The 70738-nt window shown below is 50.5% G+C and overlaps 1 protein-coding gene across 1 annotated transcript; it reads right to left on the bottom strand.

Moving 5' to 3' along the window:
• Positions 1 to 31887: 31887 nt before the first annotated feature.
• Positions 31888 to 42376, bottom strand: PKDCC (protein kinase domain containing, cytoplasmic). The gene is made up of 7 exons (XM_036435131.2): positions 41526 to 42376; positions 36909 to 37031; positions 35971 to 36242; positions 35059 to 35138; positions 34708 to 34815; positions 33030 to 33203; positions 31888 to 32811 (listed from the first exon to the last, which is right to left on the bottom strand). Exons 1-7 carry the CDS (start codon positions 42177 to 42179, stop codon positions 32717 to 32719), a joined length of 1506 nt encoding a protein of 501 aa, XP_036291024.1. The 5' UTR covers positions 42180 to 42376; the 3' UTR covers positions 31888 to 32716.
• Positions 42377 to 70738: the final 28362 nt, after the last annotated feature.

Here is a 70738-nt window from a genome sequence, read left to right as displayed (position 1 = left end):
TTTCGGTTCTTATAAGTCTATTTCTAGGAGCACATGATCTCACTCATCTAGGGGAAATGATGAACAGCATAGATAGACTGATGAACAAGAACAGACCCAGAGACAAGGAAGCATAGATCAAACTGTTGGACCTCAGACTGTAGGGGAGGGTGGGGATAAGGGGGAGAGATTAACCTAAGGACTTGTGTGCAAGCAATAGCCTCTTATCTCTATTTCTAGATCTTGCCTTTCCACTTTTCATTGCCCCAGGCTGCACTTATCTGAAACACTCTCTGATGATATTCCCTAGCTCAAGAACTCCAGCAGTTCTGGCTGCCTTGCAAGATAAAGTCTTGAAAAAGTTAAAATCCTTTCTTTTCCACTTTCCCTTTAGGGAAAGGAATTGCAGTTATAGCCAGTGAGGAGTATGTGGAAGTGGTCTCTGGGAAACTTCGTCCCTGGCTGTGAGAAGAGACACCTGTGGCTAATGGCCTTGTTCTCCTTCCTCACGCCCTCGGAGATGGATACAAAGGAGCTTCAGCAGCCATGTTGCAACCCTGAGGGGAAGACCAGGCTGTTGGCTCCTGACCTCATCGAGCCGAGCCGTTGAGCAAATGCTACTGCTTCTAGATTCCTTGTTTACATGAGAAAATAAACCTTTGTTTAAGTCTCAAGTCATGTTTTCTTTTTGTCATATTCCAAACTTATGATGTTTAAATATCCTCCTTCCTCCAATACCCACAGGATAAAGTCTAATGTCCTTAGCCTGGTATTTTAAAAATTGAGCCTGAAAAAAACAAAACAAACAAACAAACAAAAACAGACATAGAATGAGCAAGGGAAAGAGCTTTCTAGACATTAGTAGCAGCATGTACAAAGGGCCTGTGGGAGAGCACTCATGATCTGGTCTCTTTCTACTCACCCGTCCTCCATTCCCAGTATTCTCAGTATTCTTTTTATGACCAAGCCTTCATCATCTCTTGCCTGGACAATTTCAATAACTTCCCACATTTTCCCCTTGCTCCCACTATTGACCTTTTTAAATGTATTTTTCTCACAGCAGCCAGAGATTCTTAAGCAAATAAATAAAAATAAAAACAAATGTCCTTTTTTTTTTAAATGGTTAAATCCCTCGAATGGCTTTTTATTATACTTCAATTCAAAACCAAACTTCTCAATAAAACCCAAACTTCTGCAGGATCAAGATCAGTGGTCCTCAACCCGTCTCACATTGGAATCTCCTGGAATATTTTTAAAGTGATCAAGTGGCTGAACTTCACTCTTTAAAAAAACTCTTTTTAGAAATTGATTTTTAGAGAGAGAGGAAGGGAGAGGGAGAGAGAGAAACACTGACACACAAGGGAAACATTGACCAGCTGCCTCCTGCATGTACCCCAACCAGAAACCAAACCCGTAACCTGGGCATGTGCTCTGACTGGGAAATTGATGAACAACATAGACTGATATTCATCCATGCACAGGATGACACCCAACCAGCTGAGCCACACTGGCCAAGGCTGAGCTCCATCTTAAGCATTCTGGTTTCACTGGTCTGGAATGAGACCTGGGGCCCTGGTTTTGTAATTAGTTCCTGGAGTAGATGTGGAAGGATAGCCAGGGTTGGGAACCTCTGATTTAGACCCTGCCTGTTTTTCCATCCTTGAGGAGCACCACCATGACGGTGGCTCACTGTGCTTTAATTGTATTGTCTTCTTTCAGTTCTTCAAGTGAGCGAGCTCTTTTCTGCCTGAGGATCTTTGTAGATGCTATTTCTTTTGTCTGGAAAGATCTTTCCCTGGCTCCTTCTATTTTTTCTTTTCTTTATTATCCTCAGGCGCCATTTAAATATCTCCTGCTCAGAGAGGCCTCCCCTAACCACTTCATCTAAAATTGTCTTCCTTGTCATTTTCTTGGAATTTCCTTCTAAATACTCATTGCCATTTAAAAATGGTATATTTGTTTGTGTTTTTAAATCTTTGTCTCTCTCAGTAGACTATGGACTGCAGAGGACCAGATCACATCTTTTCTGGTGTGTGGCCCACCTCTTACATTGAGAGCTGAGTACAAAATAGACGTGTCAAGAACTGTGAAGGAGTCTGATACTTTACCCTACTTATAAGTTAACCAGTTATCTTGATGCTGTTCCATAGATTCTGGCAGAAGACACAAGAGTTCTAGGTCACAGACAAAGGACTTTATCACTCATACAATAGTAAGGGCCAGAGTCTCGGCATTTGCACTGATTCCTCAGGTCCCAGTTCTCATGGGGTGATGTGAAGAGGTCCAGGTGACACAAGCACGTGTAGTGGGCTGCATTACAGAAGAGGAACCCTGCCATTAGGGAACCAGAATCATTTATAATGAAGAGTAAGCCTACTTGACCTTCACCCTGCAGGGAGACCTTATCTTTATTTTTTATTTTTATTTTTAATATATTTTATTTATTTTTTTACAGAGAGGAAGAGAAAGGGATAGAGAGTCAGAAACATCGATGAGAGAGAAACATCCATCAGCTGCCTCTATGCACAACCCCTACTGGGGATGTGCCCACAACTAAGGTACATGCCCTTGACCGGAATCAAACCTGGTATCCTTCAGTCCACAAGCCAACGCTCTATCCACTGAACCAAACCGGTTTCGGCGAGACCTTATCTTTATAACCTGCACTTTGCTCCAGAGTAAGACACTATCTCTATCGTCCAAGGCTGTTCACTACTCCAACATTCTTGAAAAGACAGTCAGAAACAAAGACAGTTAGTGCCTTAGCTTGCAAAGATCTGCAGAAATGGGAGAGTCACATGGAGAACTCTTCAATGACTCAAGCTTTCTGCCTGGAGGCACCGTATAGACCAAGTACATGGAAGGGGCAACCCAAACAGAGCCTAGAGATTTCATTTATTTGAAATGTTAGTGATTAGAGGTCAGGAAGGGTCAGGTAGCTGGAATTTGTGTGACACAGTAATGGAGAGGAGGAAGGTATGTGGAGAAAGAGCTTCAGCAATTTGCATTAATTCCTTTCAGTTTTTATTAAACTAGAGGCCCCATGCACGAAATTCATGCATGGGTAGAGTCCCTACGCCTGGCCAGTGATCAGAGCAGATTGGGGCCTTCTGGCTGCTGGCCAGGGCCTTCCTTCCCCAGGGGCCTTCCTTTGTTTTGCACCACCCCCTGGCCATCAGCGCACATCATAGTAAGTCTCCCGGTCAAACTCCTGAGGGTATACTTTGCATATTAGCCATATATATATATATATATAGATAGATAGATAGATAGATAGATAGATAGATAGATAGATACTAAGCTGTCCCAGTGTGGGGTAAGATTCCACTAAGCCAGGCAAAGTGCAACTACTGGAAGAACAACTGCCAGGATGCTGCAAGCTGAACAATTTCCAGAACTCACACCAGGTTTTGAGATGTTGTTGTTCCAACTAGCTAGACCGGAGAGTGGAGGGATAGTGCTGAGTATCTAGAATAGGGGTGTCGAACTCAATCAGAGAAGGGGCCAAAATATAAAATCCAGCCTAAATCGCGGGCCGAATGGTTTACTGAACAGTCATAAACTGTCATTGTGATGGAAACGCAGCGGAGTGCAGTGATGACAGCGCGGTGCAGGCCACATTGCAAGGCCTGGCGGGACGGATTTGGCCCGCGGGCCTTGTGTTTGACACCTGTGATCTAGAACATCAAATGGATTTAGTAGTAAGGTAACACTGGCCCTAGGGCTAATGTACTCTGGACAGGGTTTATCAACCTTGGCATGATCAATACTTTGGGGGAAGGACACTTCTTTGTTTTGGGGGCTTTCCTGTGCATTGCTGGTTAGTGAGCAGCATTCCTGGCCTCTAACCACCAGATGCAAGTATCACCCTTTTGGTTGTGGCAACCAAATATATTTTCGGGGGGGGGGGGGGGGTGACTATCCTGGGGGTAAAGGCAAGGGGAATATTTTACCCAACCTACCCTACACTAACAAAGCACAGAAACAAGCCTTGAAAGCATTTAGCTTATCTGGAAGTAACTCAGCTCTCTGATCCTCCCCCTCACCACAACACTCTTCAGTGAGTGACACAAAATTCAGACACTCAACCATGTGACAGTCACAATGTCCAGCAGAATCCAATGAAAAATTACTAGGCATACTAAGAAGCATGAAAACATGACCCATGAGCAGGGGAAAATCAATTATGAGAATAATATCCATACATAGCAAAGATGATTGAGTGAGCATACAAATACTTTTAAAAAAGCTGTTATAAAGATGTTTAGGGATTTAACAGAAAAATGAATATAATGAGAGGAGAAATATAAAAGTGAACTGAAAAATTGTATTTTTTGAGAACTGAAAAATACAATATCCAGAGTGAAAACGTCACTGAATGTGCTCAATAGCACATTGATTAGACACTGCAGAAGAAAATATCTATGAATGTGCAAGCTACCCATACTGCAGCTCCTAGAAACTCAGTGACCTGTGGGGTAATATCAGCAAGTCTAATAAGCATGTGATTAGAGTTCCAGAAAGAGAAAAAAGAGTGAATGTGGCAGAAATATATTGGAAAATAATGTCTGAAAAATTTTAAATTTGATAGGAACTATAAACTTAAATTTCCAAGAATCTCAATAAACCCCAAGCTGGATAAACACAAAGAAAACCACACCAAGATACATTATATCAAATTGATACCATCTAATAATGAAGAGGAAAACTGCAAAAGCAGCCAGAAGAAAAAGACAGATCACATACAAAAAACAAAGAACGAACACTGACTTTTCCTCCAAAACAATGAAACCCAGAAGATAGGAGAATGATATTTTTAAAGTTCTGTAAGAAAAAAAGATGTCAGCCTAGAATTCTATATCCAGCCAAAAAACAACAACACACCAACAAAACAAAACAAAACAAACCTTCAAAATGAAAGTGATATAAAGGAATTAAAAAAACAAAACAAAACAAAAGCTGAGAGAACTCAATACTGGCAAAATGCACTACATGAAATGTTAAAGAAAATCCTTCAACTTGAAGGGAAATTTTACCAGATGAAAACTTAAACCAACACAAAGGGATGAATTACCAAAGCTGACAAAATAAAAAATAAAAAGACTAAATAGATTTATATCTGGTAAGAAATTGCATTTATCATTTAAAGCCTTCCCACAGAGAAACCCTAAACACCACGCTTCTCTGGTGAACAATCAAAAAAAAAAAAAAAAAAAAAATCAATGTGTCACAAGCTTTTTCAGAAAATAGAGGAGGAAATACCAACTCGTTTTATAAGATTGAAGGAAGTGGTTGGCAAATATTTTAAATTGTTTTAGGCTGCTGCTGCAGCTGTTCTTCCTTCTCTTTCTTTTCTTTTAAAAAAAATTATTGATTTTTCACAGAGAGCTCTTTCGTAAGCTTGGTCTAAATTCTGGACTTTTAAAAAGTTTGGGTTGTGAGCTCTGGCTGCTTTGGTTCAGTGGATAGAGTGTGGGCCTGCGGACTAAAGGGTCCCAAGTGTGATTATGGTCAAGGGCACATGCCCAGGTTGTGGGCTCACTCCCCAGTAGGGGGCGTGCAGGAGGCAGCTGATCAATGATTCTCTCTCATTATGTTTCTATCTCTCCCTTTCCCTTCCTCTCTGAAATCAATAAAAAAAAGTGCATATATCTATATGTATGTATATATATATGTATGTATGTATGTATATGTATGTATGCGTGTGTGTGTGTGTGTGTGTGTGTGTGTGTGTGTGTATAAAGTCTGGGTCAGTTAAATGTGAGCCCATTGATGTTTGGTATTAAGGATGGATAGAGGAGAGGAAGAGGGTAATGTCCAGTGCGCTCATGTCAGTGAGAGGACACCGAAACAAGTCCTGTGCCTGCAAACAACCTCACAAGCACCCACTGTCTAGAGTGGGTCAACCCAGTTTCACACAAAAAAGGCAGCATCTGGGCTCATGTGATGGGGAGTGAGTCCTAATTAAAACTACCTCCCTCCATCCTACTTCTGTACGAGATTTAGTTCCAGTCCCAAGTGAAATCTCGGACACGAAATTTTCATAGGGAAGCCATTGAAACAAAGCTTTATTTGCAATCCCCCGCCCCCGCCCCCTTCCTGGGCTAGTTGCCTCTGAGCATGAAAAGTTAAGTTCAAAGTTAGGAGGAAGGGGGCTGAGCCCAGCCTGCGGCTTTCAGGGCTGAGTGGCCATGATGCACAGAACTGAGAACTGATTGACAAGGGGCAGCCCAGCACAGGGCCCACGCAATCTCCACTTTCTAGCCTCCTCTTGCTCCGCTCCTGAGGCAGTGGGGGAAGCTGGACCCGGTGGGGTTGCTTTCTGTGTGGCTGGGGGCTGGGCCTCAAGCCGAGGGGTGGCTGCTGGCTGCTGGGGTGAAAGCTAGAACTGGGCTGTGAAAGCTAGATGCAAGCTTCCTCTCAGTGTATTATTCCCTTTGGCCACCAGATGGCAACACCTCCCTTCAAACAGAACCAAAGTCACCGTCGTCTCTCTCCCTCCTCCCCCCCCCCCCCCCCCCCAAGTTATTTATTCTGAGAACATTCAGCTGCCCTGCAGGATGTGGGGAAGGGCTCGACCACCCTGACTGTCATGCAGGTATGTGTTCAGTTAACCGTTATGGAGAACTTACCCTGTGCCCAGCCCTGGGCTCTGGGTTGGGGCTGGGTAAGGGCAGGGTATAACAGTGAGCAAGACTCTGGATCCTCCTGCAAGGCTACACCTTCCACGGCTCTAACAGACTCGTGAGGGAGGCAAGAACCAGGCAAATGATTATAAAACAATGAACTCATTTCAGTGGTGGTAGGTGTTATAAATGATAAACGTCAAGTTGCTGTTGAGACCATATTAAGAAGAATTTGATCTCCTCTGGGCTGTCAGGGACATCTGCTTTGTTAATAAACCATCCCGTGTCCTAACAACCCCCACTCCTTCACATACCCTGTTACACCTTCCATCACACACCTCATTATATTCCCATTGTAGAGCTGACGGCCTCCCCCACCCCCCCAACATCCATCACACTCCCCATCCCACGGACACCACGGGGGACCTTAATTACAGCCCCTAGTCCATCCCCTACACCCCCCTCACATAACCATTAACAAGTCCCTTTACAATCCTTTCCTCGTCTCCTACCCAATCCTCCAATCCTTGTAAATCCTATCACTCACCCCTTCGGAACATCCCCACACGGCTCTCCAAGGACCCCCCCCCCCCTCCCCGCCCCATTGCATTCATCTCTGCATTCCCAAAGCCTCCCTCAGTACTCGGCAAGTCATATGTTCTTGAAAATATTTGGCAGACCAGCGACCAGACCACTCAATACCCCGCGCCACATACTCTGTCACGGGCCTGTCATGGCTCCCATTTACAGAGCCCGGGTTACAGCCCCAGACTGGGAAGGCTCAGGCCTCTGCTACTTTTATTATTATTATTATTATTATTATTATTTTATTTTTTTTTTTTACCAAGGAGCTGAGAAGGAAGTTGCTCCTCTCTGGATGCTCCCCTTCCCCCATCAAGCCCCATCAGCCCAGACAGGCTCCCTCCTTTCCCCTACAAGCGAGGCTCTGCGTGGCCACGGGCCTTGGTTTGTGTCACCCACACCCATGGGTGGTCCCTCTTTTACCTCCTGCTCAGAGTGCACCAGGCTTTTAACTACAGGCCTGTCAGCTGGGCCCTAGGGGTCCCTTAGGGGCTTCCCCTCTCTCCTCTGAGGGGCCAGAGACCACAAAAGGGACTTCGGGGCTGGAAGGGACCTCAGGGAATCCTGGAAATCAGCACCTTCCTCTTCCTCGTCTCCCTCTCCTTTCCCTGCCTCCCCCTCTCATCTAGTCTTTCTTTTGGGAAGGCAAACCCTCGCAGCGGGCAGGAACTGAAGAAACATAAAGACCATGGAACGAGCCCTAGCTGGTTTGGCTCAGTGGATAGAGCGTTGGCCTGCTGACTGAAGGGTTCCAGTCAAGGGGATGTGCCCGGGTTGCAGGCTCGATCCCCAGTAGGGGGTGTGTAGGAGGCAGCAGATCGATCAATAATTCTCTCATCATTGATGTTTCTCTCTCTCTCTCTCCCTCTCTCTTCCTCTCTGAAATAAAAAAAATAAAAAAATAAAATAAAGAAATAAAAAAGACCACGTCATGAGTGAGGGGACCAAGGCCCAGGAGCTGGCAGGACAGAGCCAGATCTCCCACGCTCCTCGCTCCTTGCAGCGTCCATCCAGAGACCACCCCTTCAGCAGCCTCTCTGTGCACACTGAGCCAAGAAATGCTACTTCCATTAGGAAGGCACGTCCAATGCAAACCACTCCAGAGATTGCATTTCAAAGATTGATAGACACGGCGTTTGCATTATCTGCTGTTTCAGATTAGCTATGCTGTGGCTTCGTTCTTCGGGGCTGATATTGGGGGTGGGGAGAGGATGGAGAGCGGAGGGTGGGGGCGGGGTGGGGAGCCCATTTCGAGCCCCTTTCGCAGGCCCCAGGCTCCAGCCTGTGAGAGACTAGGCCCGAGGAGGACGGGGTGATCCATCCTATATTTTCAGTCCGTCAGGAGATTTCATTGTTTAAACAAACATTTCAGCGAAGCCATCCAGCTGGGCAGTGATTTATGGCTCTGGCTGCAGTTTTTCCCCAACAAAGATAAACAATCCCTACAACTGTTGGGGCTAGGGCTGGGACTCCTGGTTCTAATAACTTGGAGCCGGCTGGACCACGCCAGCCATCGCCTGGTCTGGGGTTTTGGTTAGGATCTGTTCACACTGGTCCTGCGGCTGAGCCACAGACCTTGGGGGACCGTGTTGTGTTTGGAAGCGGGAGCCATTGCCTCCAGGGCCGGAGAGAGTGGCAGGCAGGAGAGAAACAGCTCAGCGCCAGGGCTTTGGGCCCATCTCCCTCCGCCAGAAGGGCAGTGGTGGTCTGCTTTCTGTGTGGTGGCTATTTGGTGGTTTTGGTCAACAGCATCTATTTTTCCTTCTTTTGGTCACTTCCCTTCTGTGGAACGCTGCTCTCAGACGCTCGTAGAATCCACTGGATCCTTGGCTCTCAGAGTGGACATGTGCTCAGAGCCGACCAATCAGAGCAATGCATTCCCATGGTTATGGTGATTGGCCCGAAGGTGAGCATCTAACCTATTAGGGAGACAGAGAAAGGCAATAAGATCTTTGCTGGGCCTGCTAAGAAGTAGGCAGCCGCCTTTTCCCACTGAACTTGAATTTGGGATGAAGTGGGAGTACAGTTGGTCACTCGAGCTGTTGCCAGCATCTTGCCTCCACCCGGGGACAGCCTGTCTGGCAATGGAGCCAGTCAATACACAGGGAGTGAGGCTGAGGACTGGCAAGAGAAACTGGCTCCTGGTGACATCACAGTCCCTGAATCTATCCAACAAGTTCTCCTTTTGTTTAAGGGCTGGGTATTCTTCTACTTGCAGCGGGAAGAAGGTTAGCCAATACCCGCCACTGGACACAGCAGGGGAGACAGACTGGGGAAGGCAGCTCCTGCAGCCTCCCGCCCAGCTGTCTGGATGTGGTGGTTTAGCCAGAGGAAAGTAACTTTCTCACAACCCCCTTCCCTATCCCTCTGGTTACGTGTGTCTGCAATTTATTTGCACATGAGGTTTATTCCTATTTCCTTCCCTGAGATTTCTTGGTTTATTTAAGGCAGCTTGAGGTGTATGCTCAGGAAAAGAACAAACAAGGTGCTTTGAGTGTGCAAGGGAAGAGGGGCTCACACCTGATTGTTGGGGACCAGTGGAGACTTCATGGAGAGGGGTTGTGTGCTGAGGAGAATTTGGGTAGACTGAGATAGGCAGAAGGTGTTACGGGCAGAGGACATAGTGTGATGAAAGTCAGGGGGAAAGGGAAAAGATATCTGGGGAACATTGAAGAATGGAGGATAAGAGACATTAGAAGAATCACCAGCTGGCAGAGTAGGTTGGTGTCATCTGGGCAGATGCCTCCAAAGAGAAGCTAGCTCTTAGTTCCATCCAAAATGAGATGCTATTGAACACTCTTGAGCGGGGAAGTGCCCCGCCTGGAGTTACTCTTGAAGGACTTTAGATCCGTGGTTGGCAAGCTGCGGCTCTTTGGCCCTTTGAGTGTGGCTCTTCCACAAAATACCATGGCCTGGGCGAGTCTATTTTGAAGAATTGGCGCTAGAAGAAGTTTGAGTTTAAAAAAATTTGGCTCTCCAAAGAAATCTCAATCGTTGCGTTTGGCTCTGTTGGCTAATGAGTTTGCCGACCACTGCTTTCGATGAATGTGAGGAGAGACCGAGTGTGGAAAAGCCCATGAAGAGGTATTGGAGATAACCTCGCCTTATTCACAGGACAGGGAGGGAGCAAGGGGAGGAAAGGCAGAGAATGTGAACAGGAGTGGTTCTAGGTTTGATTCACTCATACTTCACGAAGTGTGATGTATCTGGAGCCTAAATGAAAGTTCAAAAGTCATAAAAGAAAAAGTTGACATATTTATTTATTTTTATTATTATTTTAAAAATATATTTTATTGATTTTTTACAGAGAGGAAGGGAGAGGGATAGAGAGAAACATCGATGAGAGAGAATCATCGATCAGCTGCCTCCTGCACACCCCCCACTGGGAATGTGCCCGCAACCAAGGTACATGCCCCTGACCGGAATTGAACCGGGGACCCTTCAGTACGCAGGCTGACTATCTACTGAGCCAAACCAGCTTCGGCTAAAAGTTGACGTATTTAACTACATAAAAGTTAAAAATGCCCACATGGCAAAAAATGCCATAAATAGAGTCAAGAGACAAGGACAAACTAGGAAAAATATTTGCTACATAAATGACAAAAGGTTAATTTCCTAAACATATAAAGAGCTTTTATAGTTCAGAAAAAAATGAAAAAAAAAATGAGTAAAAGATATGAATAGACAGTTCACAGGAAAAAATACAGTGGTCATTAAACAACTTAACTAATAATAGACAAACATGTAAATTGATCATACATATGCTATGTCCATAGCCAATCAGCGTGAGTATGCAAATTAACCCAACAAAGATGTCGGTTTATTTCCATATACAGGCGCCTAGTGCCTGGGTCTGGGAACATCCTGGCACCAAGGTCACTCTGAGATAGGCCCCACATGGGCCCTGAGCAGCTTGGGAAGGGCCTGAGCTGGGGGATCCTGGGTAGGGCCAAGCCTGTGATCACAGCTGAGGGGGCGGGGGCAGAGCCAGTGATTGGAGGGGGCTGGGGATCCCCTGCCCTGCCCAGCCCATGATTGGTGTGAACTACAGAGGAAACACCTTTTCTGACTGTTCATTGGCTAAGCTTCCTTTATGCCACTAGTAATATTCTTAGTAACTTGGGTAATAAGAATCCGAGAAGGTGATCTAGACTTTTTCCACCACATTCCTGGAGGAGAAAATGAAGTTCTGCTGCTGGAGGGCTAAGAAATGTCATATCCTGCCCTAGCCGGTTTGGCTCAGTGGATAATGCCTCAGCCTGACCACCGCAGGGTCCGGGTTCAGTTCTGATCCAGGGCATGTACCCAGGTTGCAGGCTCCTCCCTGGCCGGGCCCAGGTCAGGGCTCATGCAGGAGGCAACCAATCAAAGTGACCTTGGCCAGAGTTTGAAATGAGGCCTCTGAGTAAGACGAGGGCTCCAGGAGAGCAGAATCAAGCTGCGTAGGCTCCAGGAAAAACGAAGCAGCACCCAGGAGCAGGTGAAACCTGGTGGTGATGTACCAAATTGTGTCCTCCCTGTGGCTTGCTCCTTAGGACGATATCTCCTTTATGCTGGAGCTGCTGTAACGAGGAATTCTGTTTTTAATTTTGAAAAGAGAAGTGGGTAGGCAATTCAATTTAACTAGAGAGACATTAATTTAGTGCCTATTATATGCCAATTACAGAGCATGCGAAAATGAGTAAGACACGGGCCCCGATCCCAAGATGCTCCAGTCCAGTAATAGATGTAGACTCGTTAGTAAGTAATGACAAGGCTGAGTGATAGGGGGATGGCAGGAGGACGAAAAGGTTGCAGATGTACCACCAAGGAAAGATGAACTGCTCTAGGAGGCTGAGGAGTGCTGTCAGAAAGGTTCGGCAGGGAGGCCAAGTGTGAGTCCAGGTTCTGAGGGTGGGTGGGAGGAATTTGCAGGCCTGTTCTATCACCAAATAAGTGAAGGCATGCAAAGCCTTACGTAGATGCCTCCACCTACCAAGCGGTCAGTGTGTGTTGTAATTGAGGTAGGGTTTGGGCCTCTCCCAGCTCACGGTTGGTGAGATATATGTGGGATGGTAACAGTACTGATGGTTGAGGATCCAGCTTCCTTCTCTTGAGAATTCAGATGTTTTGGGACATGGTGGGGCTGGGTGGACGGGGAGACAGAAAAGTATGGCTCCCATCCTTGTTGGCTTCTGTGGAAAGAAGAGTTACTGCTGGGCCCACCGGGAAACACAGCCACAGGGTCCCTGGGTGCTGGTGGTGGGCACTGCCCAAGTTCTGGGTGCCAGTGGTATCCCTCACAGAAGTCCTTTCTTGGCATGTTTTTTTTTTTTTAAATATATTTTATTGATTTTTTTTACAGAGAGGAAGAGAGAGGGATAGAGAGTTAGAAACAACGATGAGAGAGAATCATTGATCAGCTGCCTCTTGTACACTCTCTACTAGGGATGTGCCTGCAACCAAGGTTCATGCCCTTGACTGGAATCAAACCTGGGACTTTTCAGTCCACAGCCTGACGCTTTATCCACTGAGCCAAACCAGTTTCGGCTCTTGGCATGTACTTTGTCCCTTCTGTGTGCACCCTTCAGGTCAGGGGCCCACCAGCCTCTCTGTTCACATTACCTTCCTTCTCTGTCTCTCCTCTCCTCACTATTTCAGAGGAATCTTCCATGTTTATCTTGGGGGAGCATAGAGGATAGTTGGAAAAAGGCCCTGCTTTCAGTCAAGATGTTTTCTTAAATATCTTACTCTTGCACAGACATCAAAGCTTGTATTTTCCTTTTGGTCCCCAACACATCCTTCCCTTGAAGCTGAAAGCATAAAACCATCACTTCCTCCCTTCTGTCCTCCCACCCCTCCACCATTGCTTGACCATGGCTTGGGCTTGGGTGGAAGGGATGGGAGGACAGAAGGGAGGAAAAAAATTGGCCATTATCTCAAAAATGTTTCCTGCTGCAATATAGTTGTTGGCCTTATGACCACCATCACCTGGTAGGGGAACATGCTACTTGCAAGTCATGTCGTACATGAGAACTACTTGGGGACCTAGCTTGGCAACCAAGTTCTCTAAAATGTTGTTCACAGCCCTGACCAGTTTGGCTTAGTGGATAGAGTGTGGGCCTGCGGACTGAAGGGTCTCAGGTTCGATTCTTGTTTGCAGGCACATCCCTGGTGGGGGGTGTGCAGGAGGCAGCTGATTGATGTATCCCTCTCATTGATGTTTCTAACTCTCTATCCTCTCTCTCTTCCTCTCTGTAAAATATCAATAAAATATATTAAAAAATAAATAAAATGTTGTTCACAAAATGAAAGTAAGGATCAAGCTATGCAGGCTAAGCATGGCCTGGGTCCCACTGTGTGCTTTCATTTTCCAGTGGAGACTCGGGCTTAGGACCCCCTGTGGTTACACATCCCAGCCTCAGTGTCTTGGGCCTCTGGTCACTTGTTGTTACCTGCACTGTCTCCCCACTTCAGGGAGGGGTGACTTTTGGAGGAGATGGTGTTATAAAGAGTGGTCAGGACCATCATAGGGAGGAAGTGTCATGGTAGCCTGCAATCTCAGAGCCTTCTCTGTCCAGCTGACATAGAGGGGGCCCTGTCCCCTGCACCTTTGGTCAGCCTCAGGCTGCATGGTGAGATCCTCCTCTTGCTGCTGCCCACGCCAGGGTTCTCTGGGAGAGGAACTCACGGGGCACAGAGGACTTCTGGGAGGCCGGGGGTGAGGAGGGAGAAATCAGGGGCTGCCAAAAGCCGCCGAGCAGAGAGAGGAGGGCTGATGAAAGTTACAAAGCCTGATAATCTTTCTTCTTCAGAACTTTTCATTTGAAGCGTGACATTTAATCAGATGTTTAAAGATCCCGGAGAAACAAACGAACAAACACAAGAGCCGAAGACGGAATCTGGAGGCAGGTGCAGCATCTGTGTGATTATTAGAGCGAAGACAGATATTGGAACTGGCTGTGAGATTGGTTTTGGAAATCCTGTTATGTTGCTATGGGTAAACAGGCCCCAGGGGGAAAAATTGCTTTTCATTTCCTGAGATAGGAAGGATAGGAGTGGGGTGGGAGGACCTGGTCATGAATCTCTGGAGACAGCAGCATCCGTATCCTCATCGGCCGGGGAGATGTCAGGCTGAAACCAGATGGCAAATATTTTATCACAAAAGGCACCCATCAGTGGGAGGGACCGTCCTTGTTCAGGAGGTCCTCATGTCTGGTGCCAACACCCCGGTGGTCAGGAATGGCAGCCAGCCTTTCTTGAGCTCCTACTGTGTGCTCAGCCAGTCCTGTCATGACATATCACCCAGGCCATTCCCATTGTCGCTCCTTGGAGCACGTCCCAGGTGTCTATTGTTGCATGACAAACCACTACAAAACTTAGTGGTTTAAGAACAACAATTTATGGTTATTTTTTTTTTTTTTTTATAGTTCTGTGGTTGCCTAGGTGGTTCTTGCTTGGGGCTTTTAATATGCTTGCAGTGAGATGCCACTGGGGCCGAAACCGGTTTGGCTCAGTGGATAGAGCGTCAGCCTTCGGACTGAAAGTTCGATTCCGGTCAAGGGCATGTACTTTGGTTGTGGGCACATCCCCAGTAGGAGGTGTGCAAGAGCAGCTGATCGATGATTCTCTCTCATCGATGTTTCTAACTCTCTATCCCTCTCTCTTCCTCTCTGTAAAAAATCAATAAAATATATTAAAAAAAAAAAAAAAGATGTCACTGGGCCACAGTCACATGAAGGCTTAATGGGGCTGATGACGAAGGTGGCTCACTCACATGATGGGCTGCCCCCTTGGAGCTTGGCTGGGCCAGTGACTTACTGGTGGTTTCTCCAGGTGGTTTGGATTTCTCATAGCATGGTGGCTTCATCTGAGGGGGCGAGTCCCAAGTCTAGGCATTCACAAGGCCCAGGCAGAACCTGCAAGGCTTCTTATGACCTAGTGGTGGAAGTATAGGAATGTCGTCTCCATTGTGTTCCATTGGTCAAGTCCAGGCTCAACGGAAGGGAATTACGTTCCACCTCGTGATGTGGGAGTGGCTAGGGGGCAAGAGAGCTGATGGTGGCATCTTTGGAGATAAGCTGCCACTCACACCACCCAGGACCCAGGAGCTCCATGGGGGTACGAACGGTGCCGTCCTGCAGGGCCCCGTGCTTGGAAGCGTCCTGTGCTTGCTTTAATGCTCTGTTGTCTTCATCTTGGAATTTTTAATCATTTTTAACAAGTATCCCATAGTTTCATTTTGCACTGGGCTTTGCAAAGTCTTTAACGGGTCCTACATAGGCCCATTGTGAAGGGTTGGTGCAGAGTGGGGAGGGTTGGGGTTCGTGCTGGGCTCTGTGCTATGAAGAGGAACCTCCTGCCTCTGGAGAATTGTAGACCAGCTGAGAACACAAGACTTATGGCAGACACTGAGGCCAATAAATGACAACGTCGGAGCAGAAGTTAGGCTGCGATTGCAAAGGAAGGCCAAGGTGGGGCAGGGCAGAGTCTCTTTTTGCATGTTGTCTCAGTCTCATAACCCATGCTGGGCAAAGTCTTCCTTCTGGAAGCCAGGAAAGCCTCCAGAGATCATATAAATGTTCTTTTCCTCACCCTACCTGCATTCTTACCCTTATTCCCAGGACCCTTGTACTTAAGGTCTTGCAGGGAGGGGGAATCCTATATCAGGACTGTTCTTGGATATGGGAGGATGGGGGGAGATGCAGAGGTACATGTGCCCAGCTCAGGCTGAAGATCTTGGGTGGGCTACTGGAAGAGTTCTGAAGCTGGGCCAAATATGCTGTGGGTTTGGGGGAGAGGGTAGACGGAGGTAAGGAAGGGGCTCTCTGATCTCCTCTAAGGAGCATACTGAGTGTTCTGATGCCCAGTCAATGCCTCCCTCCTAGTCCCCGGCCAGATACCTCACCACTCCCAGAAGCACAGGGTATGCCTTCTTCCAAGGGCCCCCTAGTGCCTGGATCCAGCCCAGCCCTAACTAGGGCACAAAACCAGAAAGGCCATGAGGGTGGGCACACTTCTTCCCAGTGTCCGGGTTCCTTTAGGAATGTCTTCCTGCTGTGATGAATGTGCAAACTAACCTTCTGACTGTGCACGGGCATCAGAGGCAGAGGATTAGGGAGGATGCTGCTCCCTGGGAGGCTAGCTGAGCCTATGAAAGAAACACGTGGGAGCCTTAATCAGGGTCCAGCTCCCTCCACCTGTGTATATCCCTACAGATGAGGCACAGAGCAGAGGCCTGGTGACATGTCACTTGCCAAATGACCACCAGGGAGACAATTACAAGCCTGGTAGACTGGGCATTTCATTAAAAAAGTCTATCCTACCTATTTTGGTTCTTCCTTACCAATAAGTAGGATCTAGGGGGGAAAATATGCCAAAGGGCAAGAATTAGAAAAAGTATAGTAGTTGCTGGAGGGAGAGAGAGAGAGACAGAGAGAGAGAGAGAGAGAGAGAGAGAGAGAGAGAGAGAGAGAGAGAGAGAGAAGTTGTTCCAAGTTGACATCCAGCTTCCCTCTCCTGCACCCTCATCGTGGGGACAGCACAGTCTCAGGCCTGTCCCAATGGCCCTGGCAGTTAGCCTGGCCCAGGGCCAGGGGGCGGTCCGGCTGGACCACATCAGGCTCTGCCCCACTGTCAGCCCCTCCTGCGGTTGGAGGATGTGTTCTGGCAATGCCACTTCTCCCTCCGTCCTGGGCCTGCAGCCTCGTCTTGGTAACATGTCTCCTTCTAGGCCTGGGGCCATGTTTTGCTCTCTGTGGCCTCTCTCCACCAGATCGAGCCTTTGCTGGATGCTGAGATCTGCTGGCAGGCCTTCCTGATGCTGCCTGCCTGCTTGTATTTAGAATACCACTCTGGAATTGCCCATCTCAGGGGCCCGCCTGCTGGCAGGGATGCCCTGTCACCATATGCTAGAAGGCCTGCCACTCCCCTCCTCACTGTGCTGCTGACTGTGGCTGAGCTGCCACCTGTTGTCTGTTTCCACACCCTTGCACACTGCATTCTGCCTGTCACCCTGGATGGCTGCCTGGTAGCTGCAACTGAGGCTGTCCTGCCAGCATCTTCCCCATCTCGATGGGTGGTCCTGTTCAGTCCCAGGCCCCCCAGCCTGCCTCACCCAATGCACAGACTGAGCCACATGTGGCTTAATACTGAGCTGGGACAGCCTGGATGGGACCCTGACACATGGACCCCCAGAAAGATGGTCATCTTCCCTCAGGACCTCTTGGAGAGAGCCAGGTCTGGAACTCAATAATAAAAGACAATAATGATAACAATCCTTCAGCTTATTGATGATTTGCCATGTGTCTTGCTCCATGGTTTACCAACATTTCTCCACGTGTGCCTCACAATTACCCTATAAGGTAAATACTGTTATATCCCCTTTTCATAGATTATGAATCCAAGGCTAAATGATGTAAATAAATCTGCATAAGGTTCCACAAGGCATAATTTATGGAGCTAGGATTCAGAATCAGGTGCTTGACTTCAGAGCTCAGTTCATAACCACGAGACCAAAGTGCCTCCTTGGTGACCCCTGACCTCTTTCCAAAGACCCCGGCAACGTTCTCTATACTCTCCAACTACGCCTCCCTGCTTGGAGGTCAACTGACCCAGAGGTGTAGGGTTGAGATTAAAGCTATAGTCTCAGTCAAACCTTTGGGTACTTCCTGCTACTCTTCAAAGAAGAATGGTAGAATGACGTCACTCCTGGTCACCTTCAGGAGTGGGCCATCAGAGTCACACATTCCTCAGTCCCCCCAAACCCCTTTTCCCTTTTTGCCTCCTCCCTTGGGCTCCTTAAAGTTTTTAGGGGCAGTCACCTGATAGTATGGGGTTAAACAATTATTAGTTGACAGATCTATCTCTTCAGAAGGGTCAGAGACCCCATGAGGACAAGCAGGAATGAACGTGCAGGAGTCTTTGAAGACAAAGATAGAGGGGCCTCACTATGGCTTTAGTTTTGCCCCAGAGTAGCTTTGGGGAGAGGAGAAGGAAGGATGAGCACTGGATTAGGAGTACTCCTATTACCACTTGAATAATTATAGTCTGAGGAGGGGTGCAGGAGATGGAGATGGTGAAGGATGGGCATCGGGGATTGGGGGCGGGCAGGATATAGGTAGGAATTGAATAAGCTCATAGTTTCATATGAAAGCATCACTTTGTGATTCTACCTCCCATTTATTCTTGGAAAAAAACAAGTTCTTGGGAAAGCTATCAAGGCAGTCTCCCTTCTCCTGCCAGTCATGGCTGAGTTTGGGATAAATGCTCAAAAAATGAGAGAAGTATATTTCTGAGGAATTCTGAGAGGATTCCAGCATGAGGATTGTAGTCAACTCAGTCACACTCCTACTTGTATGATGTCACATAGTAAGTCCTCAATAGAAACGTGTGGCTCTGCCCTGGGCCTCCTTTCTGTGTGGCTCCTCACGCCTTCTGGGCTGGGAGCCCCTGCTCACTTCTCTCTCCTTCCAGGTCCGTTTCTGTTTGGGAGTACAGGCTAGTTCTGAGCTTCTGGGTTTTGGTTCTGCTCTCTGAGCATCAGCAAGAAAAAAGAAAAAAAGAGATGTTTTTAGGCTCTCGGTTATTAGAAGACTGAAGGGAGAAGGAGAGTGGACCTGACAGGTTGGTTGATGGACAGACAAAGGAGGAGCAGAGATAATGGTGGGAACTTTTCTTCAAAGGGCATGGATTGGAGGTCACTGCCTGATGTGTCTGGGGAAGACTTTGGAACCCGGTGGGAAGCACCTGCATTTGTGCTGGCCTTTGCCATTAGCCCCCTCTCCCCTTAGGATCACAAGACCCCACAAATCCTACTGGACACCACAAACTGGGGTGGGATCAGGCCACAGGGCTGTAATTGCAAAATGAGTCAAGGTTTGTGGGGTTCCAAGGTTAGTCTTTGGGGGTCCAACCATGGCCCTAACTGCCCAGAGTGTCATGTTCATAGAGTCCCAGTCACTCAAAAGGGAGTTCTGCCTTTGGTCTTGTCAAGGAGGGAACTGTTTCAAAGGGGAGTCGGGGTGAGGAGGGTGCCACGAGGGCTCGTGGAGCCCAGGCTTGACCTCGGTTCCACATGTGCGCCCCACATGGCGGGCCATGTGTGCTGCTGCCTGGGCCCGGGAGCCTGCAGGGCCCTCCATGCTTGGAATAGTCTGGATCTGCTGACTTAGCAAAATGGGGTGTGGGTGGGGGAGTGGGGTGGGGAGGCGATCCACATCTGGAAGGGAGAGGGAAGGAGCCCCCAGTGACTGGGATGTGGAGGGGCTTGCCAGCTCTGCCTGAACCCCCCCCCCCTTTTATCCCCAACCACAAAGGCAGTATAACTCTCCTCACGTTAAAAGTAGACATCTGGCAGCATCTGCACTGCCCCAAACAAACCAGGGACTCCTAGGAGGCATTTGTACCCCCAGTAGGTCCTGGATGGGAAAGGAAGCGAAAGCTTGCTACCACGGGAGCCTCAACCCATTTGTTTATTTATTTATTTATTTTTTAAAATATATTTTATTGATTTTTTACAGAGAGGAAGAGAGAGGGATAGAGAGTTAGAAACAAAGCCATCAAGAGAGAATCATCAATCGGCCTTCTCCTGCACGCCCCCCACTGGGGATGTGTCTGCAACCAAGGTATATGCCCTTGATCGGAATCGAACCTGGGACCCTTCAGTCCGCAGACCGACGCTCTATCCACTGAGCCAAACCGGTTTCGGCCCCATTTGTTTATTGATGGGTGGTTAATTCATTGATCAATGCACAGGCTCCTAAAACAGTGGTCAGCAAACTCATTAGTCAACAGAGCCAAATATCAACAGTACAACGATTGACATTTCTTTGGAGAGCCACATTTTAAAAGCTTCAACTTCTTCTAATGCCACTTCTTCAAAATAGACCCGCCAGGCCGTGGTATTTTGTGGAAGAGCCACACTCCAGGGGCCAAAGAGCCGCATGTGGCTCGCAAGTCGCAGTTTGCCGACCTCTGTCTTAGAAGATCCTGGGGGTGCAGTTTGCCATGGTCCCCGGGCAGCGGGGCCATCACACGCAACTTGTGGAGCCAGCCCATCCATGGGATAATAAGGAAAGGAAATGATGGTCAGTCCTGGTGTGCCAGCTGCACCTTGCAGCAAGTTCAAGGTCAAATATCCAAGGGCCTGAGAACAGTGGGGAAAAGGCTCATTTTCCAGAGGAGGAGCTGCCAGTGTGGGAGCAGGTAGGATCCGCTCAGTGGTTGGATGTGGTACCAAAGGAGCTTCCAAGGATGAGAGGGAGAGACGGAAAGAGAGAAGTAGAGATGGGGCAGAAGAGGTGGCCACACCGTGAGGTCAGCCCTGCAAGGTGGTCAGTGGCGCCCGGGCAGTGGTATTGGGAGAAACAAGGATGAACACATCGACTGCTCCAGTCTGATTGACAAGGAGCTGGAAACAGAGCCTGGGCCCAGCTGGCACCATCTGACAACTAGGAGGAGGCTCAGAGACAAAACTGAACATATTTAAATAGCATCAACTCCGTTCCTCGCAGACACATTAAATGTAAGCGACAGATGAAGAAACAAATTAATATTAAAAATGTCGCCAGCTTTCACATTCTGGCAAGAGACACGCATGCAACCAGGGACAGATTTACAAGCCTTCATAATTCTGAGGACTAATATCCTTCATCACCCTATCAAACGGCCGGAAGAGGTGCCAGGCTAGCGGGGGAAGAGCGGACGGGAGAACACGGGGGAGGGTGGCCCGAGTGCTCAGAAATGAGGCAGTTGGCTGTAATGTCAGAAATGGGTTTTAGGCTAGAAGTCGCAAATTGGCTGCCAGCTGGCTGAATCCAGCTTGAGGCATTTTCTGTTTGGCTCACAAATGTCTTTATTTTATTTTCGAATTTAAATTAGTGGCAAAAATGCATAAATTAGGAGAATCACCAAAAAGACTCTGGATTCCTTTGACATACCTATGCACTCAGGCCCAAGTTCTCCAGATGGCGGCGGGCAGTGCTGCTGCCTCCCCTGCTGGCTCCTGTAGCCATTTGTAACTTCGGCTCCTGAATTAAGCCATCAAACCCTTCTTATGGATCAGGGGGTGAATGGGACTGACTTTCCAAAAATCCAATTTAAATAAAAAGGTTATATTAAAAATGGGAGAGGGATGTTGGTGCCACGTTAGGTAAAATGATTGCGCTCCTTTAATCTATCGGGGGGGGGGGGGGGGGGAATGAATAAGTTAAAATCATTTTAGCCCTGGCTGGTGTGGTTCAGCTGGTTGGACATCGTCCATGCACTGAAAGGTCATGGGTTCGTTTCCGGTTGGGGCACATGCTCAGGTTGCAGGCTTGACCCCCCAGTCAGGGTAGGTAAGGGAGGCAACTAATGGATGTTTCTCTCTCTCTCTCTCCCTTCTTTTGTCTCTAAAATTAGTATAAAAACATACCCTCAGGTGAGGATTAAAAACAAACAAATTAATGATTTCATTTTAAAAATTAAAATCAGGCAACATTACAACATACAAGAAAAGTTTAGAAAATTAAAAAAAACACACACAAAACAACCTAAATTAGTTTGGCATCCTTGACAAATTAGTCACTTGTATCCCTTGCAGTCTTTTTCTCACATACTAGTATATTTTTACATAGTTGCATACATGGGTATATACCCTGCTTTTTTTCATTTAACATTCTAATTTATATATCTTATCATATGGATATATATATAACCCTCACTTTTTGTTACCCTAAATGCTGTTTCGAGGAACATCTGTGTGCGTTGGAATCTTTCTATTTATTTTATTTTATTTTATTTTATTTTATTTATTTTATTTTATTTTTAATATATATTTTATTGATTTTTCACAGAGAGGAAGAGAGAGATATAGAGAGCTAGAAACATCAATGAGAGAGAAACATCGACCAGCTGCCTCTTGCACACCCGTACTGGGGTTGTGCCTGCAACCCAGGTACATGCCCTTGACTGGAATCGAACCTGGGACCTTTCAGCCCACAGACCGGCGCTCTACCACTGAGACAAACCGGTTTCGGCTGAATCTTTCTATTTTTTTAATCATTAGCTCAGAATGCATTTCCAGAAGTAGTGCCAGTGGTTGATAAACAGACTTGTGCATTAAAGAGTTAAACTGTAAATTCCTAACCCAAACGTGCCCTGTATAAATCTCTTCACCTCAGCAAATTGTTGGAGGGGCTATAGGAAAGAAAAGGTCATTTTTAACATATGTGATAGGATTGTGGGTAATTAAAAGTAACTTTTTTTTTTCAGCATGTGAAGTCCATTCCAGGAATAGCGCTATCTGGAGACCCAAGTCAAATAGTACTAAATGTGCTAAGCAGAGGCCTATGTTTAAAGAAGAAACTCATTTGCTCTTAATAACTGCAAAATGCTGCATAGTTCCACGATGCAGTCAGAAACCTCCACACAGCATCAAAGCCCAGTTCAGAAAGATACGGGAGGCCAACCTACAAGACAAACTGTCTTTCCCGATTAAAGCATCTTTGTGCCCTAAGCACAATAGGCATTTCTAAGAAGAATGGTGGCCTTTAAAATTTTTTATTGACAGGAGGGGGGAAAAACAGCTAAATAAGACCGCAGCATTTAAAGGTAATCTATATTCCATAAACAATCTAAAGAGCTGTGTAAACAAGGTGATATGTCATAAAATGAAATGTGAGACAGATAACCTCACTATTACGTGCTGTTAGGAGTTCAGATGAATAACAATGCCTTAAATCTCCAGGCAAGGGGAAGCAAAGCATACTGGGCATTTTATTTTTATTTTTGCCTGCATGTCCTTCCTAAATAAACGAGAAGATTGATATTAGGGAAGGGCAGGACCTAACGAGAGCTTTTTTTCTTTTTCTTTTTTTTAAAAAAATAAATCTTTATTGTTCATATTATTACAAATGTTTCTCTTTTTTCCCCTTCTCCATTGCTCTTCTCCACTAGGTTCCCACCCCACCCTCTGCCCTTTCCCCACCCCCCATTGTCCTCATCCATAGGTGCACAGTTTATGTTCAGTCTCTTTCCATATCCCCCTCTCCCCTTTTCCCCAAGAATCGTCAGTTCACTCCCCTTCCATACCTCTGATTCTATTATATTCAACAGTTAATATTGTTCATCAGATTTTTTTTTACTTTCCTTGGTTTTTAGATTCACTTGTTGATAGTTACATATTTGTTGTTCATAATTTTTATCTTTATTTACTTTCTCTTCTGAAAGAACCCCCTTCAGCAATTCATATAATTCTGGTTTGGTGGTGATGAACTCCTTTAGCTTTTTTTTTTATTAGTGAAGCTCTTTATCTGGCCTTCGATTCTGAGTGATAGCTTTGCTGGGTAGATTATTTTTGGCTGTAGGTTCTTACTATTCATCACCTTGAATATTTCTCGCCATTCCCATCTGGCCTGCATGGTTTCTGTTGAGAAATCAGCTGACAATCGTATAGGTGCTCCTTTATAGGTAACTACCTGCTTTGCTCTTGCTGCTTTTAATATTTTCTCTTTGTCTTTTGCTCTTGGAATTTTAATTATGATTTGTCTTGGTGTGGTCCTCTTTGGATTCCTTTTGTTTGGAGTTCTGTGTGCTTCCTGGACTTGTAAGTCTAATTCTTTCACCAGGTGGGAGAAGTTTTCTGACACTATTTCTTTCAGTATGTTTTCAATATCTTGTTCTCTCTCATCTTCTGGGACCCCCATAATTCTGATGTTGGTTCGCTTGAAGTTGTCCCAGAGGTTTCTTACATTATCTTCAATTTTCTGGATTCTCTTGCCTTCTTGCTTCTGCGGAGTAGTGTCTTCTGGCTCTTTATGTTCCAAATCTTTGACTTGATTCTTGCAGTCTTCCATTCTGTTTTTAGGACTCTGTATAATATTTTTTATTTCAGACAATGTATTCTTTGTTTCTTGTTGATCCCTTATTATTTCTTGTTGATCCCTTATTATTTCTAGTTGATCCCTTTTCATATCCTCATAGGTCTCGTTTATTTTATCGGCCTTTTCTAGGAGATTCTTGAACAACCTTATAAGTGTGGTTTTGAACTCTATATCCAGTCGCTTTTTGTCCTCCATTTCTTTCGTTTGTGATCTATTTTGTTGTCTTGGCATTTTTGCCGCTTCCCTGATGGGGCGGAGTTTCAGGGTGGAGCCTACAGGCTTGGCTTCCGTCAGCCATGCCCTATGCGGTTCCTGAGTGTCAGTAATCCCCAGAGTCCTTCAGTACTCGCTGCAAGCACCTCTGAGAGAAAGGTGTCTTCGATTTTCGCCTGCTACCAAACAGTGTAGGCTCTCCCCCAATGAGCCTGGAACTGGGGTTCAGTTCAGTTGGAAGTGGGGTTGGAGGTGGCGTTCAGAGCAGTCTGGAGTCCCAGTCTCCTTCCCGTCAGGGCAATCCCGCGGCACAGCCAACCGTCCCTCTGCGCTCAATGTGTGCGCCTCTGGGACCTCCTTTCGCCGCTACCCCGGGGTTCCACCTTACAGCCCAGCTCCCTATGGATGAGCCTGGGTCCCCGGGGTCTGGCCAAGAACTGGGGTTCAGAGGAGTCAGAACTGGGGCCCAGCACAGTCCAGAGCCTTTGTCTCCTTCTCGCCAGGGCAATCTGGCAGCAGAGTCAACAGTCCGTCCTCTGCGCACAATGTGCGGGCCTCTGGGACTGCCTCTCCATGCATGCCGCGTGTCTCCGTACCTTAGGCTTTTACAGCTCCTCCGTTCTTCCTTCTGTTTTTTTCCTTGCTTCTCATTGTAGAATTTCCAGTCAGTCGACTTTCCTGTAATTCTGGGTAATATCCATTTTATATTTTAGTTGTATTTTGTTGAAATTGTTGGGTGTGGCTGCGGCTAGGTGTTTACCTGTGCAGCCATCTTGGATTCTCTCTTTTCTTTTTTCTTTTTTTTTTTTTAAATATATATATTTTATTGATTTTTTTTTTTTTTTTTTTTTTTTTTTTTTACAGTGAGGAAGGGAGAGGGATAGAGAGCTAGAAACATCGATCAGCTGCCTCCTGCACACCCCCTACTGGGGATGTGCCTGCAACCAAGGTACATGCCCTTGACAGAATCGAACCCGGGACCCTTCAGTCCGCAGGCTGATGCTCTATCCACTGAGCCAAACGGGTTTTGGCAGAGCTTTTCCTGGAGATTGACCTCTGTGCTGAAGAACGGAAGGGCGCCAGGGGGCTTCTGGGAAGTTTTGTTTCCATGCCAGGCGAGTCAGCAGAACCTCTAAGGGCAGGATTACCAAGCACTTGAGCAAACTCCACCCCGGGTGGAAAGGCAGCCTGTCTCTGGAAAGGAGAAATCATGCCTCTCTAATCTACTAGAGCTCTTTGAAGGGCCAAATAAGTGTATGGATAAGGGGGGCAAACAGTAGACACACTCTATTTACACTTTCAAGAAGTCTCTGACGGGCTCCACACCAAAGCCTGTGGAGTCGCCATGGAAATGGAGGGAATGTTTGGGGACAATAGGGAGCTGGCCTACAGATAAGAAATACAGAGTGAGGATAAATAAGCCTTTCTCTGGAGGGAAAGGAGTGAGCCATGGGGTGCCTGGTGGGGAATGGATGCTCTCAGGGGACCCGTTTAACTGACCCTGAGTGATGTGAGAGGTGGCCAACAAGCCCTCTGCTTTCACAAGCCACATGGGGAAGTTGGCCTCATTGCCCTATAGTCACAGCTCATAGATCGCCTCATTGAGTTTGTCTGCTTGGTGACATCTCCAGCGACATTGTGAGCTCCCGGAAGGCAGGGCATGCCTGATAGTTCGGTATTCGTGACAGTGATTAGCACTCAAGAAATATTTTGTGGCTTGAACTGTTGAGAGAAGAGTGAGTGCACATTGGATCCCCCTGGCTTGCCAATGACCCCGAGCCCTTCTGTGCAGGAAATTAGCAAGTGAAGGTTGTAGGCTTCAGGGAGATGTAGGATGGCCCAAGATGCTCACCATGGCTAAGCGCGCAGTGGTCGGCAAACTCATTAGTCAACAGAGCCAAATATCAACAGGACAACGATCGACATTTCTTTGGAGAGCCAAAGTGTTTAAAATTAAAATTCTTTTGAAGCCACTTCTTCAACATAGACTCGCCCAGGCCGTGGTATTTTGTGGAAGAGCCACACTCAAGGGGCCAAAGAGCCGCATGTGGCTCGCGAGCTGCAGTTTGCCGACCATGGGGCTAGGGAAAATGGAGGAAAGCACTAAGTGAAAAATAATTCCAATTGCATTTTGTTTTCATTATGAACGGCTCGAAGCGTGTGATCTTACGAGACTCGTTCAGAAAATTATTGTAGAAACTGCATTTTTGAGGGTGGCAGATTCAAAGCTCTCAGTGACAGCCCAAGGAAGAGTTATGAGTCCCTATAACCCAGTGCTTCTATTATTCATTGTTGCCCCATTCCCTGCTAAGTATTCTTGTGGGTCTTTCTTCCTGCCCTCCCCCCCCCCCAATTGCTACCACCTTCATGTGATTTTAATAGCACGGACGTACTGAATACCTGTTTATGTACTGTGGCCATTTGGAAGGCCAGAAACCACTGTGATTGCTAAGATGTTTCATCTCCCAAGAGCCAAGTTTTGTCTCCTTGGGGATGACCATGCCCCGGATGAGAATGTCTGCTGTAAGAACAGCGGTTGCCAGCCTTTCGGACCTCATGGACCACCGGTTGGCAACCTCTGCTATAGAGGACGCCCTGAAAGGCGGGACCCAATGTGGCCCTCCATTCAAACAGAACAGGTGGCTGAATAGCTGAGAATGCAACTGGGCACAAAATGGGAAATTCTTCTCTTGCCTTCCCCTCACGTTCAAGTGAGAAGTGGGTGGTGTGCTGGGTCTCTCCTATTCTTCCCCTGCTCTCTGTCTTGGTGGCCTGACAATTACAGACCCCGCATCCAGCTCCCTCTAGCTCCAAAGGAGGTTTGCCCCAAACTCAAAAGGATTCAGATGCCCAAGGACACAGCCAGGCAGGGTGACCTCACAAGGAGGAAGCCAGGAGACATCTACTCTCACCACCCTCTCCCTCCTCCCCAGACCTCCATCTCCTGTGGAGCTCTCCATAGTTGGGCAGAGGAAGTGCTTTTGCCACCCAAGGGGGCGGCCTGGAGTCGCAGAGCGGTGAACTGGGGAAATAAAAAAGTCCTGCATGACAGACCTCAAAGGGACCCTTTGTAAAGGTCAGGCTCGCTGGCCAGTGTGGCACAGTGGTTGAGCACTGACCCATGCACCGAGAGGTCACCAGTTCAATTCTTGGTTAGGACACATGCCCAGGTTGTGAGCTCATTCCTCAGTATGGGACCTGCAGGAGGCAACGGATCGATGCTTCTCTCTCTCTCTCTCTCTCTCTCTCTCTCTCTCTCTCTCTCTCTCTCTCTCTCTTTCTCTCTCTTCTTCCTCTCTCTAAAAATTAAACACAAAAGCAGAATGATGAAAATATTTTTTTTTTTAAATGGCCAGGCTCTTGGGACACCCTCACCCTTATAGGAAATGATGCTGGAAAGGCAGACAGTCTCCTTTAATTGCCCGTTGGGCTTCCTGTCAAAGGCAGGCTGTGAGTCTGAAATCCTTCCCAAGGGAAGGGGAAGGCTTGCGTGGGTCATTGGTCTTTCGGGCCCAGGGGACCCTGTGCTCCTGTGTGAGCCCGTGGGTAGAGCGGAAGGAACACAGCTTTCAGAGGCAACCGTCTAGGCTTGACTCCTGGCTCCTCACCTCTGGGCTCTCGCCCCTCTCACACCGCTGCTACGAGGATTAAACGAGAAAGCGTGGCATCCCCGCCCCTCTCCCTAGCAGACTGGGTAGCCTCATGCTCTGGGTCTACCACGCCTCTTCCCGGCTCTGCCCCTGGGAGCAGGGGGGCACTAAGCCTGACACGCTCTGCTTCGGGCTCAGAAGCCATAAAGTGAAAGCAAGAAGCCGTTGTCATGGCTGGGGGGGGGGGGGGGGGTAGGTGAGCACATTACCCTAAGGCCTCCTAATCCCATTTTCTGCTTTCATGTTAATCCTCTTCCCCCTTCTGTCTGCCACGCACTCCCCTCTCGGGGCACTGACCCTGAGAGCCGGGCTCCACCTCCTCCAGGCGGTGGCAGTGTTCCCCGCCGGGCCTGCGAGAGGTGGGTCCGGGGTCAGTCTGGCTGTGCTTTGGCTCTCCTCAGCCAGCCTGGGTCCTCTTCCAGGCTGCGGGTGGATGTTCAGGGCTCCGCTCCCTCCTAACAATAACAAGGACAGTGCCAGCCGGTATTTCCCAAGCCCTCGCTGTTTGTGGACACTGGCGAAGACCTTTGCATCATGACTTCATTCAACTGCTGTTAACACTCCGGTGGAACAGATACTATTCATCTCACACTTGCAGACGGGGACGTGGAGGCTCGGGGATTTGCTACCGGCCAGCTCACACAGGGAGCAAAAGGCAGGAGTGGCCAGAGTCCCCCCAGCCTCTCACGGGTACCAGTAGCCACGTGGCCTCTCGTGTGCAGGCCTAGGAAGGACCCAGCTCCGGCTTCCCTCCCCTGGCACCATCCCCGGAGGCCTCAGCCAGGTGACTATGACTTCCATGCTGGCTGTGGAAGGGGAGTGGAAAGAACCTGGGCTTGGGGACAGGGGGGTGGTTCTGGTTCCCACAGGAAGGGGACAAAGGACCCAGGAATGGGACGGGTGGTTTCACGTGAATGGCCATCTTGGGGGTGGGGGGCGGGTCATGATTTAACCTCAGGCGTTCACTCACTGTCCCCTTCCTTCCAGGGCCCTCCACCACCTCTCCGTCCGTTCCCAGCTGCCATGCCCTTCTCCCTGCTCTGCAGGGCGGACCCAGCCAAGACTGCCCGAGGTTCGGAGGCAAGACTCTCCCCTGGAGGAAGGAGCTATGCACCACCCCTTCAGCCACCTGTGGGTGCATCTTTCTTTCTTTTTAAAAAAAATATATATATATTTTTATTGATTTTTCACAGAGAGGAAGGGAGAGGGATAGACAGAAACATCGATGAGAGAGAGAGATCGATCAGCTGCCTCCTGCACACCCCCTACTGGGGATGTGCCCGCAACCAAGGTACATGCCCTTGACCGGAATCGAACCCAGGACCCTTCAGTCCCCAAGCCGACGCTCTATCCACTGAGCCAAACCGGTTTTGGCTGTGGGTGCATCTTTCTAAAAAGGTTTTTTGTGCATGGGACCTCCATTCTTATTTTTTAAAATACTCACCTGAGGATATTTTCCCCATTGATTTCCAGAGAGAGTGGGAGGGAGGGTGGAGTGGGAGAGAGAGAGAAACATTCACGCAGGAACCCCTACTTCTACTGAGGCTGAGGATCCTGAAAGGGAACTGAACTGGTGACCCTTTGGTCTGCAGCCCGATGCTCTGACCACTGAGAAAGCAGGCTGGGACCCTCCGTCTTAGTTTGTCACACACTCAACATAAGCTGGGGCTCCCTAACTCTTAGATTCCTTGTGTAGCAACCCCCTCTCCGGGACAGGCTTGGAAGCGAGGGCTGGATTTTGTTGCTCAGTGGTGACATGGGCTTCAGTGTCCAGAAATCTAAAATCAGAATGATAACCCTTCCTCCTGGAGGCCAGAGACTGCCAGTGAACCCATTGTCTGGAAACTTCTGGAATCTCACAAGGCAATGCCAGGGTTCATCTTCAGCTTTCTCTTTTCTCACCGGGTCCCACAGCCCGAGCCCTGGGACCCTCTCTGCTGACTGGAACCAGGTTCTGTTTCCCTTGGCATGCACAGACCCCACAGCCCTGCCTACGCCTTCCCCGTGGCATCTCCTTAGGCCCAGGGTGGTGCCATGTCTCCTCCTGCTCTCAGGACCCCACTGACTGCTTGGTAGTTGGAGAATAAGAGGGCGCATTGTGCATGAATGCAGCTGCGGAAAGAGGTTCGGGGCTGCCGAAATCGGTTTGGCTCAGTGGATAGAGCGTCAGCCTGCAGACTGAAAGGTCCCAGGTATGATTCTGATCAAGGGCATGTACATTGGTTGCGGGCACATCCCCAGTAGGGGGTGTGCAGGAGGCAGCTGATCGATGATTCTCTCTCATTGATGTTTCTAACTCTCTATCCTTTGCTCTTTCTCTCAGTAAAAAAAAAAAACAAAAACAAAAACAAAAACAAAAAACTCAATAAAATATATTAAAAAAAAAAAAAAGAAGTAGTAGTATTCTGGGGCTGGTGGAAGCTGAGGCCTCCTTGTAGAGGTGGCGACTGAGGGTGGTGAGCATGGGGGCAATCTGACTTGGCTGAGTCATGGTGTGAGGTTCTGTGGAGGCCCTGACTTCCCTCCTCCAACCACAATCACCAAGCCGAAATAGCCAGAGGCAAGATGTGGGGTGTGTGGGTCAGCTATAACGGTGGTGAGGTACAACTGGATGGTCCAAGTGACGTCCATGAGGATGACTCCGGAACTAACAGCGGCTCCCCCATCATTTAGAACTACAGGGACATTTAAAAAAAATTAATTTCAGAGAGAAAGGAAGAGGGAGAGAGAGAAACATCAATGATGAGAGAGAATCATTGATTGGCTGCCTCCTGCACGCCCCTTACTGGGGATTGAGCCCACGTCCTGAGCATGTGCCCTTGACCGGAATGGAACCTGGGATCTTCCAGTCCCCAGGCCAATGCTCTATCCACTGAGCCAAACCAGCCAGGGCTACATGGACATTTTGCGTTTGAGAAATTATACCAGCCACATCTGTTGAGAAGAAATCGAGTTGGATTAAAAGTTTGGTTATTATTTCTAAAACTCTCTAAGGTTAGTGCACTTTAGGAATGTTCTAGAAGCAGAAGAGGTAGGATTCCAGGTGAGATGACCTACATGACTCTCTTTGGCCTCAGTATGTGATCTTGAACACTTAGGTCATCTTTCTGCTCTGGAGTCTCCCCTGCTAGACTGTCCCTCCTACAACCCAGAAGATGGGGCTGGGTCTCTTCCCAGGCCTTCCTTTTGCTTTGCTTTCTGTATATTTCTTGCTCAGAGGAAAACTCTGAAACGTGGGCATTACCTTGTGGAAGGCAGTGGTGGTGATGGCGAGGACCAACCCTGTCCGCAGGCAAGGCTGACCTGACGGGAGGCAGCTTGGGGTTCCCTGAGGTGGTCAACATGCCCCCATTTGGACATCGCTCCTCTGGGTATGGCTCTGCATGGAAGCAGCTGGTGTGTCTGAGTATGTGAACCTCCTCAGGGGAAGGCCTCTCTCCTGTCCTTTGTCCGGATATGGAGGTGGACGGCCAAGTAGGGAGGAGAGCACCCTAAGAGCAGGGTCTTTTTCAGCATAACGATTATTGCTTCTTGTTAGTATATTTCCAGTAGAACACGATCTCACTCATCTAGGGGAAATGGTGAACAACATAGACGGATGAACAAGGACAGACCCGGAGATAAGGAGCCATGGGTCAGACGGTTGGACCTCAAAGGGAGGGAGGGGATAAAAGGGAGAGATCAACCAAAGGACTTATGCGCACACATATGAGCCTAACCAGTGGTCAAGGATAATAGGGGGTGGGGGCATGAGTGAGGGGGGTGGGGGATTGGAATGGGGGGTTGAGGACGAATATGTGATATCTTAATAAAGAAAGAAAAAAAAAGACCAGGGCTTGGAGACACACTTGGCCTGCTCTCAGGGTTTGCCGTGGGGATTTCACTCCCTCAGAGGTCATCCCTCACGACACGTCGCCCCTCCCGGCAATCACGCCGAAGACATCTCTGAGGACTAGTAAGTCAGCCCGAGAAACTGAGGCGTGGGAAGAGGCCTTCCTGTGAAATGTCATTTTATTAATTGATTGATTTTTTTTTTTTACAAAAATAAACATTTCAATGAACAAGAAGTACAAAAGCTTCTGGATATACAAACTCCAGGAGGAGGGAGAGGCTGTTTTTGGCTGTTTTGTCGGCTTTCACTGAAAGCAAATGAGGCAGAAAGGCCCTGGCCCCACCCCCGCTCCGGGTCCTGGCTCAAACCGCAACCTGCTCCTCGACCCCACGTCTTGGCTCATACCACGTGTGCTCCTCTGCCCCGGGCCCCGGGCTGGCCCACAGGAAACCCCGGTCCGGTGGCCGGAGGTGGCCTCCCCAGGACAGCATCATGGACTTCCTGTGACATCCCATCAAGTCTCCCATCTGGAGCTCAGCGGGGAGAACACTCTGTGACCCCCGCAGCCCCCCGCCAGGCCATGGCACCTGTAGCAACAGCAGCAGCAGCAGCAGCAGCAGCAGCAGCAGCAGCAGCAGCCGGGGCTCTGCTACATTCTCACACTACGGACACAGTGATGGGGCTGCCCACGGAATTGTCCCAGGGAGGGCAGAGCCCTCGAGCGGAGACCAGCCTGAGCTTTGCTGGCAGCCCAGAGGGCTGCAGAGGCCGCCTGCCCCCAGAGTCTCTAGCCCTGGAGCCAGCAGACCCATCCCTAGCCCGGCAAACTCACATTTTAACGTTTGGCATTATTGCACATTGTCCTGGGCACCTTCGTCTGTCTGGGACACCAGCCTTTTCCGTGGCGGTTCCTGGCGACACGCCATGCTGCCAAGGCCAGTCTCTCCCTTCACAGGCAAGCCCAGCCGGCGGGGGTGGTCAGCTGGGCCCTCACACAGGCCGGCGAGAGGACTTCACGTATGTGGTCTTGTGGAGATCGGGGACGACATGGCTCCATCCCGTCTTGAAAAAGACCAGCTGCCGACCTGGGGGCGGGGGTGAGAGGTCAATGGGTCTGGATGCTTCTCTCCCTGGAGGCAGGGCCGCTCTCCCCCCACGATGACGGCCTTGAGGACACATATACGTGTCTCTTATCATCTCAGCCTTCTTGCCGTCTCATCATCTCTGGCTGCTGATGGGGGAACATGACCTAGCCATCTCTTCTGGGAAGTCCAGCCACACCCCTCCTGACGTCCCTTCTCACCTGTCCAGGTGGTCTGGTTGGTGACCACAAAGGCCCGGCACTGGGCGTGGCTCTCGCAGACGTCCACGGCCTCGGCCAGGTTGAACACGGAAAGGAGGCAGCCGCCGTGGTGATAGGAGGGCCAGCAGCGGTAGTCTTCCTCGGGGATGGTGCTGTCTGGCAGGCGCCGGTACTCTGGGGGCGGGGGACGGAGCGCGAATGAGAACTTTGCGTGCCCCTGGGGGAGGGCTCGGTCGCTTTCTGAAAAGGACAGGAGGACTCAAGGGGCTGAGATCCAGCCCAGTGCCCCGTAGCACGGAGATGGATGCAGCCAGCACTCTGACGCCTCTGAAAGGCAAGGCTCAGGTTTAGTTTTGGGGAGACACGCGTCCCCCAAATCCAAGAGCATGCAGTTGGCCCAGGAGGCGCACGACGATGGGCACAGGTGTAAGAGCAATGCACACCCAGAGTCACTGGCCGTCCAGGCTGGCTGCTGAAGTCAGAGCCTTTCGGATATGGATGGAGAGCGGGCTTCTCAGACATCGCTGTGCCTACGATTCTGACGCCCGAGGCCTAGGGTGGCCTTCCCCCTGGGCTTGGGGAGAGAGGCCAGGCCAGCCCCTTGGGGAAGGGGGCAGTCAGGGAGTCTTGAAGGGAAGAGGCGTGCAAACGAATGCAAAAAACACACAAAAAATCACCACTTGGGAATCCACCAGTGGAGTGTTTGGGGAGGAGGCTGGAGGAGGAATCTGAGGTCTCCCCATCATACAGAAAGAGCTTCTGAAACCTGCTCGGATCGGGAAGCAGGCTGGGCTGGGTGGCAGGCTTCGGGGTCACCGTCTTTCCCACCGCCTGGCGAGCCCAGCCCCGGCCTGATAATGCAGGAGTCCGGGGCCTCTGGTCACCCCGCCCTCCTGCCTCCCTCTACCAGGGACTCGACCAAAGTCCAGGCGGCGTGATTTACAGCCCCATAAACGGCGTCCTTAGGGACAGAGCCAGCCATTGTTCACCTCGTTAAACTTTATTTACAGGGCTAACGAGGGCTCCCCAGCCCCTGCGACTGGCCAGAGCTCCCTGCAGGCGAAGGCTGCCCACCCCTGGCTCCCCTGCCAACCACACTCCGCTCCAGGGCGTCCGCCGAGGGACTGAGGGACCCTGAGCAGTGACGGAATCCTCCCCCTGCTCCAGGGCTTCCCCGCGGGTTTCCGTGAGGGCCCCCTCCGCCTCCAGCCGCCCTCCTAGCCCCCTGACATGTAGCGGAAGGAAAGAGAGGCAAACAGATGCCGCCTTCCAGCTGTGGAACGGGAACCGGGTTAACGGCTGGCACACACGTCACCTGGTCTTTACGCCCCGTTAGGCGTTTTGTGAGGCAGGTAATGCTGAGCCCAATTCGTAGCTGGGGAAAGTGAAGCTCAGGTGGAACTTGCTCAGTCACGCAGACAGCCCGGGGAGCAGTGTGGAGCCACCCAGAGGAGGAGTGTCCGTGCCAACCCCCCACACCCCCCGGTTTAAGGTCAAGTTCTAGTTCAGCCAGAGAGGAGACCTCCAAGGGAAGGCTACACGGTCAGCAGCCTGTGTATCACACCACGTAAGCCTTAGAGGGGACGGGAGCTACTTAGTCCATTCAGGGGGACTGGTCCCCCTCCCACCCGTCTCTCACCTCCCAGCCCCTGGGTTCCTGCCGCCCGGGGCCACTCACCGGCTCTGCTGTCCGCGGACGAGTTCTGCAGGTACTGCCCGCTCCGGTACAGCTGCAGCACCTTCTCCAGCTGGGCCAGCGTCTCGTCTACCCCCCACGTGAGCTCTCCTGCAGGGGGCAGTGTCGCTGAGTAGGGCCATGGGCTCCTGCTTCTCCTGGGGCAGGCAGTGGCCTTTCCCTCTCTCCCTCTGGGCCCCGAGGACTGGTGGAGTGGGGAGGAGGTTCCCCCCAGAATGCCGCTTTGGGAAATGATGGTTTCCGGGCCCTGTGCTGCCCTGGGTCATTCTAGTCCCCACACCTGCTGGGGGAGGGGCCCGGGGATGGGAAGCAGACGGGCTCCGGGGAGCTCACCTGTGGCATTGACAATAGTGTCCAGCAGAGGCCTCAGTGAGGGTGGGGCACTGTGGGGAAGGAGGTATGTGAAGAAAAACCTGGAGCAGAGAGAGAGAAACCAGGGGCTCAGTGGTCCAGCCTCTGGAGACACATCCTTCCTCTACGCCAGTGTTTCCCAAAGTGTGGTACACGTACCCTCAGGGGTACGGGAAGAGTTTGGTGGGGGTACCCGTTGCACCGGAGTTTGGTGGGGATATGCACTGCACCGTGCTTAGCTGCGCCTTATTCTACGTTCTCATGAGTACGAGGGGTACTCAGCGTTACGAAAATTACAGAAGGGGTACACATATGTCAAAAGTTTGGGAAACACTGCACTATGCCAATGTGGGATGGAATCCCGATGATCTCTAGGGAGTCTACTTCCCCAGGCCTACCAACGAGGCACATCCCCAGAAGATAGACGGAGTTACTCAGACTCAGGGTTGGGGTTTGGGCACATGCTAAGACCACAGCAAACTTAGCAAACAAGTCTGAAGTCAGTCTTCCCCACCCCTCAGCCCCAGGTTACCCCGACGGACCAGTGTGAAAGCAGCTCCGTGGCTGGGGCCCGGGGAGGAGCTTCCAGAGGTGAATGGCGGGGGGGGGGGGGGGGGGGGCGGGCTGCAGTGTCAGTGTCATGGCCCTGAGCTCTGAGTCTGACACTATTTTAAGAAGCCTCCAGCTGCCATCCCCAACCCAGATTCTCCTTGGAGCTGGCTATTTTTAGCCTCCCCCTCAGGAGCCTGAATGTTCCCTTCTTGACAGGGCGGAAGCCTTTCCCCTCCTGCTGATCCATTGGTCAAGGCTGAGCCTCCCACCCTGGCCAGCCTCCTGTTGGCCCTCCCGGCCCACTCTCCCTCGCTGGCCCTCCGCGCAGGGGGCCGAGGTCACCTGTAGGCGTTGTAGAGGTTGCGCTTCTCGTTCATGCCCTCGCACCAGCCCTGGGCCGAGCAGGGCAGGGTGAAGTTCCTGGCCGGAAACTCGAGGATGCAGTTGGCGCTGCTGGCACACGGCGTCTCCTCTACTCGGGCGTCGTCCAGATCCGTCACCTTCAGCTCCCCGTCCACCAGCACGAACTGCCGGGGGCGGAAGTCCAGCAACGTGACGGAGCCCAGCGGGGAGTGGGCCAGGTGGTGAAGGAGGCGGCCCAGGCTCAGGCAGATCTGAGGGGCAGACACAAGGCTGCTTACTGCTTCTCTCCTGGGGCTCCAGGGCTCCAGGGCTCCCTCCTTTGGGAAACTCCGGACTGAGCTGGGGGGGGGGGGGGGGGGCTGACTTTTACTTAAAAATCCTAGTGCTCACCGAGGGCTGAGGCCAGGGGCCTTAGAGAGCACACCTGTGATTTTTCTATTAACCCCTGGCTGACCTGACCCTGAAAGCAACACGGAGTGAGTGACACGTGGGCAGCAGGGATGTCTGGGGACAACGGATCTCCTCCCTGAAGTTGCATCTTGCGTGTGGTTTCAGTCCAGAGTGTGCAAAGAGGAGGAGGACGCGGACCCTTTTGCAACCAGGCTGAGAGTGTTTGTGAGGGAAGCGTGCGCGCGCGCGCGCGCGCGCGCGTGCGTGCGTGCGTGTGTGTGTGTGTGTGTGTGTGTAGCTGGAGCAGAGAGAAAGTCTGGGTCCTCTATGTCTGGCTTCTCTCTTTAACCCTTTGGCTGATGGCCGAGTCAGCTTTGCTCCCTCCCGCCCTCCCCAGCTGCAGAGGAGGCGGAGGAGGAGGAGGAGGAGAAGGAGTAGGAGTGGTGGAAGCTGCTCCAGTAGGCTGGCCTTCTAAGGGTGAACCGTCCCAGCCAAGAGCCCAGGGCCCGGCCCTCCTCCCTGCTCACTCGGAATCGGTCCTCCCAGGACGTCTGGAGCAGCTGGATCATCTCGACAGGGGCGCCCAGCTCCGTGATGGTGGTCAGGGTGTCCGGGATGTCCTCGCTGTCCTGGTAGCAGTAGCCATAGAGCTGGGGGAGGTCCAGGGGAGAGGGTCATTAGGTCCCAGGGTGGGAGGGAGGACAGAGAAGGGATGACTATTATGCCCTCTTCCTCTGCTGCCAGCCCCCCCCCCCTCCTTGGCGTGCCCCAGGCCTTTGCTTCAGCTGGAGCCAGAAGAGCAGCGCTGCCCGCGAAGCCTGCCCTCTGTCCCTGTGACCCGGGTTCCTCCCGACTGCATCGCCCCTCACCTCTTGCTGCTCAGGCAAATGGGCCGGTCTGGCCACCACGTGTTAACACTGAGCCAGGCGTCGTGCTAAAGGTTTTACAGGCACAGCACACGCCTTATAATCACGTCGCATGGCACAGGAGGTCCTATTATCGATATCATCATCTCCAGCTCGCAGGTAAGGAAACCAACGCAGAGAGTTTCAGTCACTTGCACAAAGCCGCACAGCTAGCGAACCCAGGAGCTGGAATTCGCATGTATGACGCCGATTCTACACAGCCTGGTTCTTTCCGAGAATATCGTGTGCTAATCGACAAGCCAGCAAACGGTTCCTCTACCTCCTTCCCTGCTCCAATCCCTGTTTATTTCTCATTATTTCCACTTTTTTTTTTTTTTTTTTTTTGGCAGTTTCATTCCCCCCTCCTCAGCTCGGGTCTTGTGGGAGGAGGAGAAGCCAGCTCCCTCAGCGCTGGTAACGAGCTCCAAGAACAAAGACGCTGAGGGCGCGTCCTTGGGTGTTCTCTGCCTGTGTCGGTGGGCGGGGGGCCACCCACATCAGTGGGGGTGGCGGTGAAGAGGTGGCTCCTGGGAAAGGTCAGTTCTTGGGGAGCCTGATCACAAGGGTCTGCCCACGCCTCAGGATCTGGGGAGGAGCTTGGTGCAGCTCGGCTGGCCAGGGGCTTCTGGGAAGCCCAGCCTGACTTTGTCACTGACACCTAAACCAGCATCTGCACAGAACTCCGCGTCTCCCGGCCTCTCCGTCACACTGCACATCAGCTGGGGTCAAACTCTGCTCCGAACAACCAGTACCCTGCGGAGTAGGGAGGCCGAGTGGTCCAGACCAGAGTTCTCCAGGGAGAAGAGATAGCAGCACGATGGGGGGAGGGAAAGGGGGTGGCAGGGGGAGCCAAGTCCACAAGCTAGGTGTCCCTGCGTATTGTCACCCTTCATGCCATGATTCGCACCCCTCCCAGCTCCACACCAGGCCCTCGCAGGCTCCCTTCAGGTCAGGGCTGCCCTTCAGCTCCCTGACCCCAAAGCTAGCTGTCCCAGTCCTGCTGGCACGAGGGAAGGCACCACTCCACTCCGTATCAGATCGCTAGGGCTGCGTGCAACTTGGGGGATCCGGGGCCAGTCCCAGGCACCCTCTCTCCACCCCACCCCCTCCCCAATCAGCTCAGGGAGGCCCCAGACCCTGGTGGGGCGGGGGAAGGTAAGGGGAGCAGCCCCGGGGCCTGGTTCTCATTTTCTTGCCCGGAGTCTGAGCCTTTGTGGGAAACTTCTGAAGGTTATTAAACACCCGGAGGTCATTAAATGCGCTGTTAACGAGGTATTAATCAACACCCCTCAGGAAAAAATAAAAAGACACCATTAACCCCCCCAGGAAGCGCGAGGCTGAGCATTTCAGCCGTATCTTTTGTTCGTTTGGGAGAAGAAATATCCTCTCTAGCAGGGCCAGAATCAGGGCTCAGGCAGGCCTGGGGCCTCCGGGGACAACGGAGGGGGGTTGGAGGGAAGACCTTTGTGCCCTTTGACCCTGGGCTACAGAGGCATCTATCACATGAGGGTGTGTGTGTGTGTGTGTGTGTATCGGGGCTGGTTGGGGAGGGGGGTCACAGAAGGTGGATAGAGAAATCTCGCTCACGCAGTCCCATGAGACCAGAGCAAGGCACTGGAAGGTACCCTGGGGGACATGCTATCCTGGACATTTTCTATCGGAATTTTTATTTTTTCCTGAGGGGTGTTGATTAATATCTTGTTAACAGCGCGTTTAATGACCTGGCTGGGTGGTTCAGTTGGTTGGAGCACTGTCTGGAAGCACCAGTGTTTTGGGTTCGATCCCTGGTCTGGGCACATACAAGAAGCAAATCAGTGAATGGATGGAACAACAAGTCAATGTCTGTCTGTCAGTCTCTCCCCCTCCACCCCCCACATCTCTCTCTCTCAAAAAAAAAGCAATCAATCAATAAAAAAGTTTTTTGTTTTTTTTAAAAGAACACTGCACCAACTTGGGGGCTGCCAGGCAGGGGGAGGGACCTCTGGAGGTCTGGGGGAGCCGGAAATCTAAGAAACATTCTCTGGCTCCTCCCCAGTTCAGCAAACAGTCAAATGGTTTTCAAATTTTAAATGATTCAGAGGTATTACAACAACGTTATTTCTAGTTCCCTGCACACCCTCCTGAACAAGACCCCACGCAGGCTCCCTGGAAGCAGAGGTGGCATTGCGGGGGAAGCCAGAGGGACACTGGCCTGGGGCTTGGGGAATGTAGCGGGAGACCAACTCCCAAAGAGCCCCTAAGCTCACAGTCCCGGCCCCTGCCTCTGGTAGTTTTTCTTGCATCCAACAGAAAGGACCTGGGACCTCACTCACCTTATACCATGTGCCCTAGGGCAGCTAACCCCAGCTTGGAACTCATGAGAGTCCCATAGCCAACCCCAGACAACCAATCTTGGTCTCTGGAGGGAAGGGGTGAAAACCATTCCGTTGTAACTTTTTTCTTTGGTGTTCTTGGGCCGGGGACCTGACATTATAGTGGTGATCCATTCTGTGATGTGTGTGTGTGTGTGGGGGGGGGGGTGTCCGTCAGTTGGATGCTTGTCTGGAAGTCTGCGGGGTAAGTGAGAAGTTCCCTAAGAGAGAGGAAAGCACATACAACTTCTAACCTGTCCAAAGGGGTGTGTGTGTGTGTGTGTGTGTGTGTGTGTTGTGAGTCAATTAACACTAACGTCCTCCTAAGTCACTAAAGACCTCCACCAACTCATAATCTGGCTGACACTCCAGGGTTTCCATAAATTAGGAGCTTTCCAAGAGCCCCTTAGAAGCAAAGACAACAAGATCCTCTCCGTGAGAATGGCCACGTAACCTGCCGCTCCCTCCCTTAAGCTCCGGACACAGTGTCAGCCATGCCACCAGGCACAGCCACTCACAATGGTTGGCTCTGCCCGACCTCCAGCAACCAGGTCAGAGCCCAGAACTCGGTCAGTGTCCGATCAGGGCTGGGGAAGCCTGGGGAGACTGGGAGCCAGCAGGACCCGACACAGCTCCCTGCCTGGCTACCCTCTTCTGCAATAGGCCTGGGAGGCCAGCTCATTCCTGAGGGAAGGGGGAAGGGACCCTGGGTTTCTGGTCAGTCCTGCCGGCTGCAGAAAGGTTAGCTTGAATGGGCGAGGAGGTGGAACGTGTGGGCAAGGTTCCTAGTTCAGTGGGCCAAAAGCAGCCAGGGATTTCCCTCTCAGGCTGCTCAGACATGTGCGAAGGGAACAGTTTGTCTACTCCTAGGGCCGACTCAAGGACAGAGAGCTGGAGGAGAGGAGGAAGTGTGCTGGGGCTGGGAGAGGCCCACTCTCTTAGTCTGGCCTGGAGGGGACAAGGTGTGTGTGTGTGTGTGTGTGTGTGTGTGTGTGTGTGTGTGAGATCTCTTCTTTCCCCCCTGCCCCAGTGAACAGGAGAGACAGAGTCCCATTGAATAGAAACGTGGGCATCTAGCCTTCTCCATCTTTCAGCCTCTTACCCACGTCTGCTCAGAGAATGTGATCCTCAGGCCTTCGGGCCCTCAGCCTGCCCCCTGAGCACCGAGCTAAGAAAGAACTTGGGGCTTCCTTCTCCAGGGGTTCAAGGGCCCACGTGAAGGCCCCGAGAATCCCAGGGCCACATCTGGGAAGGGCTGTGCACTTTCTGGCCTACTGCTCAACCCCCTCAATCCTTCCAGTGGTCTCTGGGTGGGGAAAAGGGTGGGGGTATTCTCTGAGAATCAAGCTGGACATAAGGTCTCTTTCTCGCCCTACCCATCCCCATTGCTGTCCCACCCCATCTCCAAAACCACACTATTTGGAACTCGAGAGAAGTGGGGTCCGGATTCCATCACGAAAGGGGACCCTATGACCACAGGAGGGATCCTGACCCAGGGATGACTGCTGTCCCGAGTCCTGGCTTGAGGGTCCTTTTCCTGGTGCTGACCCCCCTCTAGCCCCAGTGAGAAACAGGGCCCTAAGTGCGCACGGACCTCCACCTTAAGTTTAGGGCCCTCACCCCAAGCTTGGGATCCTCTGCCCTGGCCTCTGTCTTCAAGAACTAACAGCGTGGAAGCTGAGAACCCCAGGAGTCCCTCCGCCAGGGGACACCCACCCAGGACTGGGACCTCGGGTGGGTCCTGGGGAGCGACCACGGTACAGAGTCTGCCCCTGGCTTCCCTTGGGCACCGTTATTGGGGCTCCGTTTCTTGGAGCGCCCGAGCCTGACACGTCCAGCCGGCACCTTCTTCGCCCCCCAACCCCCCCAACATATGCCGCCCTCGTACCTGCAGCACGTTGGGGTGCCGCAGCCGCTCCAGCAGCACCATCTCCTTGAGCAGCTTGTGGGCCGCCAGCCGATAGCAGCCCCTGCGCGCCCCGAACTCGCGCACGCAGCTGCCCAGATCGTGGCCGCTGAAGTCCACCGCCTTGAGCGCCACGGCGGCGCCGCCGGGCAGGCGGACCCGGTACACGGCCTTGGTGTAGCCCGAGCCCACGTACTGGGCGCCCGACACGTTGCGGAGCGCGGCGCAGCCCAGGCGCGGGCCCCCCGGGCCGGGGGAGCCGGGGGAGCCGGGGCCCGGGGCCGGGGGCCAGCTCGGGGAGCCGTCGGGCAGGGGCCGGGCCCCGGGGGGCTGGGGGGGTCGCTGCAGGCCCGACCCGCCCCGTGCAAGGTCCATCAAGCGCCGCCGCTCGGGCCGGCCCGCCCCGGGCGCGGGGCCCCCGCGGGAATAGCGCTGCACCTCCTCGTAGCGCGCGCGGATCTGCCGGGCCAGCTCCCCGGGGCCCCCGCGACGGCCCGGGCCCGGGGCTGGCGACGGCCCGGGGGGCTGGCCCGGCCGCGGGGGCTCCGAGCCCGGCGCGAAGAGCACGTTGAGGACGGAGCCCAGCAGGAAGGAGGCGCAGAAGCCCGCGGCCACCGCCGCCCGCCGGCGCCGCATCGCTCCCCTCCCCTCCCTTCCCCTCCCCTCCCCCGGCCGGCCGGCCGCCCCCCGCGCGCGCTCCCCGGCCCGGCCCGGAGGCTCAGGCTCCGAGGCGGCTCCGCGGCGCGCCCCGCCGGCCCCCTGCCCAGCTCGTGCGCATGGCCCCGGCCGCCCCGACCCCGGCCCCTGGCGGGCGGCACATCGGCCTGACACTTGCCTCCCTCCCGGAGGCCCGCCCTGCCCCCGCCGCTTATAAGGCCCGGAGCCGCCCCCGCCTCCGCCCCCTCCGCCTCCCTCCGCCTCCGCCTCCCGCTCCCGGCCCGAGCCGTCCTCGGCGCCGCCTCCTCCGGCCTCCCGGCCCGGCCTTCCCCGCTGACTGACAGCAGGACCTCCTCCCGCGGCCGGCCGGGCCTGGGAAGCGGCGCGGAGGCGGCTCGGCCCTGGCCCTGCCCAGCGCGCGGCCCCCGGGCTCCGGCGGGGGCGCGGGGGAGGGGTCGGCGGCGGCCCAGCGCCGGGGCGGATAACGGGGCCGCGGCTGCCGCATAACGGGACCGACCGGGAGGCGGATAACGGAGCCGGCGCGGCGGGGCGGGGTGGGAGAGTAGGAAAGGGGCGAGGCCGCGCTTAACGGACTTGGGAGAGGGCGAGCAACTGGGGTCGGTCTGGAGAGCCGCGTGACCCCAGAGCGCCCTTCCCGGGACCCGGGGCCAGAGGTCGGACGGGCCCCGCAGGAAATTCCCGAGGGTCCCGCCTCCCGCCGGTGAGGCTGGGGGAGACGGCTTTTAGCCCAAGGCCCGGATTCGAGGTGGGGGTGGGGGATTGGAGAGGGGGGAGAACGCAGAGGGGCTTGCACCTGCGAGCGCGCGTGGGACGGGAACTCTGAGATCGGAGGAAGAATCATGTTTTCGGAGATGCACCGTGCAACCTCCTCTGACAAGTCTTTCCGATGTCTGATTTTTTTCCCTTGTCCCCAACCCTTTCTCCTACTCCGGGATCCCTGCATTCAGAGGCGGTCAGCGGCGGATCCCGAACCAAGTGCATGCTAGCTAGTTTCTGCAAAGAGGGCGGTTTTTTTTTTAACCCACGGATGCACGTGGTCCACACCGTCTGTGGAGTGCGCGCATTGGCGTGTCTGAAGGGGCCACTGTGCCGGAGGAAGGGAGTGTGTGTACTTCGTGTGTAAGCTGGTGCTGACTCCACCAGAACTCCTGGTCCCTCCTCCTCCCTCCCTGATTGCATCATTAGTGCTAATTGAGGGGCTTTCACACGCCAGTGCATTAGCTGTTTGGAGTGAACTTCCCCCCTCCTGGGAGAGATAAGCCGCTGCCCCTCCCCCTCCCGGCCCTCCACTTCCCCGTCGCCCTGGAACTGTCCACCTAGCTCCTCTCACCTTCCTGGGCACCTTCCCGCCCTTCCTCCCCCCCCCCCCCCCCCCCCCCCGCCCCCGGTCCTGGACTGATCAATCACATTCCTCCCCCGCAGTGTCAGAGATTGCCTGAAGAGGTGTCAGGGACGGGGAGGAGGGCCCAGAACCTCCTTTCTGAGGGCGTGGCCAGGGAGGGGAGACTTTCCTGCAGGGGGCCAAAGAAATCGGTGTTCCTCCAGAACAGAGTTACTGCGATGAGAGAGAGGACAGAGATTCTTGGACGTGGAAGGGCAGAGGAGAGAGCCAAGTCCTTGATCTCCAGCCTGTGATCCCCCAGAGGTTGGAGCACCCGACCCTGATTCGTGGGGTCCCGTCTGACTTAGCAAGCATGGGGGAGGCAGCACGAGAGAAGAAGCCACGATTCTCCTGAGAACCTTGGGTTTGCTGGAGTTCTGTCTGGTTCAGTTTAGCCGTTCTGCCCTGCACTGGCCCATGGCTGCTGGGTGTGGGGGGAAGGCTCCGAGCAGATGCCCTCCCCAACCCTCACACCAGATGTCTCTGGTCTAATTAACTGTGCTGGGAAAACCAACCTGGGTTTGTAAACAGAGCTACTGGCTAAAGTCAGCAGGGAGCAGCAGCAAACAGCAAACATTCCCCCTCACACTCAGCTTCAATTCAATCCAGCCCCCCTGGGGAAGAGGAGAGAGCCTGGCTGATCACCAGGCCTCCTGGCCCACAGCTGAGTCAGGGAAAAGCCTATCAGCCTCTGTGACCCCAATATGGCTGTTCCCTTCCCATTTCCAGAGAGTCCCCTACTGGGGAGGAAGGGGGATTCTGCGAGGAACAGAGTCGCTATCCCAAGTTAGGCTCTGCCCACCCCTTCCCCTTTGGATCCAAGAGGAGGCCCTTGTGGGGGGGCCATATTCCTTCCAGGGCTTTCGTTAGGGCCTGCTCTGCGCCTGCGTCTTGGAGAAAGCAGCCTCTGAAGTCGGTAGGACTTGGCTTTGTGGGTCTGTAACTCGGAGTTGGTGAATATAACGCGAACATTGTTAAGTTCGTTACACATCATGTAGGTATTATAATAACACGTTCCAAAATTAGATAATTATTCTCTGCCAAGCTTCAGTGTTTCTGTTATGGTTTGAAAGTTCAACGCACACAGGGGCCCGAGAAACAGGCACTAATGTTCACACAATCATCTGCGCACACACAAGCCCCGGAGCGGCCGCCTCACACACAGGAACAAAGGAGTCTCAACTCTTTCCTTCTCACACTACTTTGTCTCCCTCACCGGCTCTCAGACACACAGACATATACAGTCTTCCGTGGAAATAGGTTTTTGGCCTCTGAAAAAAAAGGACTTAACTTTCTGAGCAGATTAGAGTTTCTGAATTGGCAGTTCTTGAGTTCTTAACCAAATTTTGCTCGTTTGCTTTTTTTTTTTTTTTGCCACCCAGGGAGAGGAATCTTCCTTTGGAAAGAATTGAAAAAGACACAAAAACCGCTGCTTCAGGCTCCAGGTCTACAATCTGTCCACCTGCCCCACCCCAAAGAACTGGCAGGCCAGGACCCTGGGCCTCCCAGACCCAAGTCCTCAGGCCAGTGTCCAGCTCAGCAAGCCGAGCACTCTCACTCAGGGCCCAGCCGCCATCCGACCAGAGGGTCGGGTCCATCTGCAAGTGGGAAGGCTCAGAGCTGCAGACACCCGGTGTTTCCCTTCTCTCCCTCTGCTTACTCCACCCCAACCCACCCCCGCCAAAGGCTATCTTAGATAGCAATCCTTGGGAAGGAGCAGATGGCTCCAAAATGCTAAATTTCTTTGGACATGTCTTTTAGATAAACAATATCTACATGTTTTGTCAGATCATCCTACCTGCCTAGATTGTGATACCAACCTTTCAGCAGCCCTCCTTTTAATTTTTTAAATTTTATTTTAGAGAGAGAGGAAGGTAGAGGGATAGAGAGAAAGAAACTTCTGATGAGATGCCCCCTACTGGGGATTGAGCTTGAAACCCGGGCATGTGCCCTGACCAGGGAATGGAACTGGGACCTCTTGGTTCTTAGATTTACACTCAAACACTGATCCACACCGGCCGGGCTCAGCAGCCCTCTTCATTGTCTACCTTTCCCTCCAGCCTAGGTCTCAAACACTTCTTTATTTTTATTTCTTTATTGATTATGGTATCTCAAACACTTCTTTTGGAGAACAGTCATCCCTTGGTATTCACGGGGGGATTGGTTCTAGGAATCCGTGAATACCAAAGTCTGAGGATGCCCGAGTCCCTTTGTAAAATGGCACCATATTTGCATGTAATCTACGCACATTCTCCCAAATACTTTAAATAACCTCTAGAGCACTTATAATATCGAATATAATGTAAACGTTAGGTAAATAGTTGATATACTGTATTGTTTAGGGGAGAATGGGAAAAAAAACAAAGTCCGCATGTTCAATACAGACACAACTATTGCAGGCCTAATAGCACACGTCAGCTACAATGCAATGCTTTCACGCCAACTATTTTCTATCCATGATGGGTTGAATCTGTGGGTGCTGAACCTGCAGATGTGGAGGGCAGACTGTATTGCTCTCTAGCTCAGTAACCTGGAGCACAAACTGAGCTGAACCTCAGGCCTCTGTGACAGGGCTCCTGCCCTCCACCCTCTCATTTCCCTAGACTTGGTACTTGCACTGTCTCCTGACTCACAGCCATCCTTTGCTTTTTTTTTTTAATATATTTTATTGATTTTTCACAGAGAGGAAGGGAGAGAGAGAGTCAGAATCATCGATCAGCTGCCTCCTACATAACCTCCACTGGGGATGTGCCCGCAACCAAGGCACATGCCCTTGACCGGAATCGAACCTGGGACCCTGCAGTCCGTAGGCCGATGCTCTATCCACTGAGCCAAACCAGTCTTGGCATCGTTTGCTTTTTTTTTTTTTTTTTTTTTTTTTTTTTAATGTTCCCCTCCCACTTCTTCCTTCCTGAAATGCCCTCTGCTAGCCTTTCCACACGCTCTCTGCAGGCTGGTTCTTCAGGGTCTCCCAAGAAGCACTGCGTCCCAAACAAGGCCTCTCCAACCGGGGCTCCTGGCTCCCTGAGATCCTGGAGGTTTACTCTGAGTTCTGTGAATTTATTTTCTTTAATAAAGAAATGCACGAAACTGTTCAGGTCTTGCAACACTTGATGCAGAGTAAATGTGCAGTCAGAGAAACCGGGATTCAGATCTTACTAGCGGAGTTACGTCATGCAAGTAGTGTTCGGTATCTCATTAAGAAAATGGGAGATGCCCTAACCGGTTTGGCTCAGTGTCTAGCAGGGGTCCTCAAACTTTTTAAAGTGGGGGCCAGATCACGGTCCCTCAGAGAGCTGGAGGGCCGGACTATATGAACTACTAATTCCTACTGTAACACCTCGGCTGCGCTCACTGCCCAAAAAACCTGGTGGGCCGGATCAGACTCCTCTGCGGGTCGCATGTGGCCCGCGGGCCGTAGTTTGAAGATGCCTGAGAGCGTCGGCCTGCGGACTGAAAGGTCCCAGGTTCGATTCCCGTCAAGGGCATGTACCTTGGTTGCGGGCACATCCCCAGTAGGAGGTGTGCAAGAGGCAGTCGAATCGGTGTCTCTCTCATGGATGTTTCTAACTCTGTATCCCTCTCCCTTCCTCTCTGTAAAAAATCAATAAAATATATATTTCTTTAAAAAAGAAAGAAAATGGGAGATAATAATAGTACCTACCATATAAAGCTGTCGAGTAGGTGATAGGCAAAGTTATATAAAGTGCCCAGCATGGGACACACCCTCAGTATGTGTAATCTATTGCTGGTATTAACAATGACATTAAGTAAACACCTGTGGCGGCATGCTAGGCAACCCAGTTGGCTGTAATGCTGCCTGGAGGCAGACATGACTTTACTTTCCATCTTAGTTTCCACTGGGCTATCTCTGTGCCCGGAATTTTTCACGTTTTCCCAACTCAGCAAACCAGCCCTGGATCAGAAGAGGCCTCCCTGCTTTCCCCACCCTGCGGGGAGCTGTGGAGGGAGGGAAGATCATGAATCAGGACCTGATTCCTGATGCCACAGGGACCCAGAGCAGGGAAGGCCTCAGCTGAGAGCCCCGGGGGCAAGGAGCTGGGGGGGGGGGGAACGCATTCAGAAAGGAGGGGACAGGGAAAGGGGTGGAGCCAGGCAGCCGGCTCCTCAACCCCCACTTCCCTCAGGTAGGAAGTTAAGTGGACGTTTCCAAAATATAAAAAACAGATGATGAAGGTCAGGTTTCCTACACACTGGGGAGTGGGAGCCCTGAGGCAGAGTCCCTAAAAAATTATCTGAGACAGAGATGGGGAGAGAGAGAAAGAGAGAGAGAGAAAGAGAGAGAGAGAGAGAGAGAAGTTAGACAAAGATGCAGAAACAGGGAGACAGACAAAACCCCCTGAATCTCAAGAAGGCTAGTCAGGCTGAAACCGGTTTGGCTCAATGGATAGAGTGTCGGCTTGGGGACCGAAGGGTCCCGGGTTCGATTCCTGTCAAGGGCATGTACCTTGGTTGCGGGCGTATCCCCAGTGGGGGGTGTGCAGGAGGCAGTTGATCAATGACTCTCTCTCATCGATGTTTCTAACTCTCTCTCTCCCTTCCTGTCTGTTCAAAATCAATAAAATATATATTAAAAAAGAAGAAGAAGAAGGCTAGTCAGACACAGAGCAGAAAGCCCTGGCTCAGGAGAGCTCTTTCTACCCGTCTCTGGAAAAGAGCTTAGCTCCTCTCCGTGGGCCTCGGGATGGGAACATGAGCCATTGTGGCTCCATGACCCTGGCAGAGGGAGGGTGAGGCCCGCTGGGACCCCAGAAACCAAAAGGCTCTGTGGGCTCCCAGAGCTCTCACTGCCCAGGCCTCTCTCCATCTGTCTGGGCCTCCAGGTCTGTGATGCAGTGTGTCCCTCTCATACCCCCCCCCCCCCCCCCCCCCCCCCCCCGCCACTGATCCTGCCTGGCTCTCTCATCCTCCCTCCTGCTCAGCCTCACCCACCAGCCCAGAGGGATGCTCTATGACCGCTGCTCTGTCTCTCCCTTTCCTGACTGTCTGAGCTGTGTTTCCTGTCTCCATCACTGTTTCCTTTGATTGGAGGAGCTGGGGGTGGGGTAGGGCTAAGGGCAGAGAAGGTTGAGAGGTACCTATTTAGAACCATCACCTGACATTGGACCTCGCCCAGAATAGAGACTCTGTCCTAAAGACCCTTTTGGGGAGGGGAGCAGTGAGGACCGCACCCCCGGGCCTCTGTTCCCCGGGGCAGATGGAGAGTCAGGTACTTGGCAGGTGGATCAAGGGGTGATGGATGGACTCTGGTAGTGGTAGTGGAGGGGAGGCTTTTGTCTTTGTCCAGAGGCCTTTGCATGGGAGAGGGAAGAAGAGACCTGGAGCACTGGGGCCAGGCGATTGGGTCTGACCCATCACATCTGACCAAGCCAAATGCACCCTGAGTCCACGGGGCAGCTTTTCTTGTAGGCCATGGTCAACTAGGCAACGCCCGTTCTGTGTGAGCAGCCTCAGGGCTGTGGTTTGGAAAGCACAGGGAAGAGAGGACGAAAGAGAGACTATTGAGTGTGTGCATCTGGTTCTGGACCTTCAGAGGGTTGACAATTTTCTCCTTCCCCAGCTGCCCCAGGAGGCTGGCCTGGAGCCAGGCCCAGGAGGAAGACTGCTCCTCACAGTTAAGGAGGCCTGGCTCGCCTCTGCCCTCAGGAGCCTACCCAAAACCATCGTGGATGGACACCAAGGAGATGACGCAGGGTCTGGGGGTTAGGATACAGGCAGGAAGGAGCTGGCCCCTCCCCGGAACCCCGCTGGAGGACTATCACGTACTGAAAGCCTGCTGTGTGCCAGGAACCGTCTAACCTGTTGATACAGGGTGTGAGGTCAGTAGTATGACACCCGTTTTATAGATGAGGGAATCGAGGCTCGTGAGATTAAGAAACCTGTCACATGTCACAGAAACTGTAAGCGGCAGAGTAGACCACCATGAATCAGAAAGCGGCGACTCAGGCCCTGATTCAGCTCTTCTCTTAGCTCTTTGTGGGTCTAGGGAAAAAAAAACACACAACAAACCTCCAGTCAAAGGGAAAGACAGAGATGCCACCAATGGGAACCAAGATAGAAGCGTATTAAAGGTTCTTTTTGCCTCTAAGCAACAAAGTTTGGTCATAAAGATTTATTATTTTATTGTTCTTAATAACACTAATGATAGAGCACGCTTATTAAACGCCTTTCATCATCGTTTAATCCACTTAATACTTCTAGCAGATAAATACTGTTATTATCTCCAATTTTCAAGATGAGAAAATTGACATGCAGAGGTTCGGTAACTTGTGGCAGAGCTGGATTTGGACGCAGATGCCTCTGACATCAGAGCTTGTGTTCTTCCATGGTCTGTCCCGCCGCCTGGTTTATGGGCTGGGCTGATCTCAGCTATAAAAAACCCCAAGGTCAGTCTTTCCAAGCCCAGCACTGCAATCTGGCTTCAAAGATGGGGATCTGATGATGTTTGAGTCTTGGAGGACAGGCCCTGCAGGGGGAGGGGGCAGCGGGAAGAGAAGGAGGGAAGGAGGGGCCGTGGGGAGACCGCCACCACCACCATGGGAAAAACACAGACTCAGGAGCTGAGAGTAAACCCGTAGGAAGTGTTTTTGCAGACCCCAGCAGGCCCTGCAAATCATTCCTTCTTTTCTTTTCACTGTGGAGGAAGAGCGGGGCCAGCGTGGGGAGGAGGAAGGAGGGGACAAATCAGGAGGGATGGTTTACAAAGGGTTAACGAGACTCCGGGAGTCTGCACGGAATGAAAATAATGATTTGAAAAATTCCAAAAAAGTACAAAAAGGAAGTAAAAATTACACAAAATCCCTCCATTAAAAGAGATTATATACCCTAAGATGTGAAAGCCACCTTGCCCGCCCCTCCGACCCCACCTGCAGAGGTAACCACGGCGGAGGGTTGACTGGCTGAAGGCTCTCTAAGACGCCCCATGCATTCCTCATGGCCTTCCCCCCACGAGCTTCCCTTGGTGACGGTCTCATCTCTGCACCAGCAGGCTCCGAGGCTCTTCGGAGTCTCTTTGATGCTTCCACACTCAAATTCAAGTCCTGTGCTTTAAAAACAAAACAAAAAACTGTCTCTTGGATTTGCTCCTTTATGTGCTCGCTGCCATCCTCCCCAGTTCAGGCGCTCGCTCTCACATCTGGTCCGTTGACTGGGTCCCCTCCGTGTTCGTCTCCCACCTCAAAGCATGTATGGGCACCAGATTCGTCTGCCAAGAACACTGCTTCCAACACATCGTTTTCCTGTTCTGAAACCTTTGATGATTCCTCGTCATTTGGGGAATAATTCAGCTTGGCATTCCACGTCGGTCACAGCCTCCCCACTCTATTCTTGTACCCACAAGCACTTCCTGACCATGTTGCAGCCCGACTGGCTGCTTCGCCAATCTTAGAGCATGCTCTGCGACTCCTTCTTTCCTCACCCATCCAAAGCTTGCCCATCCTTCAAGGACCTAATCCAGACTTTTTTTCCCCCCCCCATCCAGAAAGCTTTCCCTAACTGCATTAGTTCACACACACTGTTCCTTCCACAAATGCCTGAAAAACTAGGCTGTACTTCATGGTTCAGAGAGTCCCCTGGTTGGAAGAGATGTTGGGTCTTACCATAGGATAGTAGTTCCCAGCCCGGAGCCCAAATATGTGTCAGAAAGAGGGGAGCTAGGTCAACATTTAAGAAAGCTCATAGGAAAGGACACATATTTCACAGTAAGTTTGCCCAGTCAAGAAAAACATTGACTTCTTTGCTTTGGCCAAAATTATATCATGCACTGAGTGTCTTCGGTTTATAAATGACATCAATGTTTTTTTTTGTTGTTGTTGTTTTGGTTTGTTTTTTTAAATGAAAATGGTGGTAGTGGTGGTAGTGGGGAAATACGTTATGTAGATGTACCCTAGTAGGCAAACTCTTTTAAAGAGTCTAGGGTTTGTGGGGCAGCAGAATGAATAAAAGAAATCCTTGATGATGAAAGATTAGTCAATGATCCTGTGCATTCTCCTGACCAGAGTAGAACTCTTCTCTGCCATTCAAATAACCCACTCATCCCATCCCCCACGCTTGTGATTGGCAAACTCACTTTCTCACAGGTTGCTAAGACATTAGTTGATGGTAGCAAATCTACACTGTTTTACTCAAGACAGCTCTTCGAGTATTTGAAGATAAAATCCTCATTGGTTTCTGTTCTCTGAGACCACACATACTATAGCATTATTTACCTTTTGTTTTTCTTACCCTTTCACTGTGCTTTGCCTCCTTTTTTTTGCTCTAGACCAGTGGTCTGCAAACCACTGGGATAGGGGCTTAATCACAAGGAATATCAGCTTTGTGCCAGAGGCTCACTAACAAATGTCTCCTCATCAACAGAAAAGAAATTCTTTTCTTTTCTTCCTCTTCACCAAACCCAGCCTCTGTATCGTGAATCTGGCTTCTTTGCTTCCTGCAACTGTGAGCTGAACTGCCCACCCCCCCCCAACTCACCTGTCTTGTGTCTCATTCCTTCAGGGCTTTATTTTGTGACTTTACAGGTGACAATCAGTTAATCCAATAACAGAATCCCGCTAATGTGCTAACGAGAGAGAGGGTTAAAAAAAAAAAAAAAAGAAAAAAAAGAAGAAGAAAAAAAGGCTCCCAGCTCCCTCCCTTCTGACTCAGGTAACATCTGTGCATTTAACAGGACCCTTCTGGAGACAATTAAATAAATGCTTTATTGAAACAATAAAATTAATAGGGGTCTCATGGAACTCAATGAAAGGTTTTTAAAAATTAACTTCATTGTTTTTTAAGCTTCAAATTAAGCTTTGCTAGGCAAGAGGGTGGGCAGGCCAAATTTTTATTAAAGCAGGTCCCCGCTCACAAGGCCACCCTTGAGGGGATTGAAATCCCCAGCCTGGGCTTTTCCTGGGGAAAGGCCATCGCTGCCATTCTGAGGCCTGGTTGTCAGGGGCTCCCCCAGTCCAAGGCTAGGCTTTTCTGAGCCATAGGTCTGGTTCTGTTCACGGGACCCTGTGACCTCAGACATTGATTAACTCCGGACCTCATGAGATTAGGATGCCCTAGGTCAGGTGTCCCATCAAAGGAAATGTCACGATGACATTTGTCATGTTGAATGAATGAAACAATGAACAGTGGGAATGCCCCTTCTGCCAGGAAGTGGGAGAGAGGGCATTTATCTGGTTCTGCTTGTCTGGATCCAGGCCCATCCGCCCCACCATATTGCCTCACAACCCCTGGCCCGGCCTTGTGACCCGTGGTCACCCATTTCTCCCTAGGAACCATTTTCAGCCTCAAGAAAGGCCTAAGAAGTCCGAGTTTGTCAAATTAGAACATGAGGCCAGAGTGTTTGGGAAAGTCGTGGGTGGTTCTGCTGACAGGGCCTGGGGAGCAACTGTGATGTGGGACCAGGGGACTTCCTCACGAAGGGCCTGTCCAGCTTAGAGGGTGATGAGACCCCGGATGGGGAAATGCTTGTGGGAGATGTGGTTCTCTGTCCGGATGGATGGAGCTGGCATAAGACTGTCTTCAGGACTCCTCATTATTCCTATCAAGGTAGCACATTGATTCAAACCATCTGTGGGCTTGTGAGGTCTGATTAGATTTGGCGTTTCCAACCCCAGGCTCCCGACTTACGCCCTATGTGAGTGTGAGGAGCAGGCTGGAGGTGCGGTTGAAGTCCAGGGTGGACCCTTCTCTCTGAGGCCCAGATTCCTTGCCCCAGAGACTCAGGGCACACACAGCTCCAGGCCCCTGCCTCCCCTCCCCTGGGGTGCCAACAGGCATTGAGGAGGGTCCTGAGCTGAAAGTCAGAAGGTTTCTGCTCCCAGCTCTACCCTTAACTAGTTGTGTGACTTGGAGGAAGTTGTCTTTCCAGGCCTCAGTGTTTTCATCTGCAAAATGGGGATCATGATACCTGCTGTGGTTGTTTTGAGGATCAAATGAGGCACAGGTGTGAATCTCTTTGAAGTGCATGAAAAAAGACAGTATGAAAGTTGTTGTTTTCATGCTGGTGTTCCCCATCTGAGGGAACTGGGCTTTCTGGCTCTGGAGTTGCTATCCTCTGAGTACTGGGTTCAAGGCATCTTTGGGCTCTGCTGGGGTGGGGGAGGAGCTTTGTTTATTAACTCCTCCCTTCCTCTAGAGGGCTTCTACTTTCTCCCCCTCCCCTTCTCTCCCCCTCACCCCATCACTTGTCTCCCCATCACCCTCCTTCTCTTCCAGAATGGAGATCTTGGAAGCGTCTTTGTTCCCATTCTTTTTATCCCCTTATATCTATTCTGTCAACACATCTTAGTCCTTTCTTTGAAATCTACCCCTCACCTTTTCTTTCCCTGCCCCACTGCCATCACCTTAGTCTAAGCCATCATTACCCGGGTTTCCTCAGAAGCTCCCCAACTGGTCTCCCTGCCTTTGTTCTTCCTCCCTTCCGTGCCTTCTGGAACAGGGCTGCCAGAGTACTCTCTCCAGTGGCCACGCCCCTGCTCGGGGAAGCCCAATGGTTTCCTCATGGTCTCATCAAGTCCATTCCCCCCTGTGTGCTTTCAGAGTCTTCCACGCCTCTTACATCTGCTCTAGGCAGCTTGGTTCTTTGTAGTTTCTCCCTCCCCCTCCCCCCCTTCTACAACCAGACCCACTTTCTACTGCCCCCCAGAAATGCTGTGTCTGTTCCGATCTCCGTGCCTTTGCAAAGGCCACTCACCTGCTTGGAGTGGGAATACTCTCTTTTTCCTCTCTGTCAATTCTCTTCCACCTGCAGCGTTCAGCTCAAGCTCCCAAGAGGTTGTCGATGGGACTATCTCCCCACTCTAACTTCTTCTTGCTCTTATTGGTAGTAATGATTTAGTACCAACTAGCTTCCATTTCTTGTCCTCCTGCCCTGCCTCCCTTGCCTAGATGATACACTCCTTGAGGGTTGGGATGCTTTCTTCTATCTTTCCTGGAATGTCTTGGCCGATGAGGGTGGACAAGGAGGCCTGGTTTGGTGGGTGGAGACTTTGTGGAGATGCTCTGTTCTCCATACTGGTTTCGTGTCCCCTCCACTCCTCCCCCAACTCCTGTTCTTCCAACCCCCCCCCCCCCTTCCCATGTCTTCATCCATCAGTAATAAAGCAGGAACAATAGGAGGTTTCTTTCTAATTAAAGGAAGCAGTTAGTGTTTCCACTTCAAAGCGCTGGGAGAGAAGACTTTTGTTCCTGGGCCTGGGAGCTCTGGGAGCCTGGTTGGGTGGGGAGGCAGAGCTCCAGGCCCAGCCAAGCATTAAGCTCATGAACCTGAGATTCCCCCCCCCCCCCCCCCATTTGCAGGCTGAGAAGCTCAAATTTAAAACAACAATGTAATTTGGTAACTTCGGCTCTGATAAAACAGTTGGGGGAATTTCTTCTCTCTTAGCGTCTGAAGCCAATGTTATTACAGGTGTGTGTGTGTCTCTCCCACACCCTACCCAGCCCCTGTTGTCTCACCACACACACACACACACACACACACTCACACTGAAGTGGGACTCACAAAGAGGACATGGTGCTCGCTTAATGGGTACATCCCCGCCCCCTGTTTCCAGGGCAATTTGGCCTGTACTGTCCCACATCCCCAGTTACTCACACGTATCATCTCTCCACCTTTAAATGCCCAGGAACAAGGCGCTCTGGCTTGAGAAATATTCTCTGTTGAGCTGTAAGACAGCTTGGCAGTGAGGTGGTCTCTTCATTTGACATACACCAGCCAAAGACTGATCCTCTGCGCTGGGCCCAGATTGATTCCCATCCTCATTATAAACTAGCCACTACCTCTGACCACAGACAGGGACCCCAAAGTGATCAGGGACTGAGTGTAGATACAGTCAAAGGCTGAAGCTCCAAAGTGGCCACAGAGGGTTCCTTACCCATAGATCCAATAAAGAGCATAGAGTAGGTCTTTGTTCTAATAAATCATCTCACAAAATTGATCCATTGATATACAAGGTGGAAAGAGAGCTTTTGGCTTACTTCCTTTGGTGAAACTCTGTAGAGCCCACAATACCCATCCATCCATCCATCCATCCATCCATCCATCCTATACGGAGCACCTATTCTTTGCCATATAATGGTTAGCGAGGCTAAATATACCGTATTGTCTGGTGTATAAGACGACCCCCTAATTTTTACAGTTAAAACATAGGTTTATGCCTATATTTGCTGTATAAGACTACCCCCCACTTCCGAGGCAACACCAGTTCTTTTTTTAATAGACCGCCTCTCTGACTCTGGCCAATCTGAGCAGGCTTTTTACTAGAACACAGTGTAGCTTCGGGTACAGAACATGTATAATTTGCATGCATAAAAAGCCTGCTTGGATTGGCTGAGTTAGAGAGGCGGTCTATCAAAAAAGAACCGGTGTTGCCTCGGAAGTGGGGGGTAGTCTTATACAGCAAATATAGGCATAAACCTATGTTTTAACTGTAAAAATTAGGGGGTCGTCTTATACACCAGAAAATACGGTAGACTCTGTTCTCAAACATCTCAGTGTTGGTGTGGTTTTGGCATTTTATGATATTGTGTTCAGATTCCCCCGCCTTGGAGTACTAAGTGGGTCATTTTGGACAAGTTACTTAACCTCTTCAAGTCTCAACTTTCTCATGGGTAAATTGGGGATAATAATAATAATAACAACAACAATAATAATGACCTCTAGGGATATTAAAAAAATTAAATGAGATTATCTATCAAGTGCTAACACAGTGCCTGGCACAAAGAGCATGCTCAATAAATAATTACGATCATTCATTTAGTTATTTTTCATTCTGGTGGACATATAGACAGACATACCTAAAATTATAAAACAGCGTAAGAACTGTTCTGGTTACATGTACCAAGGGAGCAAAGAGGAGACTGAATCTGCTGGGGATGTCAGGGAAGGCTTTTGGGAAGGAGGAGGTTGGGGGTGGGAGTGGAGGCAGCCCCGTGGATAGAGGCTTGAGGGGGTAGGAGTTTGCTTGGCTAACCAGGCCTGTTGTGACCAAGAAGAGGAAATGACATGCATGTTCCACTGGGGTCAAGAATAGCACTCACCCCCCCCCCCCCCCCCCCCGCCCCGCCACCATAGATGGTGTATTTTGAAGACCACAGACAGGTACTCTTCTCATGTCATCAATTCATCAACTCATGCCACTAACGGATAAAGGTGAGAATGCTCTAAGCATCCAGGAGTGTCTCAAAGGCCATTTGATGATGCAGGCAGATGGCAATGGTGACACAGAGCTGTGGTCGTGGTAAAGCGGCTGAGGTCTTCTGGCTATGCACCTTGCCCCTGCTCTAATCGTGCCTTCCCGAGCTCACCCCCTCTCCCCTTTTCCTTCACCTCACTGCCTGCTTTCTGAATCCCCCAAGGTCCCTGGGTTCAAGGTCTAATCTGGCTGTTTCCGCACACGCACACGTGATGCCGCCTGCGTGGGGCATGGCCGCCCTGCTGCGGCCTTGCTTGCTCCTCTGATTATTTCTTCTTAATTGAGCGTAAAGAATGCAAGGAATGTGCGTAGACCGCAGGAGGAGGGCTGCAGCAGCCCCCACCACGATCCTGGATTCTGGGCTCTGGATGGGAGAACTGCAGATGGCCGCTGAACCCCACCTAGCGTGTCATTCCTCGTGCCCCCACCCCACCCCACTTCTCCAACCTTTGGTCGGTCCTTCTCTGCACGGGGGCTTTCTTTTCTCTCCTTTCTGCACAAGCAATTTCACGTTGTAAAGCTGGCCAGGATTTGCCCTCTTCCTGGGAGTCTGCCTCGATTGCAGGCCCTTGATAATCCTGATCTACCTATAGCTCCAGGTGGAACTCAGAAAGCTTTTCACTTTCCTCTGGTAGAGGAGGGGAAGCGATGATTCTGGCTCCCTCTTGGTCTTGTTTGGCTGTGGGGAGCCCTGGGCCTGAGCGATGGGAAGGTGAGCTCAGGTGTGAAGCCAGGATGCTTGCCTGTCACGAAGGCAGCCAGGTGAGTCACAGATGCCGTGTGACAGTGAGGCCTGAAGGCAAGTGCTTGCATCTCCTCTGTCACTTTCTTCTGCTCACCAGGGTCCAACCCCCTGCCTTATCAGGTGGAGAGTGACCTGGGGGAGGAAGCACAGGTGGAGGACTCAGACCTGGGTTCATGTGCTGGCCCTGTTCTGCCATCCATTAGCTGTGGAACCGCAGGTGAATTTGTTTACCTTCTCTGAGGCTGGCCCCTCATGAGTAAGAGGACGGTGGCATTTCCACACGCGTGGGGTTGTGAAGGTGAAATTAGCTGTGCTAAATAAAGCACGAGAAGCATGTACGAGGCACCCAGGAAGCATTAGTGTGGCTCTTTGGAGGAGACTGGAAGAAGGGGGTGAATTTTGTAAAAGAGGCCTTGTTTTCTGCAGTCAATGCAGTAGATATCATCGGAGGAACAGCGTGATGCCGAGAAACCCAGTCCTAGGCCTTCCACCCAGATCCTGGAGCTGAGCTCTGCTAAAGAGCAGTACGGGCTCAGGGATGGGGGTGGGGGGAGATCTGGCAATTCCAGGGCTGTGGCTCTGGCTCCTTGAAAGAGGACAGAGACAGTTGTCTTCTTCCACCTCTCCTCCCTGGGCCATGACCAGAGACAATGACGGATTCTGCAGTGAGTGGGGCACAGGGTGTATTTAAAGAAAACATCCTGCCCAGGAGAGACGCTCTGTGTTGAGCTAGCTAATCCTCCTAGAATAGCTGAGTGTGGGCCAGTCTTCTTATTTTCACAAACAGGACGGGGATGGGGGCTGGCTGGAGTGCAGGCCAAGCTCACCCGGAGGCGGTGCTGGGCAAGGAAGGCCTCCCTGGCCTGGTCCCAGCCCAGACTCCTGACTGCCTTCAGCCTCCTGCCTCCTCTACTCATTGGTAGGCAGTGGCCTGGGGGTGCTGTGTCTGAGTGTGAATAGCAAGGCTGAGAATGCACTGATTATACTCTGCAATTTCTGGAACGTTCCTGCTGTTAGTGATTTGCAAACTTCTCTGGAGATGAAAATGTAAAACAAAGTGGGAAGTAAATGGCCAGGGAGCTTTATCATTGGGGGTGTTTATGTGCAGGGCCCCCTGAGCAGGGCTAGGGGCTCCTTCATCTTTATGGCATCCTGAATGCCGGGTATTAGTGGGGCTTAGGACAGAGGCTGACCTGCTGGGCTGACAATGACATTTCCCCCCATTTCCCAAAAAAAGAGAGGCAGCATTGCTGCCCTCCAGCCTGTAGCATGAAGTGCCCATGGAGAACCCCTGGGCCATCTGCAGATAAGGGTCCCAATGACGGTTGATTTGGTAGATGGAGGCTGAGCTAGGGAAAGGCAGAAGAAGTTGCAGGAAAGTGCAGAATGAGGCGAATTAGGCCTGAAGCAGATGAGGGTGAAATACCCATTTGCAGGAATCTATCCTCCTAGGACCGGACGGAGCCTTTTCATGAAGTCCGATGCTAGACCTCTCTCTGCCTCAGAGCTGCACTCCTCCTAGAGCCCAGAAAGAAGCTGTTCTGTGCATCATCTTCCCCCACCCCCCTTGTCCTCCAGCCCCAGCCTCAGCCCCATCTAGGTCTGCATTCCTGTGCGCAGCCCCAGCAGCCTGGCGGCCCTGGCCAAGCCACATCTGGGGCTCTCATGGTCACATCTCCACTCGCCCCTCTCAGTGCCGATTATTTCTATTCTGACTTTTATCTGCATCTGTGGGATCAGGAGGGGGTCTTGGGATGGTGGGTTCCCAGCCCCAGGAGCTGTCAGTTTGCAGGGGAGGGTTGGGGAGGACTCCATGTCACCTAGCCCAGAGGATTCTGCTGAGATAGGCTGTAGTTGTGGGCCTGGGCTCCTACCTCTCTGCAGGCAAATAGATTCCTGGCTCTTCGGTTCCAGGAAGAGACAGCTGGGAGTGATCCTGGCAGAGCCTCACACCTCCCTCCCCAGACCCTTTCCCTTCCCTGGTCCTACTCTGCCTATGCCACATGTCCCTTCTCCTCCAGGAGCGAATTATACTAATTGATTAAGTTTTGATTCTGTGTTCAGATTCCCCCTCATTGGTATACTAAGTGGGTCATTTAATATTACCCACTTAGTATACCACTCTAATTATGTCTCCCAAATGACAATGGGGGATGGTGGCAGAAGAAAGAGAACACTCATGTTGTACATGAGAGGGAGATAATGTGGGGGATGGGAGCAGAGAGAGAAGATGGGACTGAGCACAGGGACCTTCAGTGAGCCACCGTGAGCTACTTCAGGGCTCCTGGTCTGGTTTGGAAAGGCAGCAGCTAAGGTAAACATGTCACAAGCAAGGATTGTGTGGCCAAGATGCTTCTCATTTATAGGCTTGAAGTATCCATGAAAGGACTTTTCTGGCTTTTAAGCCAAGTTACCTTGGCCAGAAACTGGGTCTCTCGGCTGGTTCTCTGATCTGGCATGTTTGTGGCCAGAGTTCCCTGGTTGGGTCATCTTCTCAAGACTGCTTAGAATGGTAGTGGTAGAGGGGAGGTGCGCTGAGCATTTCTTGATGTGGTCCTTCATAGTTAGACAGATACCTGGCCATAAAAATCCTGACATGCCCAACTGGTGTGTCTCAGTGGTTGAGCATTGACCTGTAAACCAGGAGGTCATGGTTCAATATCTGGTGAGGCACATGCCTAGGTTGCAGGCTCAATCCTTAGTGTGGGGTGTGTAGGAGGTAGCCGATCAATGATACAAACATCATTGATGTTTCTATCTCTCCCTGCTCCCTTCTTCTCTCTGAAATCAATAAAAATATATTTAAAAACACACATAACAACAAAAAGACCCTGACACAGCACCTAACCCAGGAACAAATAGAGGACTCCAGAGAGCCAGTAACCCCCCCCTCCCTCCTTTGGTCTGGCCAGACCTACTGATGTTCTGGGAACTTTGTAGGCCAGTGTCCCCAAGTGAGGTCCTTTAGAATGAAGTATATCTCTCATTTGCTTCCCTCATAGGACTAAAACAAAATACAAGGTTTGGGGCAGATGAAAGAAACTGGAAAGGTCCTAAATGGGACAGTGGGTGAGTGTATGAACAAGCCCATCTGTAAGACTGTGTGTATTTGTGTGTGTATTTGTGTGTGTGCTTGTGTGTGTGTGTGTGTGTGTGTGTGCTTGTGTGTGCTTGTGTGTGTGTGAAAGACAAACCACTAAGCTTAGAAGGTCATCATCCCTGTCCTGATTGAGGACTCCCCTTATTGAGTTCCGGAAGACTCTAGGGGTTATTTCCCAGGAAGAGTCAGAATATTAGCTGAACTGAAATGAGAGTTGGCTGATCAAGAAGAGCACCCCCAACGTAGTGGGCTGATGGTGGTGAGGTCTTCAGTGATTCTGCAGAGCTGGAAAGTAACGAGGTTTGGGGTTGTTTTCCTAAATGAGATCCTTTCCACCCACACTATGATTCTTGCATCACTCTGCAGTACGTTTCTAGGCTCTGAGACCTCAGCGCTAACTCTCACTCATATCTGAACAGAGACCCCATCTGGATCTCAAATGATGGCACTTGATTTGGCCTCTAGAGCAGCCATCCGTTCTCCTGTTCTCCGTGTAGACAGAAGGGATCCCAGCTGGGGCTCCACTTACCCTGTGAGCTATTGCTGATGGGAGCAGTAAGTCTACCCATCACATCCGGGCATGGGGCACTTTCTCAGAGTAACTCGCCTAACCTTCCTGAGCCTCAGTTTTCTCCTCTATAAGATGGTAGTAATAGTAATGCCTAATTCATAGGGTTGATATTAATACAGCAATAAACGGGAAAAGTCCATTTCCGTGCCTAACACCTTCTAACTGCTCAATGCACACACACTCTTCCTGTTTGTTAATTCCCACCCCACAATAGACAGCCTAGTGCAGTCAGGCTTATGATGTACGTAACTCAGGGTCGGTCTGGAGCTGGACTATGGTAAGGTTGGGATGAGGATAAAGGTATGGGGTTAAATTCAACAACTTTAAATTGTGTTTGGGTTGTGACCGGCTTGGGTTTCTAGTGAGGGATGGATTTGGGGATTAGGATGACAGTTGGGAGAATTAGGATTAGGGGTGGAGTTGTTTTTAAGGAAGTTTTTCTCTTAGGAGCAGAATGACTACATCTAACTACATCCCAGCATAAACTCCAGAGACATTGGGACTCTGCGAGACCAGATTCCCAGTGGGGTGCCTGGCCTGCCTAGGCCTGGAACTGTTCCCAGGATGACCTCCGCCCTTGCTGAAGAGAGCAGTGTAGGAGGTTAAGGCCTGTTGGGGTGGCTTGGAGACTAAGGCTAAAGAGAATGTGGCACCTCCCACAATGGTTGGGTTTTGCTTTTGGGCTAGTCCCATACCTCCAACACTGTTATGCTCTGTCCTCCCACCTCCAGCCCTCTTCCACGCCTCCCCACACCCCACATTCTCACCTGTGGCCCCAGCTCCCTGGCGCATCTCACAGGGAGCAGGCAGGGAGACACTGTGGCCTGGCCTCCACCTCCTCCTCCCTCCCCCTTCCCCAACCTTCTTCCAGCCTCTACCTCCTGGGGGAGGGTAGGACACAAAGGCCGGATCTTTCCACCAGCCCCATCCTCCTCCCTCTGGCCCCTCTCCCTCTCCCTCCCTGGGCTGGCAGAGGCCAAAGAAAACAGAGCGCTTCCCCAGCTCACTCTCACTCTCTCCCTCACTTCCTGCTCCGGAAAGATGGTTTACTCCCTCCCCTCCCCTGGCTCAGGACCTGGCCTTGGTGTCAAGTTTCTCCAGAGCTTCCAGAATTAGAGCCCTGCCTGAGCTCAGTCTGGACCCCTCACCTCTCTCCATTTCACATTTCCTGCATCTTTTATCCCTTGACCCAGGCCCCGTGGTGAAATTTTGTGATTCAGGTAGTGGAAAAATCCCATGGAAGGAAGGCTGGCTTGGGGCTGGGGAGCATGTAGGATAGGAGGTGGGGAGGACAGTTAGCTGCTGTGCAGAAGGAAACTCTGTGGGTGAGTAGGAGCCCTGTGAACACAGGCACCAAATGCACTTCCTTCAGTTCTGCTCGCCCAGTGGAAAAAGTGCCTCTTGCAGCCTGGCATGAATGGTGACCCAGGGACTGTGCCATGAGGTGGCTCTGGCTTAGTGTCAGCTCCAGAGGGCCAAGCAGCCCTCCGTCCATTTGTGCCCAACTCAGGAGACACATCTCCCTTGGCACCTCTTGATTTCCGGATTCTTGCTTAGTACAGTTTCACGTGTGGCTGCCCTCCTCACATTTCTTCAGAGGATCCTCTGCTCTGGGGAGAGCTTTGCCGAGGAGCTGCTCATGAGGGAATTGTGGGGGAGGGTGTGTGTGTGTGTGTGTGTGTGTGTGTTCCGAAGTCCTGGACCTCTGACCTGCCCTCTCTGTTTATAAGCAGGTCTTGCTTCTGGACTAGACCATCAGTCCTCTTCTCTTTTTCACTTGCTCTCCCCCTCTCCTCACCCAGAAGTTGGGTCCCCTTGAAATGACTGCTCCGTTGACTCAGAAACAGAAGTTCAACATCTGGGCTCTGGTGTCACAGACCCTGGATTTGAATCCTTACACGCTGGGAAACATTGGCCAAGACACTGGACACCTTATTTATTTTTTAAAAATAGGCTTTTATTGCTTTTTAGAGAGAGAGAGAGAGAGAGAGATTGAAAGGAAGAGGGATAGAGAGATAGAAACATCCATGAGAGAGGAACATCATTGAACAGCTGCCTCCTGCATGCCCCCGTACTGGGAATCGAGCTCGTAACCCCGGCATATGCTCTGACCGGGGATGGAACCGCTCTATACCACAGAGCTGTTGTGAGGATTAAACGAGATAACGCAGTATTGCGTGTAAAGGATTTCGTGTCATGCCTGGCACACAATGTACATCTGACAGGTGACAGGTGTTATTACCATACCTTATAATCACTCACCTGCACCTGAAGGCAGTTCCAGAGAGAAGATTGGAGGATGCTAGAAGCATGAGGGTGTGACTTGCCACAGGGACTGGTTGGAAGGGGTCCCTGTTTGCCGATCTACCACAATGGAATACCTGTTTTGGCATTTAACACAAAGTTAGGTCTTCCTTCCTCCCTCTTTCTTACCTGAATGTAACAGGTATCAAGAATCTACTCTGGCCCAATACTTTGCTGTGCACTAAGGATACCATAACAGAATAGAGGAGATAAGCATGTAAACAGCATCTCAGGTGCTGTGGCAGAAGATGTCCAGAAAAGGTGGAGCATCGAAGAGCTGAGTTAGTCAAGTTTCAACACGGAGGGGTCTAGTCTAGAGCCGGTTTTCAGGAAGATAGAATACCTGAGCAATGACACAGAGGAGAGAAATATCACGTTTTACTGGGAATTATCTTGTCCAGTTTGGAGTTGAGGACTAGGAGGATGACCATAAGGTCTGCAGAGAATATCTTTCTCAGAGTGTGTTTCTTCCTTCTTGAGCTCATCTAGGAAAGTGCTTTCTGCTGTTATCTGACTGGCTCTCTCTCTCCCCTTTCTTGACTCAATAGCCACTTTCCCAGCCAGGCTCTCCCTGACCATCCTCTCTGAATGGCAGCCGGCCCCTCCCTCCACAGCTCTGTTTCCCATCCTTTGACTTGCTTTACTTTTCTCCAGAGCACTTTTGCTCATCTAACATTTCTAATATTTTTCTTTATCTTTTTTGTTTGATTTGTCTCCTACTACCAGAATATAAGCTCCACGAAAAGAAGGACTTTTGTCTATTTTATTGACTACTATATCTCTCTCGCCTAAACAGTCTGCACACAGTGGGAGCTCAGTAAATATTTGCGGATGGTGCTCATTCATTTAGGAAACGTATTTGGCCATCTCTAAAATGGGCCCGGTATGTTCCTGGCGACCTATAGCCAACGATTCCCTAAAGTAGGGGTGTCGAACTCAATCAGAGAAGGAGCCAAAATCTAAAATCCAGCCTAAATCGCGGGCCGAATGGTTTACTGAACAGTCATAAACTGTCACTGTGATGGAAACGCAGCGGAGTGCAGTGATGACAGCGCGGTGCGGACCACATTGCAAGGCCTGGCGGGACGGATTTGGCCCGCGGGCCTTGTGTTTGAGAACATGTGCCCTAAAGGCTAATTCACAGACCAGCTACATCAGAATAATTCTGGGGCGTGTATTAAATACACAGATTCTGGAATCCTACTCCAAACCAAATGGATTAGAATCCCCACAGGTGGATGTGCATTTTAACAAGGATGCAGGGTGACTTGATGTGCACCAAGATTAGAAACCACAGCTGGACAATCTGGAGAACAATAATGGTCAATAAGAGAATGGAGCATCACAGAGGAGCACAGGGTGACTGGTCAGGAGGCCATTGCTATAGTTTAACTCAGAAACAAAAATGGCTTTGACTAGCGTTGAGGCCTTTGAGATGGAGAGAAGTGGATGGATTCAGGGGATTTTCAGAAACTAAAATCTTGAAGATGGAAATCATATGGCTGGTGAGGCATCAAGAATGACCTCTAGCCGAAACCGGTTTGGCTCAGTGGATAGAGCATCGGCCTGCGGACTGAAGGGTCCCAGGTTCAATTCCGGTCAAGGGCATGTACCTTGGTTGCGGACATATCCCCAGTGGGGGGTGTGCAAGAGGCAGCTGATAGATGTTTCTCTCTCATCGATGTTTCTGGCTCTCTATCTCCCTTCGTCTCTGTAAAAAATCAATATAATAAAAAAATAAAAAAATAAAAAATAAATAAATAACAAAGAATGACCTCTAGGTTCCAGGCTTGTCTCACTCTCTCCCCTTCTTCAAGACTACTCAGCTGCTACTTTTGATGGAGGTGCCATCATTCAGATGGGGCACTTTGGAAGAAGGCCTAGTTTTTTTTGGGTAAGATTATGAGTCAGCCTTAGATATATTGAACATAAGGTACTTTTGGCATTCAGAGGGAAAATGGCAGATCAACAGTTATGTTCCAGGGCCAGGAGCTTTCCGAAGCCAGTCATCTGAAAACATGATGCTCAGGATGGAAGTAGTCGACTTTCAGTGAAGCAAGGAAGCTGAGATCAAAGGAATTGACCCAGACTACCTCAGCATGTTTATTTGTCATGTTAAAAAAATACACAAACATATATAGAACCCATTGTGAGAAGCAAATAAAATGGGAACCTAACATAAAATTACATGTGCCCTAAGCTTAATTACGCTTACAAAAAAAAAAAAAAAAAAAAAAAAAAAAAAAAAGAGCAGGAACGATGCAATTGTAAAATGCATGTGTAGCTCTTATTGAAAGATTTAAATCTTGCTGACACCAATAAGAAATGATGGGTTGTGATTCATAGGGGAGGTAATGTGATTTCTGCACATGGGCTCTGACCTTGGGGGGCCCAGGCAAAGCTCGGAGAGTGGTTCTAATTGAGTCAACACCCCGCAGGCAGGGAGGGAGTCGGGGGAGATGTGCTAGGACTGTGGAAAGATCACCCTGCTCTTTAAACAGAGGGGGAATGGGGCAGTAGACAAGAGGCGTTCACATAGAAAAAGGGGTTGAGAGAAGCAAGAGGTGTCAAGCTTCTCCAGCTTGGCCCAGAGCAGGGCAACAGAGATTGTGAAAGGCATGAGTAACCTAATGACGAGAGGGTACCTATTGTTTCAGGGCTGGAGTGGGGCAGGGGATCCGTCACTGAGGTCTCCTGACCTAAAGGGGAACCATCCCCTCCGTTGCCCTTTGCTCTGATTCTGAGCACAGCAAGCAGCCTTCTGGTGATCAAGTCCGTTTAATAATAATAGAGAACACTTTCTTTTCTTTTTATATAATATATTTTATTGATTTTTTACAGAGAGGAAGAGAGAGGGATAGAGAGTTAGAAACATCGATGAGAGAGAAACATCGATCAGGGGCCTCTTGCACAGCCCCGACTGGGGATGTGCCCACAACCAAGGTACATGTCCTTGACCGGAATAGAACGCGGATCCTTTCAGTCTGCAGGCCGATGCTCTATCCACTGAGCCAAACCGGTTTCAGTGAGAACACTTTCTAAACACTTTGAGAACATTAATAGAGAACGTTCTTCTAAACCCTTTACATGCATTATCTCATTCAATTGTCTTGATAACCCGTGATGTGTGTTGCAGTTATTTTCCAGATATTGCAGATGATAGAAGGGAGGCCCAGCAGAGTTCATTAATTTGCCCAAGGTCACAGAGGGAGAGAGCTGAAATTCAAACCTAGATTCTCAGGTCCTCAATTCTTAACCCCTTCCTTGTACTTGACTACCTAGTGGGCGGTTTTAGTTAGGGATGTAGTATTCTCTTCCCTGGTGAGGGAGTGAGTGGTCAATCCCATATTAATGTCATAAATCGAAACTCTTGTTTCCACAGAGGCTCCTGCTAACCCGAGTCTGCTGCCAAGAGACCGGCAGAACATCCAATTGTCCTGAAAGGCAGGGGCTGGAACTTGAACATGGCCTCTCAAGGTAATGGCGCTCTTGATAGTGCCTAGCATGTAAGTGGCACACGAGACTCTTACTGAGGGGCTGACGTGGAGGCATTGCCTCAGGGACTCTGAGGGATCTCTAGGGACCTGCTAGTGGTTCCCGAACAAAAAGATAACACTGTTTTCGACAATTGGTAGCAATTTTTCAATATTTAGAGATTTTTTTTTCTTGTTAGTTACAGACTGGGACTGCCTAAATGAACAATTGTTAACCCAACTCCATATTTGTCTGTAGAATGTAGTATGGAAGAAAAAAAATATATACTCCCAGATGTAAATGGAACCAAAGTGCACATAGGAGGCAGAACAAGGCCACACTGTTCAGTGTAATCATTTTGGGGGAGAAAAGTTTCCAGAAGGCTTTTATCTCCCCACCAGCAGTTCCAAATGGGAGGGAAGGAGACGTTTATAAACTCGAAGTCTTGAGGGGCTGCAAATGTCTGTAATTTGGAGTCATTTTGGAGGCTCTAGTTCCATATTGCCCTCTGGAATGAAAACAAACGTCAGTGTCTCCACACTGCCATCTGAGCACTCAGATGACACCCGGGGCAGGTTAAACACATCATCTTCCACCGAACAGGTTATTTGCTATTTTAATATTATTATTATTATTATTATTATTATTTTAAATATATTTTATTGATTTTTTACAGAGAGGAAGGGAGAGAGATAGAGAGTCAGAAACATCGATGAGAGAGAAACATCGATTCAGTTGCCTCCTGCAGCCTCCCCCACTGGGGATGTGCTCGCAACCAAGGTACATGCCCTTGACCGGAATCGAACCTGGGACCTTTCAGTCCACAGACCTATGCTCTATCCACTGAGCCAAACCGGTTTCGGCATTGTTATTATTATTTTTAAACTTTTGAAATAATTGTCGATTCACGGGAAGATGCAGAAAAATGTGCAGGGAGTCCTGTATCTTGCCTCCAGTTTCCCCCAGTAGTAACATCTTGGATATCGTTTTTAATTAAATAGAGAAAATTAAAAAGTGGTTTGGGCCCTTCTGTGATAAGCTTACAGAAGACTGAATCTACACTTGAACGATGACATTGATTTAAACAAAGGGGGGAAGGGAAATATTTTTTTGCCTAATAAACTCATTTGAAGACGTTTAAAATGTATTTGAAAAATTTACTTTTGTTTTTGGCATGTAGAAATCGGTCCATAATCACAGGTAATCGAACCCAAATTTTCACTTTCAGCTGTGTAACGTGAGCCCTTACCACAGGCGCTGCCTCATCTCTAGCTTCCCCTCCATTGCTTTCAGCATCTCATTAGCAATTAAAAATGTCAGCCCCTGTGGTGGAAAGATAGTTGTTTTTTCTTTTTCTTTTTTCTAAAAAAAAGTCTGGAGCAACCATGAACATTTTAGTGATACTTTGGGGTCCTGTGAGTTCTCAGGCATTTTCAGAAATATAACTACTTTAATTTATGGCAACTGAGAAGCAGAGAAATTCATGGCAAGGGAAATTACAAATCACATTTGTGTCTCGCATACTTTTGGGGGGAAAATGCCAATCACATGCCAGCTGAAAGGGTCTCCCCAGCCCTTCTCCCTGAGGGATATTGGCTTCAAGTGACTTTTTTAGATATTATGTCTCGAGGACTTCAGGTGGAGCTGAAAACACCACACAAATTGATTCTGATGCTTAAACTTCAGAGAAGAGAAACCTTCACCATCCTTGTTTTAAAAAACCCATCAGTAATGTGACATGACCTTACTACTTTTTACAGTCTTTTGGAGAGCCTGACCTTTAGCCATCCAAAATCATGACATTACAAACCTTTAAGTCATTGGAAACTAATCAAATGCCCCAAACAGGTGAATTGTGGCGTATTTTCCACAAAGGCATACAATACAGCAGTGTGAATGAATGAACTGCAGTTGTGTACATGGAAAAATACAGAAGACTCACAAGCACAATATTGAACAAAGAGGTCAGACAGAAGAACACATACTATTTGATTCCATTTATATGAAGTTTTTAAAAAAATATATTTTATTGTTTTTATACAGAGAGGAAGGGAGAGAGATAGTCAGAAACATCGATGAGAGATAGTCATCGATCAGCTGCCTCTTGCACACCCCCTACTGGGGACGTGCCCGCAACCAAGGTACATGCCCTTGACAGGAATCCAACCTGGGACCCTTCAGTCCCCAAGCCGACGGTCTATCCATTGAGCCAAACCGGTCCCGGCTATATGAAGTTTTAAATTAGGTAAAATGAATCAGAGGTGCTGGAAGTCAGCCCTTGGGGGCGGGGTGGAGTGGGGTAGTAACTCTAAGGGAACAGCAGAGGCGTTTCTGGGATGTTGGGAATGTTGTTTCTTGAGGTTGGTGATGTGGGTGTGTTTGATTTGTGAAAATCCATCAAGCTATCTACTTAGCAATTTTTGCACTTTCACTATGTAAATTATACCGCCGTCAAACATTAGTGGGGAAAAAGCCACTAAATGCAATGGGAATGGGATTATGGGAGAGCCTGGGTGGCTGGCAGGCATCCCAGCATCCTTCGCTTCACAGACGTGATGGCATCCATTCAGTTCTGTCTCAGAGGGCGGTGGATGGTGGGGAGGCATGGCAGGCTCCATGGAGGCAGCATGGATGGCCTCTAATTATACTTTTCCTTTTAGAAAAGAAAAAAAATTTTTTTCCCCAAAAGAGGGATTTTAAATGATAGTTCATGAGAGGCCCTCCTGGATGTTGTCTACATTTGGAACACTCTTCTCACTGACAGATCCGTGTGACTGAACCCACACGCACATCCCTAGCTCAGCATCATACTGCCTGGCAGGGGTGGGGGCTGGAAGGGTGGGGAAGGGGGAGGGGGAAAGAGGGGTAGGCAGTGGCGCCCAGAAGGCTTGGCGTTCTGCAGAACCAGCTTTAAATTTCAGCTCTGCTTCTCACCTGCTCTCCATCCTTGGACAGGGCCTGCTCGCTAAGCCTCAATCTCCACCTCATAGGTTGATATTAAAAATTAAGTGAAACGAGGCCTCCCAGAGGATATGTGTCTAGTACAGTGTGTGACACGTGGCAGGTGCTTGAGGAATTGTTCCTGACTTACATAGTTTCTAATTTTTACTCTGAGCCCTCATGATGTAAGGCTCTGAGGTCACAGTAACCGCAGGCTCCCGGGCTGTGGCCTGGCTGAGGGGGCCTGTGTGAGGTAGAGGGTAGGGAGATGGGATGGTGGAGTGGGGATGGGCGGATCAGCACCTGGCAGGCCAAAGGCAGGGCTGAGGGGCTGCTTGGGATCAGGACCTTGGAGGGAAGAGGAAGAGAGCACTGAGGGCTAAAATGCCTCAGGCCAGGAGTTCAGGAAACAGGCGAGCGCATGATGGACTCAAATCCTGGAATGGCCAGTGGGCTCTAGGACTCCGGAGGAAATGTTCTAGTCTCTGAGGAAGAAGTTTACGGCCAAAGCCATCCCAGGAGCACCACTCCTTTCGACCATGAGTGAGCCCTGGCTGTTCTCTCTTCCCTGGGGGCCTCTGCTTGCCCTGGGTCCAGGGCAAACCCTTCCACTTCCCTCAACCCCCAATGATGCTGCCCCTCCCTCCAGGCCCTCTTCTCAGCACAGGTACAGACAGGGAGAGCGCAGGTGTGGGCGCTAGAGAGAGCTGAGCTCTCATTCTGACTCGGCCATTTACGAGTGGTGTGACCCCAGCCAAAGGACTCAGCTTCTCAGAGTCTTGCGTCCCTCTTTTGTA

The sequence above is a fragment of the Pipistrellus kuhlii genome, unplaced genomic scaffold (genome assembly GCF_014108245.1).
Source record: "Pipistrellus kuhlii isolate mPipKuh1 unplaced genomic scaffold, mPipKuh1.p scaffold_m20_p_13, whole genome shotgun sequence".
Classification (NCBI taxonomy): Eukaryota; Metazoa; Chordata; class Mammalia; order Chiroptera; family Vespertilionidae; genus Pipistrellus; species Pipistrellus kuhlii.
The sequence above is the reverse complement of the archived record's forward strand: the minus strand, read 5'-3'. Positions and strand labels throughout refer to the sequence as shown.

Bases quoted from the DNA above. Each gene is read 5' to 3' on its own strand.
- PKDCC (XM_036435131.2), bottom strand. From the start codon at position 42,179: ATGCGGCGCCGGCGGGCGGCGGTGGCCGCGGGCTTCTGCGCCTCCTTC. The intron at 35,139-35,970 runs GTGACCTCGGCC...TCTCTGCTCCAG, and splicing joins AACCTCTACAACGCCTACAG to GTTTTTCTTCACATACCTCC. The intron at 34,816-35,058 runs GTGAGCTCCCCG...TGCCCCCTGCAG, and splicing joins CACTATTGTCAATGCCACAG to GAGAGCTCACGTGGGGGGTA.